This window comes from Podarcis liolepis (assembly GCF_965112155.1).
Source record: "Podarcis liolepis genome assembly, chromosome: 6".
Lineage (NCBI taxonomy): Eukaryota > Metazoa > Chordata > Lepidosauria > Squamata > Lacertidae > Podarcis > Podarcis liolepis.
The window spans coordinates 15,315,433-15,386,632 of NC_139559.1; the positions used below are offsets into that span (position 1 = coordinate 15,315,433).

At 41.4% G+C, this 71,200-nt stretch overlaps 3 protein-coding genes and 1 long non-coding RNA gene across 12 annotated transcripts; 1 reads left to right on the forward strand and 3 right to left on the reverse strand.

Moving 5' to 3' along the window:
* Window positions 1–5,764: 5,764 nt before the first annotated feature.
* Window positions 5,765–10,276, reverse strand: LOC310708785 (uncharacterized protein). The gene is made up of 3 exons (XM_083507595.1): window positions 9,920–10,276; window positions 9,703–9,760; window positions 5,765–7,050 (listed from the first exon to the last, which is right to left on the reverse strand). The coding sequence occupies exons 1-3, from the start codon at window positions 10,052–10,054 to the stop codon at window positions 5,879–5,881; spliced, it is 1,365 nt and encodes a 454-aa protein (XP_083363721.1). The 5' UTR covers window positions 10,055–10,276; the 3' UTR covers window positions 5,765–5,878.
* Window positions 10,277–16,049: 5,773 nt separating this feature from the next.
* On the reverse strand, window positions 16,050–33,402 carry RAE1 (ribonucleic acid export 1). Of its 4 annotated transcripts, none has more exons than XR_014527305.1 (14): window positions 33,261–33,402; window positions 30,923–31,019; window positions 30,124–30,228; window positions 28,510–28,602; window positions 28,118–28,204; window positions 27,359–27,445; window positions 26,545–26,616; window positions 26,206–26,313; window positions 25,202–25,308; window positions 25,006–25,081; window positions 23,377–23,571; window positions 23,059–23,144; window positions 20,333–20,624; window positions 16,050–20,172 (listed from the first exon to the last, which is right to left on the reverse strand). XR_014527305.1 is itself a non-coding variant. In XM_083508219.1 (14 exons), the coding sequence occupies exons 2-13, from the start codon at window positions 31,010–31,012 to the stop codon at window positions 20,621–20,623; spliced, it is 1,110 nt and encodes a 369-aa protein (XP_083364345.1). In that variant the 5' UTR covers window positions 31,013–31,019; window positions 33,261–33,402; the 3' UTR covers window positions 16,050–18,268; window positions 20,593–20,620. The 4 variants fall into 4 exon arrangements, 3 of the variants coding, with proteins under 3 accessions (XP_083364345.1, XP_083364347.1, XP_083364346.1); XM_083508219.1 differs by having other exon boundaries at window positions 16,050–18,268; window positions 20,593–20,624; XM_083508221.1 differs by lacking the exon at window positions 20,333–20,624 and having other exon boundaries at window positions 16,050–18,268.
* Window positions 33,403–33,491: 89 nt separating this feature from the next.
* LOC310709173 lies at window positions 33,492–36,483 on the forward strand. Its single transcript, XR_014527386.1, has 2 exons — window positions 33,492–33,599; window positions 35,577–36,483. It is a non-coding gene; the product is annotated as an uncharacterized lncRNA (long non-coding RNA).
* On the reverse strand, window positions 34,898–58,087 carry SPO11 (SPO11 initiator of meiotic double strand breaks). 6 transcript variants are annotated; one of them, XM_083508206.1, is made up of 13 exons: window positions 57,766–58,086; window positions 53,837–53,950; window positions 49,870–49,964; window positions 47,936–48,002; window positions 45,459–45,567; window positions 43,514–43,600; window positions 40,366–40,399; window positions 40,057–40,154; window positions 39,839–39,938; window positions 39,113–39,150; window positions 37,604–37,680; window positions 37,223–37,334; window positions 34,898–35,253 (listed from the first exon to the last, which is right to left on the reverse strand). In XM_083508206.1, the coding sequence occupies exons 1-13, from the start codon at window positions 57,903–57,905 to the stop codon at window positions 35,134–35,136; spliced, it is 1,191 nt and encodes a 396-aa protein (XP_083364332.1). In that variant the 5' UTR covers window positions 57,906–58,086; the 3' UTR covers window positions 34,898–35,133. The 6 variants fall into 6 exon arrangements, with proteins under 6 accessions (XP_083364332.1, XP_083364331.1, XP_083364336.1 ...); XM_083508205.1 differs by having other exon boundaries at window positions 40,057–40,166; window positions 57,766–58,084; XM_083508210.1 differs by lacking the exon at window positions 57,766–58,086 and adding an exon at window positions 57,573–57,739 and having other exon boundaries at window positions 40,057–40,166.
* Window positions 58,088–71,200: the final 13,113 nt, after the last annotated feature.

Below are 71,200 nucleotides of genomic sequence, written 5' to 3' on the forward strand. Positions count from 1 at the left end.
TGTCTGAAAAGCATCAGTATTTGGCTAAGCCTGGTCTTAGATACAACAAAGAAGGGGCCAGGTAAGTCAACTTGTGGGAGAGCATCTCAGCTGATGTGCAACCACAGAAAAGGCTGTTTTCCTAGTAGCCACTTGCCCACTGGCTGTCAGCATAGGCACCGACTCCATGGGGCCTGAGGGGGCCCGAGCCCCCTCAAAAATTCATTTTGGGGGGCTCCGCCCTCAATAATCTCGGGCGCCCCTCCAGCAGAGCGCCACCGCCGCCCCTCCCCCAGCCCAAAATGCACAGGGTCGGGCTGCATGCCTCCTGCCCTCCCTCCCGAGCAAAAGCTCCACCCAATTTCCTTCGGAGCTGATTAATAGGCGCAGCACGCTCTCCCCTATTCGCTCACGAGGAGGCGGCGCCACTTTATCTGCATATTCATGAGCTTATTTATTATTCATGAGCTTTCGCGGGCTCCCCCAATATTTTTTATAAGTCAGCGCCCCTGGCTGTCAGAGAACAGAGAACTGATCTGGCCAAGTAACCAACTATGTACGTTACACCAAACGCACCAAACATGTAGTTTCTCATGACGAGCGCATCAGCGCACCTCTCCCCTCCCATGCTTCTGTTGGATTTGCAGAATACAAGTTTAATCTACTTGTTAGTTAACCACTAAATTCAACACTTAGGTTATGAGATAGCTGAAAGATATCTCCCTGTTGAGAAGCAGTGCATCCACGCAACACCACTCTCTGGGAAACCAACAGCAGAAGAGGGTTGTTGCTGTCATGCTCTGTTTGTAAGATTCCCAGAAGCATTTGGTTAGCCGCTGGGAATTGGCGGGAGCAAATGCTACAGTTTAACAACGTGCTATGTGCTGTGTGAAGTTCTTTCTTGAATTTTCCAACATTCAGCATCATTGGATAGTCCTGGGTATTGGGTGCCTTGGCAGAAAGATGGGATTTAAATATAGTAAGTAAATATAGTATATAGAGAGGGAGGAAAACACTTTATTCACTTTCTCAACTCCATACCCAATCTTTTACACCTCTGTAATGCCCCCTTATGGGACACGGGTGGCGTGGGTTAAACCACAGAGCCTAGGACTTGCCAATCAGAAGGTCGGCGGTTCGAATCCCTGCGACGGGGTGAGCTCCCATTGCTCAGTCCCAGCTCCTGCCAACCTAGCAGTTCAAAAGCACATCAAAGTGCAAGTAGATAAATAGGTACCGCTCCAGCGGGAAGGTAAACGGCGTTTCCATGTGCTGCTCTGGTTCGCCAGAAGTGGCTCAGTCATGCTGGCCACATGACCTGGAAGCTGAACGCCGGCTCCCTTGGGCAATAAAGCGAGATGAACGCGCAAACCCAGAGTCAGCCATGACTGGACCTAATGGTCAGGGGTCCCTTTACTTTACTAATGCCCCATTGCAGCTATTTCCCCCCCTAGAATATAATATTTAAATGTTGTTACTTTTCCAGCTCCTTGTTCATTTTGGTAGCCTATTTCCGAACTTTTTCCAGATCTAAAATATCCTTTCCCTAATGATCCGTAACATGGAGTTCACCCCTTTTCACAGCTTCCACACAGTGGATCCCTATCTTCACTGAGCTATCCACAATAATCCCAAGGTTTTGTTCCTGGTCAGTCATCTCCAGTTCAGACGCCTTGATTGTATATGTGAAACTAAGTGTTTTTTGTTACAGGTAGGTAGCCGTGTTGGTCTGCCATAGTCAAAATAAAAAAATTCCTTCCAGTAGCACCTTAAAGACCAACTAAGTTAGTTCTTGGTATGAGCTTTCGTGTGCATGCACGAAAGAGGTATCTGAAGAAGTGTGCATGCACACGAAAGCTCATACCAAGAACTAACTTAGTTGGTCTTTAAGGTGCTACTGGAAGGAATTTTTTTAAGTGTTTTTTGTTTGCTTTTGTGCTTTTGCACCAACATGCATCACTGTTACAGCTGAACTGAATTTGTTAAGCTAATATTTAGGAGCCTTTGGTGAGGGACCTTTGTCAAAGGCTTCTTGAAACTCAGTCCTGATAACTGGGCATGGGGTATTTGTGCGCTTCTGAGACACAGCTTGCATTTGCTGGTGGATTTACCCATCCCAAACAGTGGCTTTTGCAGGGAGCGAGCACTACCCGCTCCAAGCCTGCCGGTTCTGCTTCCCACTGAAACTACATCCCCCAGCAGGCACTGCGGGAGCCTCTTCCTTCTCCCCTCCACACCCTGGAGAATATTGCCGCTCCTTGCAAACGGACGGTCGATTTGCATAGGGGTGGCGAGAGGCGGCAGAAAGGAGCGCTGGATTTGACTAAGAAATGCAAGTTTGCAAAGCAAATCTTTGTGCCGAGAAGCCCGCCAGAGAAAGCCGCCTAACAGCGCGCGCGCCTGTTTTTTAAATGTTGAACTTTGCAGGAATCCCGATTGCAAATAATTGCAACTTCTGGCAAGCGCTGGCATTTGGAGAAGGTCGTCGGGCGGGGAGCCTCCGTCCCTCCTTGGTTTTAATGCGTTTTGTGGCCGCAGATGTTTACGAAGCTGCGCCTTTGGGAAGAGGAAGGAAAGAGCAAACACTTAAATAAAAAACCATGCACATAAGAGCCGGCTCCTAGGAGCTGTGGGGGCTTCGGCCCCCTACAAAAAAATTAGTTGCTCTCTGTGGGCGATACTTTTTTATTCCTATTAAATCTGTATACCACCCTTGATCTGAAGATCATGGTGGTTCACAACATAAAAATACAGTACAAAATAAAAACAGAAAATATGTAACAAAACAAACAAAAAACAAATCAATAAGCCCCTTCCACAAGCACATTTAAAAGGTAATAATATCACCCAAAGGCTTGATTATAAAGGAATGTTTTTGCCTGGTGCCTCCCTGGGGAGAGCATTCCACAAACAGGGTGCCAATGCAGAAAAGGCCTGTTCACACAAAGAAGGGTCTCGTATGATCTCAAGGTCTCAGTCCGCTTATAAGGGGAGAGGCGGTCCTTGAGGTATTGCGGTCCTGAGCTTTTTAAGGCTTTATAAGTCAAAACCAGCACTTTGAATTGGGTCCAGTTATTAATCAGTTGTGCCAGGATCAGTCTTGTCCCGATGAACAACCTGGCCACCAAATTCTGTGCCGGTTAAAGTTTCCAACTCGTCTTCAGAGGCAACCCTACATACAACGCATTGCAATAATCTAACCTAGAGGTTACCAGAGCATAGACAACAGTAGTTGCCAAAGCTGGTGGAAGGCCCCTCCGTGTTACTGAGGCCACCAGAGCCTCAAGTGACAAGCAAAGCATCCAAAAGTACCCACAAGTGGTATACCTGCTCCTTCAAAGGGAGTGTAACCCCATCAAGAACAGGCAACCTGTTAGATGGGCCAAAATAAGGACCCGCCTGCACTATATATTTACAGCAGTATCATACCACTTTATGCAATCCTGGGAGCTATAGTTTGTTAAGGGTTCTGAAAGCTGTTAGGAATCTCTTTCCCCTTCACAGAGCTACAATTCCAAGAATTGCCTGGAAAGAAGGATTGTGAGGTTATCCTGCGAGTTGTAGCTCTGTGAGGGGAATTGGGGCCTCCTACTCTCAGTGTCCCTCCCTCATCCACTGATAGTGTAAAGGTAAAGAGACCCCTGACCATTAGGTCTACTCGTGACTGACTCTGGGGTTGCGGTGCTCATCTCGCTTTATTGGCCGAGGGAGCCGGCGTACAGCTTCCAGGTCATGTAGCCAGCATGACTAAGCTGCTTCTGGTGAACCAAAGCAGCGCATGGAAACGCCGTTTACCTTCCCGCTGGAGTGGTACCTATTTATCTACTTGCACTTTGACGTGCTTTCGAAGTGCTAGGTTGGCAGGAGCAGGGACCGAGCAACGGGAGCTCACCCTGTCGCGGGGATTCGAACCGCCAACCTTCTGATTGGGAAGTCCTAGGCTCTGTGGTTTAACCCACAGCGCCACCTGCGTCCCCTGATAGTATAGATCAGGCCAAAAATAGGATAGTCAGACTTTCCCCCCTCTGCTTGGACATGAGTTAAACCTGGGACAGATGTTTTGCTGCCTGAGGCAAAGACAATATGGTCTTCCCCACCACCACTGCCTGTGTATCGAAACCCAACCAGGTTGGCAACTGAATTTTACAACATCTTCCACCTCGCAGTAGGCTGCCTTAAAGCCTTGCAGAGAAGACCACATGGTATACAGAGTTGTGTTTGGCAACGCCTCATTACTGCTCTGCACCTCTCAGCATCCACCGCCAAATTAAGATGGCTGCCACAATCTGCCTAATGGTAGGACCAGACCAATACGCTTTTTTTTTTTTTGCTTGTTACCTGAGCCTATAGTGGGGTGCCTGCATTCCATGGAATAAAACCCCAATTCCAGGGCAGCTATTAAGCTCTCGAGTTGCCGGGCTGGGGATAGAAAAGGCATCTCTTTTGGACTGTGGCTTGTAGACTGTCGCCTCCATCCGCTCTCCGAAAGCTTGTACAGTACTGTGGGAATAGTTAGGCTTGTTGGCTTTGCTAATGCCAAATCTGGATGCTTGCCACCCTTCGAGGCTGTGAAGCATCCTGGGAGGAGATGCCCTAAATCCTTTTTCGTTTGTAGCAGTGATCATGCTGTATCCAAAGGTCTCTTCCTTTGTCTCTGCATTTTCCGATTACCCTGAACGCACTGTGGCCTTTTAGATCTCAGCGCTGCTGCTATAAATAATGAGCCTCTTTTTAAAACACAAACACGCACACACATTGTGGTTAGTGAATTATGAGAGCAGAAAAAGTTCATAATCTTGCCTTTGCTCAGCCGCGCTTCTTCTGAACAACCTTTTATGAATATCTGGGTATATACTGTATATGTATGTATGGAAATATAACTGATTATACTCTTTGTGTTATACTATATCTCTCCTTTTCGTACTATGATTCTATGACTCAGAACAAAATATTTAACAGCTCTAAGCCTATATGTAACCTTTAGAAGACATCTGAAGGTAACCCTGTACAGTGGTACCTCTGGTTACGTACTTAATTTGTTCCGGAGGTCCGTTCTTAATCTGAAACTGTTCTTAACCTGAGTTACCACTTTAGCTAATGGGGCCTCCTGCTGCTGCTGCGCCGCCACCACGCGATTTCTGTTCTCCTCCTGAAGCAAAGTTCTTAACCCGAGGTACTATTTCTGGGTTAGCGGAGTCTGTAACCTGAAGCGTCTGTAACCCAAGGTACTACTGTATAGGGAAGCTTTTTAATGTTTAATGCTTTATTATGTTTTTATATACAGTGGTATCTTGGTTCTTGAACTTAATCCATTCTGGGAGTCCGTTCGACTCCCGAAACCATTTGAAAACCAAGGCGCGGCTTCTGGTTGGCTGCAGGAGCTTCCTGCACTCAAGCGGAAGCTGGGTCGGACATTCGGCTTCTGAAAAACATTCGTGAACCAGAACACTTACTTCCGGGCTTTTGGGAGCCGATTTGTTAGGAAGCCAAGCTGTTGAACTACCAAGGTACCACTGTATGTTGAAAGCCACCCAGAGTGCCTGGGGCTAGCTAGTCAGATGGGTGGAGTACAAATAAAAATGGTTGTTGTTGTTGTTGTTGTTGTTGTTGTTGTTGTATTCCTATGCTTCACTTTGCTGCATGTTCTGTGTTTTGACACCTCTTCTGGGACTCTCTCTACCATAGTATTCTGCCCTGTGTTTAGATCTAGGGACACAGCAATTTCTTTTACTTAATAACCAGTCGCAAACTCTGAGACACTTCCAATAATCTCCATACAGAAATGTTCATGCCTTGCCTTCAATTTTTATTGACCCGAGCACACTCAAAGGGTATTCAACGAAACGGGAGAGGTTGCCGTTTGCTCCTTTCAGGAGCCCGTCCCCACTTAAAGGCGCCTTCAGCTGGCAATGGTGGGTGGTGTTGCATCCAGCCCTCCCCTCCCCCTGTCCGCCAAGAGAGGGGGATTGTGGGAGAAGGGTTCGTGGTGGCCCAGGCTGGCGCCACCGCTGCCGCTTGCCAGCTTCTCGTAGTCCGGATGCGGCTGCAGGGACCTCTGCTGGTGCTTCCTCTCCCAGATGCTCTTGCGCTGCTTGTGGGGGTCGCTGCCCCCCTGCCCTGCTGGTCCCTGGCTGGAACTGCCCCTGCTGTGGCTGAGAGACATCCTGTTGGCCAGAACATCCTTTCTGGAGATGCCTTGGGATGCGGAGAAGGGGTGGTTGGGCTGGTCGGGGTTGTGTTCCGGGCTGGGCAGTGGAGGGCTGACCAGGTAAACATACACTTCGGCCTGCTGCGCCGCAGGCAAACGCTGCTGCCACTCTGGCCCGAGGCGGTGCCGTGGCCCTCTTGGGGAATGCGGGTAGGGGTACTCCTCGCCGTTGAGGTGGGTCCTGGACACCGCATCCGAAGCCAGGGCAGAGTACACCACCCGCCTAGGGCCCGGCAAGATGGGGCTGGGGATGAAATTTGTCTCGCTGGACTGGCGGTTGAAATGCTCATGAGGGGGTTCCGGGCAGCGGGGAGCAGGCTCCTCGGTGTTCATGCCCACCGAGTGCTGCAGGAACCTCTGCCCCTGGGCACCCTCCCTGGCGATGTCTGAGCTGTGCTGCTTGTCGCCGGTGGCTCTTTGGTGGCTCCGCGCGTGGGCCCCGCAGCGGGCCGAGCTGCTTGCGGCCTCGGCGGCACGTTGTGGGGGGCTGAAGTTGAAACGCACCCAGGAGGCGACGGACCCGGCGGGGCACGCCGGCTGGGGGGTTTCGGTGTCTGAGGGGTGGGAGCTGCATTGGCTGCTTCGACGGCGTGGCGGGCTCCTGCACCAACTGGCCTTCTTGTCGTCTGTGTCGTGGTGGCTGGACCACTCGCCAGAGTAGTAGGCCTTGCTCTTGCGGCCGCCCTGGGAGCAGCACGCTTTGGGCTCCTGCAGGCTGCTCATCTTCACTGTGACTTTGACAGGGTCCACGATGCAGCGGAAGCGCATGCTGGAGAGCTTCTTGCGGCCTCTGAGCAGCAGCGACTCCTTCCACAGTCTCTTGCTGCTGGAGAGGACCTTCATGGTCTTCAGAAGTTGGCTGCCTAAGGAAAAGGGAGGCGGAGAAGTGTGAGGGTGGTTAGAACACTTGGGAGCATCACTAAGAGAAAAAGGAGGCTGCTTCCCTGGTCGTTGCTTTAAAGTGCTTGTGTTTCTCAAATTTGGGTCCTCAACTGTTGTTGGACTACAACTCCCATCATCCCTAACTAGCAGGACCCGGGGTCCGGGATGATGGGAGTTGTGGTCCAACAACAGCTGGGAACCCAAGGTTGAGAAACACTGCATGGGTGAAGGACATGGCTCAGGGACCTAACGTGGCCCTCCAAACCGCTCTGTCTGGTCCTTAGGACTCTCATCAGCCATGCCTCCCCTCCCTAGGTCACAGCCTGCACCAGCCCTGCTTTGCACTCTCCTAAGTATGTGTCCTTGAACTCTGATAATGCTTCTTTTTTCTTTCTTCTGCCTGGATGGAGTGTGTGTGAGATCGCGTGTAAGCAGGCTAGCCTGCTGCATAAAGGTTAATATTCACATTTCCGCTTTTGCTTCTGGACCCAGCCATGACTGACACGCAGCCCCCTGAAAGTTTACCAGAATGGAAAGCGGACTTCAAGCTGTAAAAGTGGACCTCACCCCCAATTTAAACTTTGTAAGTTAATTTACGGAATCCCATATCAAGCAAAGCCTGGTTCGCTTTCCTGAGCAGGCTGTTTGGTGGAACAAGCTAAGAAATGATAATGGAATAGGGGGAAGGGTCCCAAGGAGAGGGGTGGGGATGTCTCAGAAGTGAAGAGAATTTGAGAGCCCAATTCCCAGGACTCTTTGAGTGAAGCCATGGTAGTATACAACCATAACTTTGTGTCACCGACTAGCTGGATGACAAGGAGTGGTGGGAGGCACCAGTTGGGGAACCCCCTAAGGAAGCCTCATAGGAGGAAGGCTCAGAGGCCAGGGAGTGGTGGTGGGACACTGAGCACAGGTCGGAGGGAGGAGTGGTTGGATGCTGAGGAAGCAACAGGCTTTAGTGAGTAAGAGGAACCAGGTGCAGAAAGGAGTTCAGACTCAGAAGATGAAGCAGAGGAGGAGGGAAAGGAGGCTGCAGAAGCATCCCAGGAGCTTTCTGGTCCTACTGTACTAAGCTCCTCTCCCCCCTTGTCTCCAAGGACAAGGAGTGTCACAGAATAAGTGGCACAGATTCCCTCCCCGTCCCCACCCCACATAATCTGAAGCTGCTTGGAAAACATCCAGCAGGGCAGGAGACTGAAAGGGAAACAGCAGGCGGAGACCTTCAGTCCTGGCAGCTGTTTCATAGGGGCTAGCCCTGTTTGTAGGGATTGCTGCCTTGTATGGTGTTTCCTTGAATAAAGAGTTAACTTCTCTGCTCGTCTCTTGAGTGCTGACCTGCATCTGAACCAGTCCTAAAACTTTGTAGGGGAGGAAAGGGAAGGCACCAGATTGAAGGGCACCCTTGGCAATATGCCCCCTGGTGCACACCCCCCCCCCCGTATATAGGTGACTGCCCCCACCCCGCTGTCCAAGCCATGGGCTAACCTGGTGATATTGGAAGGAAAGCTGTAAGCAGCCGTCTGAGATTCCCAAAAAGCTTTCATTGGGATAACTGTAGGGAATTTCAAGTGGCTGCTTGTTGACCCAGCCACTCTGCTAGGGGTTCGGCATCAGTGGGCCTTGCCAGAGTGTTGGTGATGGAGGGCCTGAGTGCAGATCTGCGCAGGGGTACTCAACACAGATGACAGGGACTACAATGCCCATCAGCCAGGATGCCCAATGGGAATGATGGGAGTTGTAGTCCGTAATGTTTTGGGGGTGGGGAGAACCACACTAGCTATCCCTGTGTGGTAAGACATTTCTTTATTCAGTCTCTCCTCACCACTCTTGCCCCCTTTCAGTTGTGCTAGCTAACAAATTATTAGCAATCGAGTCTTAGCTAACAGACTCCAACTTTCTAAGCATCCCAGAGTAATAAAACTGCACATTTACAAGTATCTCCTTTCTCTTTCCAGTTTTCACTCTCTCTCTGTGTCACAGACTAGCCAGTGTGGTGTAGTGGTTAAGAGCGGTAGTCTTGTAATCTGGGGAACCAGGTTCGCGTCTCCGCTCCTCCACATGCAGCTGCTGGGTGACCTTGGGCCAGTCACACTTCTTTGAAGTCTCTCAGCCCCACTCACCTCACAGAGTGTTTTTTGTGGGGGAGGAAGGGAAAGGAGAATGTTAGCTGCTTTGAGACTCCTGAAGGGGAGTGAAAGGCGGGATATCAAATCCAAACTCCTCCTCCTCCTCCTCTTCTTCTTCTTCTTCTTCTTCTTCTTCTTCTTCTTCTTCTTCTCTCTCTCTCTCTCTCTCTCTCTCTCACACACACACACACACACACACACACACACTTTTTTGGCCAAAACACCAGGTTGTTTGGTATTGTTGGGAGGTTTGAGCACCCAAAGATACTCAAGCTTTTCCCACTTTCGACTGCTTCCTTGACTATTAACTCCCCCCCCCCCTTGATATTTCTAGCTGTGTCGGTACCAGCAGATACTTTTCCAGTTTCAACACCGTGATTTCCGTGGCCTGGGAGAAACAGAAGAGCTGGAAAACAGGACAGGAGCATAATCCTAAGAACTTGAGGGACCAAAGGAAATGGGATATCATCCTCATCATCACACACCTCTTTCTCATCTAAAACTTACCTTTTTTGAAGCAAGAGTCATGTATTTTCCTCATTAATGGAGAGATGCTAATCCAACCCTGGAGAGAAGAAAAAGGCAAATGTCATTGTACTGCTCAGCAGCCACTATTTAGTGGCTGTTCCGCTTTGCAAACCTTTTGTTGGAGTTAACCCTTGGTGCTTCCAACAGCACACCCAAGGACACCCATAACGCCCTCCATCTTTGGCCCAGAGCTTACCAAGGAAATCAGTCTGACGGCATATTCCAGTAAAGCGAGAAGTCCCAGCACGATCAGGATGGTGGCTAGCAGCTTCTGGTGCGTCTCGCCAAAAGGGAGGCAGCTGCTGTAGACCTTGTCCCCTGGCACAGCCATAGCTGGAAGGCTGGGAGAAACCGGTAGCTGGAAGTCAGTGCAGCATCGTTCCACTCATCTCCCCCTTGCCCTGCTCCCTCTGCTGCAGCCAGAGCAAGCAGCCGCTGCAGCCGTGGTGGGTGGTGGAGGGTGCTCAGAGGGTTGCTAGAGCCGGTGTGTTAGCAGCACAGGCCTTTGTGACAAGAGTCCTGTGTCATGCATTGCTCAAATGTGTGAGTCAGGTGAGGGATTGTCTTGGATGGACCAATCAGGAGCGTTGCTTTTGAGGGTCACTGCAGTCAGTCAGGCCCTGGTCTATGCATTTTGACAATATGGATATTGTACAATTTTCTCTCTTTTTTCAATTTTTTTTATTGATTTTTTAAAATTCAAAACAAAACAAGCAGACAAACAGACACACAGACAAAAATACATACATCCTATTTAAATCTTGGTAACATTATTAAGTGACTTCCTCGAATCCCCTTGGTTTAATTTCTTTATATATCATTTTAACAGTTTTCCAAAATCGAATTCCTCAAAAAATTAACTTGATCACTTAGCATCTTTCATTCTTTCAAATCTGACTTTAAACATCACAAATCTTATCCTTACATATTTGAATTCTAAGCCTATCTATTATTTGCAAGCTTTTCCAATTAAGTTATCTTAACATATTTAGCTAAATAACCTTTAAATTTCATCTATTCTTCCTGGTACTCCTCCTCCTTCTGGTCGCGGACTCTTCCAGTCAGGTCGGCCAGCTCCGAAAAATCCATCATCTTCATCTGCCAATCTTCCACTGTTGGTACTTCCTGTATTTTCCAATTCTTCGCTAACAAAATTCTTGCTGCAGATATTGTACAATTTTCAGCTCATTCTATATATAAACAAACTATCAATCTAGCTCAGACGATAGACTGTCCGACTCTACATCGCAGAATTGTGGGTTCAAGCTCCACACTGGGTAAAAGATTTCCTGAACTGCAGGGCTTTGTATTAGATGGTTTTCAGGGTCCCTTCCAATTCTACAATTCTGTGATTCTGTGAAACACAGCGATCGATACCCGTTGGTTAAAATATAACGTGTGTTACCTTGAGTGCGGGAAATTGCAGTCAGAACTAGTAAGCTCAACTCTTAAGAGGTCAAGACCATAGAGTGAGCTGTTTTCTCAGACTTACCTAAGTCAGGTCTCCTCATCATTCTCTCCCATGATGTGAAGTTGACCAGGCAACAAGCCCAGGCCTCGTCCTCTTAAGTATTTTTCTGTATTTGGTAACCCAGGAAGTTTCTGCATGTGTTCCTTTTGCTGAATCTGACCAAGAAATAATCTGACCTTTGGAGTTTGTAAGTAAAGCATTTAAACTTACTAATGGTGTGGTCTGTTCATTGCAAGAGGGGTAGTGGCGGGTGGTGGTGGTGGCGGCTGTAAGTGGACCAAATGGGATACTGTATTAAAAGGGTCTAACAGCCTATATTCCTAACACTTCAGTGTTGCACATTTTATGACTTTTAAACTCTGCTGGGGCTCTGTTACAGGGCTTTGGATCTAGGGATACAGCCAAGTCTTTTATTAATTACCCCATATGGGTGATCTATATTTTCCCGCCACACTGTGCTCAGTGGAGGAAGAGGGGGAATTGCAAGGGTTGGGGATCAAGCCTGTGATTTTCTGCATGAGGCACATGTGTATCAGTCCCCATAAATACGGTGTTTTGTACATTGCACAAAGGCCAACTGGCGTTTGCCCGTGAAGTGTCTTCATCGTGTATTTTGTGCTTGTAGATAGCATTTTTACTTTGTGAACTGCCCTCGGGGGCGCTCTATAAATTTAATAAACAAATGCGTGCTCAAGAGTCAGTGCTAACCAACAATCGCTTCTGATGTCTTCTTGCACAACACATGTGTTGGCAAACACGTCTCTCTTGCATTCCATTTTCCATTGTTACACTTTAAAGATCTCAGGTGCCTGACGAAAGAAAATGGAATTTGCGAAGTGGTTTTTCCGTGCACCCAGTGTCATAAGGGCAAGCGTGTTCCATGCGGATTGGAAACGCCTGCTGCGCAAACCTGTGCATGTTCCAAAATTTCTGATCCGCACCATCATGTCTGCAACCTCATTTGTTTAAGTCAGACAAAAGATGCAACAGCCGGCGTTGTTGGCTTCCTACTGACTGATTAATTACTCGGTGAATGCATTCAGCTTGAAGAGACACTTTAATTATTCAGGGGCTGCATGGATGCTAATGTAGTGTGTGTGTGTGTGTGTGTCTTTTGAGTCTGCCGGATCTTGTCACATGAAGCCAAGCCCCTGGCTTTTGTGTAGGCAAGGAAATGTTTCTGAAAGCTGCTTCCCTGGACCAGGTACCAGGCGAAAGTAATGCAACAGCTCTAGAGAGGAAGGGCTTTGCTTATTCTTCCACTGCCTTTTGGGAACTTTGAAAGGAACAGCTGGTGTGGGCCTAAAACCCTCCTATGATATGTAAGAAAGTGCCTTAAGTTCCTCCTGGAGAAGCAGGCATGGGGGAGATGACATACTTTAGGGTGGAGAGATAAGATTTCCCTTCCGGATTTACTTATTTATGGTTATAAATAACGGGTGAGTAGGCACAACCGTTTTCATAGGCCTCGTGTTCCCAACAAATAACAGGGATCCTCCCTTAAAAATGTATTTCCCCCCACTGGGACTGGCGGGGTGGAAAGCATGGATACCAACCATATTGTCATTATCATCATTATTAATAATAAAACTAAAAAATTGTATACAGCCCTTCATCTGTAGATCGCAGGGCAGTTCATAGCAGCAGAAAATGCAAGATTAAAAACTCAAAATACATAAGAACAAAAGCAAAGCAGACCAACATTAATAATAATTTTATTATTTATACCCCGCCCATCTGACAGGGCTGCCTCAGCCAATCTGGGCAGCTTCCAGCATATATAAAAACATAATAAAACATTAAACTTTAAAACTTCCCTATACAGGACCTCCTTCAGATGTCTTTTAAAGGTTGTAGAGTTACTTATCTCGACACCTGATGGGAGGGTGTTCTACTATTGAGAAGGCCCAATAACCCGCCCTCCCCCAGAGGCAAGTGTTACTGCCCCTATGCTCATTGCTGCTGAATTCTGTAAAGACAACACTTGAGATTTAGGACGAGCGTGCCATACAAACTTAACTACGCAACAAATATAGCTGTCATCTCCATTGTCTTTTAGGAGACGTTATTCTTTCTCCAAGCCTTTGAGGCAGAGCTTGCTATCCCGGTTGGTACCCGTGTTGGATTTGAAATGGGTTATAAAATGTTTTCATTGCTTTATATGTAATTGTTAAAAACTTGCTTTTACACATTGCTTTATATGTAATTGTGTTGCATACTGCTTTGAGATGCCCCATCAGAAGCCATTCATTCGTAAATGAAATAACTAACCTATGTATCCTGTTGCGATTACTGAAGATGCCCCTTCATGACGTTGTAGTTTTTTATAAGGTGGGGTGCAAAGAGAGTAGAGGTCCCTCCACCAATAGGGAGGGCATGTGTCCTACCTTGCGAAGGGCAGTCCTCTATTTAAAGGGTTGTCTGGTCCAAGTCCAGATTTAAACATACCGAACTGTAAGGAAATATTCATCAGCGTACCTTGGAAGTTATTCATCAACAGCCGCAGGCTCTCCTGCTGCGGTGTACTGTTTTTATATTGATAGGAATTGTTTCTAAATTTGCATCTATACAGATACACTAATACATGCAAATTTTATGTAAATCTCTCTCTCTTGGTGATGCCTACATGGCCAGCCTGTTCACCAAAGTCCAGACTTTATCACCTTTTGGAAGTGTGGCAAGACCCACCTGCTTAGGAACTGGATTGATTTTATTTTCTTAGTGCCATTTTCCTTTCTGGTTTTGATTTTCTTCTCTCCATATGCATCCAGGGTTTGGTTTTATAAAATAAAAATGTGTATACAGATAGTGAACGCTGTATGACCATCCCTTATATAGCCAAAATAGCACCATTCAAGCATGAGGAGGAGGTAAAAGCAGGCTGTGGGGAAATCCCAAGTTTTTTCTGAAGTGCAACAAACACCATCTCCCTTTAAAAATAGGGCCAAGGGAAGTAGGAAGGGTGTGGGAACTGCAAACAGACTAGGGAGGACTGAGCGTGCTCAGCAGTCATGGAATGCTAGCTGGCTGCTTGGGTGGGCGGAGAGGTGGGAAAGCAGTATATAAATACCCAAAACAAACAAAAATGGTGGTGGAATGGAATATCCTGAAAGAGGACTGGAACCCTGAACAGGAGCACTGCAAGTCCCACTTGTAAATATATATTGCTCTTTGAATACATCAACTTTTTTTTTTAGCAGAGAGGGAGAGAAAGGAATACTTATAATAGCTGCTGAAGGAGTTGGGAGCTAATCCTGGAACACAATGGGAAAGCACTTGACGCGATTGCAGCAGTCACCTATAATTATCAGGAAAATAAAAATAAGGCATCTGACTTCAGAGGGGGCTTGTTGTTTCCTGGTGTCAATAAAGCCAAAAGTCATGGAAGTCTGTGTTGTCTTTTTTTTTTCTTGTTTCATTTTTGCTTTTATTAGCACCCAATAAACTGAGCCCTCCAGAAGCATCAACTCAGTTAAGTTTCAACGGATACAAATGCTGCCATCTTCTGGCCCAAATAAAGGTTTACAACTGCCAATGTAAGGTCATTTACCCAGTGCAAGATGCAGCTTTTAATCATCGTCTGTTGATGGAGAGTCCACTGGTGCCCAAGGAAGTTGGTTCCATTGTGAAACAGCGCTTACCTTTCAAGAAATTCTCCTAAGGTTTAGCATCATGCATCTGACAAAGTGGGCTGTGACCCATAACAGGTTTTATGCCGCAACAGGCTTATTAATCTTTTGAGGTCCCTCCTGGATTCTTTGCTCTTGCAAAGTAGAAGCGGCTATTTCCCTTCTGCAAAGCTTATAGAAAGCTAAACGGCAGTCTGGCCATGTGACTGTTCTGATCTCACTTGTGCTTTTTTTTGCGGGCTTTGGGGCTCAATCCACACAGCCACCAGAGGGATATGGGGAGTGAACCGAAAGTTGCTACTGCCAGGAGGACAAGAGGAGCCCATTCAGGAAGAATGCTTGCTGAGGATTAAGACCCACACAAAACTAAGTGGGCCAACAATGTATTAAAAAAATAAACTTTAAATAGCTTAACAGTGCAATCTTATGTCCACTCCAAAGCAAGCCCCATCGAGTTCAATGGGTCTTACTCCCAGGTAAATGAACATAGGATTGCAGCCCAAAAGTCTCTTTTATGCAATATTTAAAGATAACTGGTATTTGTGCACATCTTAAGATTATGTATCTATAAATGCTAGATCAAATATCCTGTAACTTTTCCAGTAAGCAATACACTGGATTCCAATAGATTGTCTTATAATACTTTGTGTTACCGGGTAGGCCATTTTGGCAAACACATTTGGGCGATGTTATAACATGCCTTTAGGGGACACAGATGGCGCTGTGGTCTAAACCACTGAGCCTAGGGCTTGCCGATCGTATGGTCGGCGGTTCGAATCCCCGCGGCGGGGTGAGCTCCCATTTTTCGGTCCCAGCTCCTGCCCACCTAGCAGTTCGAAAGCACTCTTAAGTGCAAGTAGATAAATAGGTACCGCTTTATAGCGGGACGGTAAACGGCATTTCCGTGTGCTGCGCTGGTGCTGGCTCGCCAGAGCAGCTTCGTCACGCTGGCCACGTGACCCAGAAGTGTCTCCGGACAGCGCTGGCCCCCGGCCTCTTAAGTGAGATGGACGTACAACCCTAGAGTCGGACACGACTGGCCCGTACGGGCAGGGGTACCTTTACCTTTACTTTACCTATGACATGCCTTAATTTTTTGTCTTTAGAAGGTGGGATGTAATTTCATTAAATTCTCTAAGAAGAGGAGATAAATTGGTAAAGAGTTCAATGCAATGCACTCTCTTCTCTCCTCACAACCACTGGGGGGAAAAGCACAGAATTAACGAATCTTGCACATTTTATTTTGCTATAAATTCAAGTGACATGACGGACTGCTTTTTCTAGCAGAAATAGTCTTAAACCAATAACCCAGGGATCACAGTTATTCCTAGTTGCATATTATATTCACACCACAGGTCAGATTTATACAAGAAAGTCACATAAATTCAAGTTTTACTGCTTGCGACCAGTCCTGTGATCCATTTCTTTTTGTCAACAAGATTACAATGTGTGGCATATTACATGGGGTGGAGGGTGGGGTGTGTGTGTGCTGGTGAGCCAGATTTTTTTATAAATGAAGGTTGTTACTTCTCGTCAATGGAAGTCATAAATTTGACTACTTTCAATCTGGATTAAGACTGAATTCTTACATACGTCAAAAGATTGAGAATACTCATTTGGAGTGCAAGATCACTGGAAAATGTGTTTCGAGCATTAATGTGCTAGTGGAAAAAACTTTTCAAAAGGTCTTAAAATTAGGTTTGATTCACACCAATAGCCAAAGAGCTGGTAAAACTGCAGTGGACTCTTTCATTTCAGACTTGAGAGCACATGGCTGAACATATCTTCATGAAAGAATAGAAAAATCAAGCACACAGAAAACCAGCATATCAGAGATAAGGCTGGATTCTGATGCACAGAATTTATTATGATGATTAAGGGAAGGACATTTGGTTATGATCCATGATCTACAATCTGTCGTAGTACAGTCCACTTACCACCTCATAAAGCCCTTGTAGATCACATAAATGCATTAGAAGGCAGGGCTTACACAGAGCTGGTGGTAGAGGACCTCAGTTAACCCTTGGACAGTGCAGGAATATTACCATAAATACAACCTAGAACATGTACAATGGATCACAAAGATTGGTCCAATTGTACACCACCCACTTAAATGTGGCTAGCTGCAGAAGGCCTTTGAACATCCAGCCCAGATTAACTAGGAATACTATTTTGAATGAAAGAGCAAGGGAGCATGAACAAAATTCTTTTCCCCTTTCTCCTTGCAATAATCCAATTTATGGTAAGAAGCAAGGCCTGAATGATGAAGGGAAGGGAATGCCAGAGGCTTTTCCTCAGGCATAAACTAAAGCAATACACATTAGAAAAAGCTAGGATTCAGCTTCGGTGTCTTTTGTCATGGCCAATTCTTATTGTGACTGGCGTAGAGGGTGGTCGCACACAGCAGACCTTAAGGCAGAGCAGTGAAGATGCAGGAATGTATTGCAACAGAAAATGATTATTTTTGGCGAAGGGAGGGGTAGGGGAAGAGGGAGACACCAGGGATGGCAAGCCTGCAGGCATTCTGCAAGTAGGGAGCCTTCTTCAGATTAACCAGCTTGCTGAGGAAGAGCTGCTTTCTTACAGCATCCCCTCCCCCTTCATGCAGGGTGCTTGCTGGAACCACTGAGCCTCACCATCACATGAAAAGTTCGTTATGCAATACAGATGTTTCTACGTGCACATTGCAGGGGAACAGCAGTAGTCCTGGGCAGACCATTGTTCATCTCTTTAACATACTGTATTTACATCTCACATTTTTCCCATCAGGAAACGCAAGGTGATGCACATGAGGTTCTCAAGCAGTTTCCTATCCATGCAGGCACGGACCAGAACGGGCCCATCATGCACCCTCAGATTATGTCAGGGATAAGGATGCTTTTACACCTTTACTGATCATGGAACGAAGCCCCTTGCTAAGCCTCCAATAAATTTTTCAAGGTGCCTGGGAAACTACAGAGCTAGGGAAACGAACTGGAGACTGTTTTGTTCTTGGCAAGGATGGAGAAGGCAGATGATACAATTTTGCACCTGTTGTTCAGCTATGTGAGCCTTTGGGTGCACATTTTTAAGCTACAGGTGATTGTCTGCCTGTTAATGTTCTATAGCTCAGTTTAAAGCGTCTGCTAGTAGTATCATGTGCCATTACTGTGCAATCCTATGCAAGTTGACTCAAAAATACGCCCTTGTAGAAGTGGGTAGAAACGTTGACATAGGTCAACCCATAGGAGGAGAGTTTAAGGAGAACCAGAGGCAGTTCCCACAGAACAAAAAACATATCGATAAAAAGGTTTAGGAGGAGAAGAAAAATAAAAACCCAGCAGTATAGTTTAAGCATTTTGGCTGCTACAGGTAAGATGGCACAAGGAAGAAGCCCAACTGGCAAGCAAGGCTAGCTAACTTCTGGATAGAGAGACACCTTCCTCAGTTGAAGTTCCTGTGGTACCTTCAAAACAAAAAAAGAACAAGAGGACTCATAAGGGTGCTTATTTATAAAACTCAACTCCAGCCCTTCAAAGAGCTTAGATTACAAAGAGAATAGGGAGGCACTCCAGAGGCTAATTCATTCAACCTTGTTCCACTAGTGTCCAAGCAAACACTCAAGGAGCATGACAGCCCTGAAGAGTTGTGCATGGATAAGATTTCTACTGAAACACTGGAAAGGAGACAGTGGGGAAAGAACATTTTACAGCATAAATCCTAGCACAAAGGTGAACAACAGTGCCGCTGTTTGGGTTTTTTAAAGGAAGCACTAACAAGCCTGTAGGGCTTAGAAATAACTCTGCAGACAGACTGAGCCACACCATGCTGCTAATTCAAACACTTTGGTTTAACAGGATGGCAAAAGGGGCTGGCAGTTCCTACCTTCCCTTACTCACTTTCCTTCTCTGCTTCTGGCTATGCCAGGGATGCTACATGAACTTATTGTTTATTTGCTGCATTTAGAACCTTACCAACTCAATACATATAAGTTTCATAAAATACATTTCATTTATTTTACAAAATAAATAAATTTATTAGCCACAGGCTAATCTTCCCTACTGTATAGGGACTGACTCCTATATGTTTGATTCTTTAGGATGTTTCTTATTTTAGTGGTTTTCATGCTGTGTTTGGGAAAATTCTACAGCTCTTTTTGAAGCCAGTTCCTTAAGAAGATGCACAACAGAGAACAACTTTCCTGAAATATAGGTTGACATTTCAAGTGATCTTCTCCCTGAAATCTGGAGTTCCATGGGAATGATGGGAGTATTGATTGATGTGGGGGGCAATGTTGACGTTCAATAGGCCTGGGCGGTGTCCTGCATGAACTCAGCATGCACTGCAGAATAAATTCCAGAATCTCTTACAGCAAGGTGGAGGAGATGTTGCTAAATAGCTGAGAACTAGTAGCTGCGCTCAGAAATTTGGTTTTGGGACAACATGGAAGTATCATAAATAAGCAATGTATTCTGTACCCATTTGCTAAAACACAAATGCTATAATTTTTTTAAAAAACAGCAATATAGACCCTTCAATATAGCTTAAGAACCTTATTTAGTTATAAATCAAGCTTTCAGTGGTAACTATTTTTTATATGAAATATCTGGTGTGCAAATGGGAAACTTGATTTAAAACTTCAATTTAAATCAGTCCACTCCTAGTTTTATCACTTTCATCTCAAAATAACTATGAAGGCTACAGGAAGAATCCACTCTCATTTTCTGCCTCATCCATAAAGCCAAGACACTTATTTTCAGAAAGCTACGTCAGCTAATGCACAAAATGCTCTAACAGCATACGTAAAAAGGCAATCAAACTCTGCTTAACTCTGGACTTGCCCTCAAATTGTTCTCCTCTCATACAAAGCACAGAAATGTAATGCAAGTGATACTCCCTGCAGGTGCATCAAAAGGTAAACAGAATATAGATTCCTGAATGAGGGCATTTCTGAAGGAATGTGCTCATATAATCAACTAAAACTCATACGAAAATAGCAGCCTGCTACCTTGTTATAAAGGTCTTTGGGGAACCAAGTTTATCATTTCAGCTCTATCGGGTTCCTACGCTATACTCATAACTTGCTCCCAAGGATAAAAACAAAGAGGGTGGAAAAAGCAAGGAAGATCTGGATCTGTTCCAAGTTCCCCTTTCAGTATGGATTTGCAGAGTGGCTGTAAATAAGTTGCTTTATCAGGCACAGACCTGGGTTTCACATACACAAAAAGGAAGTAAAGGACTGGTTCATATCTGAATGTCAATATAAATCACCACGCGAGTGCCCCATGAGAAAACAGCAACCATCTCACCAAATGTAGTCAGTCTAGCAAATAAGCATGGTGCTTAAAACTGCATAATACAAACATAATGCTAAGCTTTCTTGCAAAATAAAAAAATTCCTTCCAGTGGATACCATCTGAAGAAGTGTGCATGCACACAAAAGCTCATACCAAGAACTAACTTAGTTGGTCTTTAAGGTGCCACTGGAAGGAATTTTTTTATTTTGACTATGGCAGACCAACACGGCTACCTATCTATTTCTTGCAAAAGCGAGCCAGAATTACAGAGTAAAAACCAGTTTGCTCCTGAAACTTCACCAACCATTTTGGAAGGAATATCAATGCTGCATGTGTCGATCATGGGGTTTCACTAAATTGCCACGCCACTCACTAAAAAAAGGGAAATATATACTATGCTCAATTTACTACACAGATAAGCAGGCGATAGCTCAAGTGAAGCCAGGGAATATTTGCTCTGCACAGGTCACACACGTACACACACCGTTGTTACCTGCTAGGGCTTCTGACCTCCACAAGATTTAACTGCAAAATGAAAGATGTTGCTTTTATAATCAGAAAGAATAAGCATTAAGTCTGCAATAGTCCATTTGCAGTTCAGCAGCACACGAACGCTAAGAAAACAAAACACACACCCAGCCCTACCAAAGAAGGCATGAACTGCTAGCAGCTAAAAGTTAACTGTACATGACAACTAGAAGCAGCACAAGAGGAGCTTGCCTTGAGGAAAAGATTGAGCTGATAGTCAAAGTAATGAATTTGGCACTGGAAGCTTTTAATTCTGTATCAGTTTCACCTCTTGAGATGTTCAATGCTATCTTATTTACTGGCTATTCAAAGTACTGTAGTTGCATCCAAAGTACTGGGTGTATACCGCACTGCCATTCTAAATACAGCTATACATAAGCAACATGCATTTCCAAGGCCTTCAGAGCAGATAATTCTGGACTGGTTATACAAAATGCAGGGTATAATCTTGTCGTATGAATGCTGGTTCCCCAGGACCTTCACATATAGAATTGGCAGACGCGTGATACATGGCCCTATAGTAAACTATTGCCAGTATTTGAAGAAGCCCATGTTGAGGTTAAGAACCTTTTAAGCAAGGTATTGGTCAAATGGTTTTCATGCATCCTTGCATTTTGTGGAAAGTGGCCCTTTTGATGAGAGATTCCATAGAACCTATTTTTTGTTCTTGAATTCAGGCTATCTGTACCATAATGGAACCATCGTAGCTCATGCATAGAGCATGTGCTTTAAGGTCCTGGGTTCAACTCAACTGGCTCTCCATTTAAAAGGACCTCTGGTAGAAGGACTCAGGAAAGCCTTTCTGTTGCAAAGCCCTGAGAGCCAGCCAGAATAGGGAATACTGGGCTAGGCGGCCAAATAGTTCAACAGCTCCCTATGTTCCTAACCGTGAAAAGGGAGCTACTCACATTCAGCTGCCAAACAAAAAACTATTGAAAAAGAACAGGCCTTTCACTTGCGTATCAGTGAGAGTTGGCCACTGAATTCTTTAGCTCAGCAGCAGACATTAATTTGCGAACAATACAAAACAAGAGACTGGTTGAGATTCCATGAAATCATTTAATAAGAGTGGTTTTAAATATTTTGCCTCTGATCCCTCAGTTCACCAGCGCTGACAACTGAAGTACTTACATAAGGTTTTGTTCAAATTCAAAACAGTTTTATTTCAATCATAGCGCGTTTTACAACATATGTGCTTACAGAAAAAATTCTGACAGAAGCGTATTTGTATACAAATTCAGCCCCCCCCCTTCCATTCATAATAAAACGGAAATCGGCATCAAGCTTTTTGTAAGAAAATCCTTTGACGTTTTGAACAGCAGATTCCCCAATGTGAATAAGCCTGGACTAGATGCACATTACATAAGCCTCTGCACCATTTCTACTTAGTTGTGTTCCGATGAGGTTTACCCGCCTAACGCTATGCAATATTAGTGGAGTTAGGAATGCTTTCTCTACTTGGAAATAGCTGCATCTGCAGCTTTTTTAAGACACAGATTAGGGCACAGAAGTGGTCCTATTATGTGGCACGTGTATATGAAACTGTTCTTTTAGCTATGATAAGGCCCTTTCTTTTTCTTGCTACTGCAGACATGGGCACAGAGCAATGCAGAGACATCGTATTGTTCGCCCGCTATCTTGCATCAAATGACCAGGCAAGAGTTCACAGAATCACAGGCACAACAGTATTTCTACATGACACAGAGTCCCTGGGTCTGTAGTCACCTTCTCAACTATTGCATACAAGAGAGGGCTTGTGCTACGCAACTCTAGCCCCCTAGTGAGTTGCCCACATCTTAAAACCACAACCTAGGCACAGTTTGCAGCGAAATCAGAACGGAATTATTCCTAGAATGCATCAAAACTTAATTTGGGTTTATTCTGGGGTATTATTTTTTTTGCCTTCAGTACATAGCCTGCATACATGAGTAGAAAAATATGTCTAAGACCAAAAAAGGGTACACATTGGCAGCAGATTAATATTAATTTTACAATTCTATGAAAAAGAAAACCTCAGAAGAATCTAAAATCACACAAACTGACTTTCCCCAACACTTATTAGCCCCCAATTCTCAATCCAGTAAGAAAAAAAGGTTTGCTGAGAATTATTGCAAAGCACACTTTTTCTGTAGTATTCATAAAATATTGGCAAGTACTTAGGATGCAACAACTGTTTCTTGGTCCAGTGCAGGGATTTTGCTACTATTAAGAAAACTGGCAAGTCTTCATGCAAATGTCAGGCATTCCTGGGCAGCATGGAACACACTAGTCAAAGGGTACTTTTCCAGTCCATAAGAATGTACGTTGGTAATCATCACAGAGACCCCTGCTAAGGGTTACCAATCCAAGACAGACAACTGGAACGAGATCAATGGGGAGGGGGCACATGGCGAGAAAGCAGTGCCAGAAGGATGGTCTGAATTATACTCACTACTTCTTATTTCTGGGTTTTAACTCTTCGGCAGCATTGCGCAGAAATATATAGTTCTTCTTTTGCGGATTATAGAATTCATGCCCCTGCAAACATGGTTAAATACAGTTGTATTACACAGCAGTAACAAATTAAACCTTAACCAAGAATTTTATTTAACATCTTACAAGTAAGTGGGCCTCTGGCTGCATTCGGATATTGTGCCACAATACTAGGTGTATTTCCTTCTCTTTCTAGATATTTCAGTTTAACTGAGATGCCGAATTTCTCCAACAACATCTATTAAAAGATGCTCTCTTTACGTTTCAGCCAACTCACCTTTGACCAATCGTAACTAGACGCATATGCAAATATATTGCCGTTGTGGTTGAAGGAGCAAGCAGATATTGGCTGGTCCAGCTGTTCTGAGGTTTTTAGCTTCGTCCGTGCATCTTTATCCCAAAAGCTGAATCTGCCATCAGATCCTACCGTTGCAAGGGTGCCGTGGGCAGGGTGAAAGGCGATCCCATTAACCTTCAAAGTAATCATTTAAAATTAAATTTAAGCATTTTCACGCCACTCTCTGGAAAACATTTCGAGTGACTTACACGGTATCAGTTTGCGCTCTCGGGCTTATAACCTAAGAGACATGATAGCAAAAGAGGGATGAGGAAGGAAGAGGAAAATTTTCACATTCAAGCACCAGTTTCAAAAGTGAACAAAAGTTTGATCAGTTTGAAAGTTAACAGATGAACCAACACACTTTGGAAAGAAAGCAAATGATGTATTTTTAAAAAGTTATCGCAAGCTTTTTTAGTCATTTCAGACCAAAACAACAAAGTTCATTCATGTAAAAAAAAAAAAAAGTCTATTACTTGACAGTTTCCAATACTTCCCCAAAACACTTTATCACCCTTCCCTCACCTCCCAGTTTTATACCACTGAAGCAAACCAGACACTACAACTAGCTCTGCTCACAAAGGCAATGGTCACGGGGAAGGACTGGAGGAGGAAAGGAGATGAACTGTTGTTCTTCGGTCCTTCCTCACCCACCCCACTACACTAAGCACAAGGTGGAGTCTGAACTGCTTTTTTAAAGCTGGCCCTACCGGCTGTTATCCCCAACATCCACAGCCTCCAGGCCCAGAAAGAGGGGCAAGGCATGCTTCCCTCTTTCCAAGCCAGAAGCTCTCTCACTGCCTATGCTACAGAATCTGGCTCCTTGTTTCGGCAAAGGTGGGGAGAACTACCAGAAACAAGTTTTCCCTCCACTGACATCTGCTAGAGCTGCATAAGATGAATACTGGTCTCTGTTCCCATGGCGTCTGCCAAAAGTGACTAGGACACCCAGTTTTAGGGGTGGGGGGCAGGTTTTGGGCCCAACACTGCCACGTGCAACTTTAAGTTTCCCCCCACGGAAACAAAAGGTGTGTGTGTCATTAGATCTTATGGTAGAAAATCAAGATATACACTCAAGGGATATCCTTGGCCTGGTAATCCCAGTATTTTTTTTTTTGGGGGGGGGGGGTTACCCCTCCAAAATGTTTCCCAAACCGGGTCCCATTTGCTTTGTCCTAGTTAACTCAATGGAATCCGTAGCTCTAAGTCCCAGTTACTAAACATGCTAAAGCGGAACAAAATGCTAGGAGAGAATATTGGAAACTGGCTATTATATAGAGAAGTATCTGACCATCTGTCCCAAGGGCATGGGGAAATGTCATTTTCTTCACTCAAGAACGTATTTTACTGGAATAAAAAAAAAATGTAGCAGGCACAAATTCTTCAGCGACTCACATTCTGATTGTTACAGATGTCAGTTTTCTGCCTTTAGACAGAAGCAAAATTTCTCTTTAGGGACAAAATGTCAAAGAACGAAGACTCCAGATTTGACATCATATCTTATACTTGGTCTGGATAACTTTCAGCAGCCCTGGAGGATCCTTATTGGATGTCGTGCGAAATACTTACAGCATAGATATCCTGAGGTGCAGATGTATTTGTGCCATTGGAACGATGACATTTGAAGGTGAAGTTGTCTTTGGCACTGGAAGAAAAAAAAAGCATTTGTCATTTCACATTGCACGCAACAGATTGCTTACTTCTACAAGCCCATGTTCCATGCAAGCCTAAGTGGGCAGTTTGTAGCCCATTTCAAGATACTTACGGATTTGGTGGGTTAATGTAATGAATGGCTACTCTTCCTTCGATGCTTCCTAGGGCAAACCCTGTTGGCTTGTTCACTTTGTCTTTAAAGATAGCAACACAGCGATGCTAAATGGGGGATAGAGGTTGGGTTTTATGGCACCATCTTATACATGTCTACTCCAAAGAAAATCCCACTAAGGTCAATAGGACTTATTTCCACATAAGTGTACATAGCATTGCAACTTCGGTCAGCTATCAAACAAGCATAAAGCGTTAGCAGGGACAATGCAACATTAAAGCTACTGAATAGTTAAGAGCACGCAGAGCATTTACTTATTAGGAGAACTCTAACAGGATTTTTAAAGATTTTGCCAAAGAATTGTGTATGATTCAAATCCCAATGGGAAGAACAGGTCCAAATATTCAAGGACCTTTGGGAAGTAGTTATTTCTCAGACGTCAATTTCTGGCTGCACTCAAAGGAGGAGGGCCAAGTTTCAAGTAACTCACTTTGGGTTTCTCAAACGGTAGCCCACCATGCCATAAGACAAACCTTTTCAGAAACTGAAGAAATTTTCAAAGTGATTTGCATTATGGCATGGAGGTCTGCATGCCAAAGAAAAGAGTGTTTTACAATTCCATATGTGTAAGCTCAAGTTCTCTTAAACACTTGAAATAGCATTTTTGAATTCTAGATTATCAAATTTAAATTCCTTGTAATAAGATATATGCTGGCAAAGTCATTTTGGGGGGTTCTTCTAAGAAGCTATTCTTCCAACCAGTTTTGATTCTTATCCCTCTCAAAAGAACAGCTAAGAATAAAATTTAAGATACCAGTAGTGATAATGAGAGCTATTTATGTAAACAACTTATAGAATTTGGCCCATGATGCTAAAAAAAATATCTATCACATATATAGAACAACTGCTAGAAATACTATTTTTAAAAGTATTGATTTAGGCACAACTTAAAGAAGGCCAACTTCCTATAAATCAAGACAAGTTAGCTCAAGTTTAATTATTACCTGATGCTTAAGTGGAGAGTCTATTCTTCTAAATTCAGAAGGCTGATTCTCTAACTGATAAACTATTAAGCCTCTCTCTGCAGTAGCTACGACAGCCATGGGGTATACCTGAAACAAGATAAATTAAAGTAAAAAGTAGAAAATAAAACTTTTAAATTATCATCTGAATCAAAATTTACATAAAGTCAAAAGGAACAGTAAAAGCACTTGCCTAAAATGATAACGGCAACATTTAATACAAACTCAGCCTGTTAATTACTGTGGTAGAAAGACAGCTAAACAAATGGCAAACGACGGCATGTTTTCATGCAAACACAAGCCAAAAGATCTCTTACTTACTACATCAGCACAGTAGCACCGCTCAGGCAACTGCAGGGTCATCATTGGCGTGGGCGATCGGGTGTCCCAGAACTAAAAAATGAAAAACATCAACAATCCCACGCATAAGGTATTAAACAGGCTATCTTAGCAAAACAAGACTATGCCGTCTCCATGTCCTTAACTAAGACTGGTTCTGGAAAGCCTGTGTATTGCAAGTCAATACAACAATGAATGGGGTGAGGGGCTTTGGTTCAAAGACGGTCTCAAGGATGAACTGAGTGTATGGGGTTTGTCTCAATCTTTGCAAGCTGAAATAATCGTAACTTTGCTCAAAGCATTTCAGTGTGCTTTTACACACTGAAGTCATATTAATACTAGATACTACTATATAAACAAGCACCGTATAGCTGGCTAAGGACTTTGGGCATTTCACATGCGTTCTTTATCATTCTTAGAGCAACCTTTTAAGGGAGGAACTGGGATTACTCCTATGATACAAACTAGGGCACCAAAGGACCTTTAACAGTCATTTATTGAGGGAGCTCATGGCCTTGCGGGATTACAATCAGGAGCTTCCAGTTCATACCTGACACCCTCAAGCAGAAATGTTAGGCACACTTATTTGGAAGAAAGGCCCACTGAATGCAGCAGGGTTTGCTTCTAAGTAAACATGCATACAATTGTACTGCATACAATAATGCTACAAACAAAACACGGAAATGCTACAACAAAACTCACTATTTTCTGCATAATACATGCTACGCAAAATCTGCTGAAAACATTTTCAAATATGTAGAGCAGCATTAATGCAATCAAAATATCCACATCTTACCTTCAGAGTTTTATCCCAGCTTCCAGTCATCACACAGCTATAATTTGGTGCTTTAATCCAATGGACAGTCTTTACAGGAGCTTCATGCTAAAGGACAAGAAGGTTTTAAAAGATGTCTAGAATAAGGCTCATTCATGCATTTTAGGGTGGGTGGAGACATAACTGGAATGAAGACCGCTGCTTTTTGTTCTTTTGCAAAGCAAGCCTGGTCTCGCCTTGTACCTTCTCTTTTGATGGACATAGTTAGCAATGCAAAGCAAACACTAATCACATTGTTAGCCACCCTGAGCTATTATATTATTATTATTTATTATTTATTATTTATTATTTATTATTTATTATTTATTATTTATTATTTATTATTTATTATTTATTATTATTATTGCACTTCCCCCCATTTCACACAGGCATGGGAGGATAGAGCATTTAGGGCATATAAAGGGTACTGCAGAGCTTTTCTCTCCTATCTTCTTACAAGCTCTGTTTGAAGGATCTATGGATAAAATTGATAGGTGAACCTGGAGTGTACTAAGAATATATACCCCTGTATCCATGGGAAATAGGTTGTGTAGGCTTGGTCTACTTTTTAGTTTAGCCTACCCACTACAGCTTTCTATTAAGGTAATGCAGACCATGCGTAAGAAAGCTTCCCCATTCTGATGAAGATGGATTAAAACTCTTGACATTTATCTGAATGGAACTTCATTTAAATACACTTCTATTCAGCTTTTCTATAAAAGACTATGAAAAAAATCATACCTGTGCAATTTGTATTGCCTGGTTGCTGTTGAGATCCCACATTTTGGCAGTTTTATCACAAGATGCTGTAAACACTTTACTCCCATCCTATATAATGACAAGAGAAGGTGTGGGTGGGAAATACAAATTCCATAGTATTTTATCTGTTTCTAAAATACATGTCCAAGTGTGACAGCATATCAAGGGCATAGATCTCCTGATATTGTAGAAAAGAACATTAGAATTTTCAGGACAGGATCATGCCATTTAGTGGATGCAGGTTATTCTAAAGAGGTTTTTCCATCCAACTCTTCCGTCCTTCTCCACTGAAGGAGAAGCTATATAGCCTTCAGATTTCCCAAAGAAACATTACAGATCTTTAAGAATATTTCTTGCGCAATAAAAGGACGTACGTCACTCCAGCAAACGTCTAGCACAGGTCCTGTGTGCATTTGCTGTGCTTTTGGAATTGTCTGTCCGTTATCCTGGACTTCCCAACAACGAACCTGAAGTAAAGAGACAGAATAATTTTAAAGTAAGATTCATTTGTACACCACTCTTAATGTACAGCTGTTAACATTGTTTCCCTTAAAACTGTCAGGAGCTCGTCCTACACTTGAGTAGGACCCTGGTAGAGACACATGCCCGACTGGCATGTTCTCTCCCTCCTGTTCGTTTGTTTGGGAGCTTCAAGCTTTCTTCAGCCCGAACATCACAGCGACCGATGCCAACAGACACTGGCACACTTAGGGATCTGCAGAGTCTTTGCAGCTTGCGTAACAGACCTCAGCAACTCAGCATTTTGGCTAATCTACTTATTTACATATAAACACACATGGAGCACTACACCATGGCTCCCTCTCTTTCTAGCATCAGATAGTAAAGAGAAAGAACAAAGGACAATAGTCCAACTTCACGGAACACAGTAACACCAACATCCTGTCTCCATCACTTCCCATTCAAAACATAGACCATCATGTGATAGACAACAATCCTATGACTGCAATCATGGAGCAGGAATTCTAACAAAAACAACCCTGAAATCTTGTGAGTGTTCCATTTTACATCAAGACAATGGAGGTAGTGAGATTGCAGCCATCTGGTGAACCCTTTTCCTTAGGTTTTTAATTAAGGCTTTTGATTTCCACCTTAGCCACTGGGCTGCAATGTTTCTCAACATTACTCTAAATATTATTATGGGTTTTTCAGGTGTTTTGAAAACACTAGGCCAAAGAACCTCCTGGTGAACTGATGCTGCTTTATGAAAGCATCAATAAATCTGTTGCTTTTAAGGTGCCAGAGGACTTTTATTTTTGCTACAATAGATGCAAACCTAATCCTATGAATGCTTACTCCCAGGAATAAGTACCACTGTTCAAAAAAGCTGATTAAATATGAATAAGACTGCAGTATAGCATGACTATTATTTTAGAATTTGCCTGCTAAAACAACTTCATTCGCAACAGATGCACCAACCAAAGCAGGATACCTTGAGGCCGCAATGCAATATCCACTTACTTGGAAGTAAGACCCAGTGAACTCCATGGGACTTACTTCTGAGCAGACATGTATAACATTGTACCATTAGAAAAGAGTGAACAATTAATGCACACAAGGATGTTATGTCAACATCTATGTGTCCAGAGAAATGCAAGCTAAGATGCTACTCCTACCTCTATTTTTCATCAAATTGTTAATGTTTTTAACAATTAAATTATTTTGTAATGTTTTATGGGAAGTGATTCATATACAAAATAAATCATCATTAGTCTCTATTCCAATAACAGGAGATGTTCCTTGTTAACAGGAGGCAACCAATATTTTTTAAAACAACATTTAAATTGTTAATGCTTTTTTATAGTCTGTCAGTATATTGCAACAGACTTGTCTCAAAGAGTGGTACACAGTTGCTTTAAACATTAAGATTATCACATTTTGTCTGCAAGAAGCAGATGCCCATATTCAGTATGAACAGTGCAGGCAACGTGCATGGTATGCCTCAATACCTACTTTCATTTGTTACTTACATCATTTGCCCATGATCCTGCAATGAGGAAATTCCCCGGCAATGTTGGTGGGCTGAAAGCTAAACAGCCTATGCTGTCATCAGGTGGTGAAGTAACTTCAATATCCTGGAACAGAAATCAAAGTTAGAAGTAATATATCTGCCTGGAGACATGTCTAAGAGAATATCATTACACTGCTCCCACTGCAGGATTTATTTCCAATTTATTTCACTCCCGATACCATGTGCTATCTTGAACATCAAGTCCCCAGCTCAAAGTAGCAATTCTCAACGGGTATTCTATTAACAGGCAAACACCCATATATGTACATCCATCAATTAAACTTAACCTCTTCCAACTGAACAAGCTAGCTTACAGGCTTACTCTTAAAATCCTATTCCTCTTATATATACAGCAGCATATATAACCACAGGGGGTGCACGAAAAGGGGGCTGCAGAACACGAGGAGAGGAGGTCTATGTGCAAGGGAGTTGAGAAAGAGAGGACGGAAGACAAATCTGAGTGAATGTGAAAACGGTGGGCACAAGGGGGGGTTGCAAAAAAGGAGGGACAGGTGACATGGGAATGGGAGTGAAGATGAAAGTGGGGTTACGAAAAGGCTCCAGAATAATGGCTTCATAACTGGATGGAAGGGGGAAAGGGTGCATAGTAGGTGCAATGTGTAGGAGGAGGAAGATGCAGAAGGTTGCCATGGGAGTGGTCTTTATGAGGGAAGGAGTTTGCATGAAAAAGGGAGGTGGCATGGATAAGGGGGTCAGGTGAAGGTGAAAACAAAGAGATGCAAAGTGGGGCTATATACCTTCATAGGGTTGTGATTATCTGTAGCTGTGCTGCCAAACATGCTGGTACCTCCAGTTCCAAACCCTGATGTTGACCCAAACAAACTCATCTTGCCCCTGTAAAAATAATTGAAAATAATTTAAATAGAAGCATTTTCTATGCGGACTATGCAACAATCATCATCCTCATAATACGACCACTTTTCATTCATTTTTTTACAAAAATAAATTTATGCCCTGAATCACACAAATGCAGTGGCATAGAAGCAAATCTGAAGGATCACCTTCTCTCTCATGACTTATCCAAAGTCCTTATCTGGGATTCTCCCTCCAGACCCATCATCTGAAGTTAGGCAGATGGTGACTGGGGAGAAGACCTTCTACAGTGAAACCTTGGTTCCCAAATGGCTCTGTTCTCAAACAGAGTTCCCGAACACTGAAAAATCACAAGTAAATGCTCCGGTTTTTGAAAGCTGAATGTCCGACACAGCTTCTGCTTGAGTGCAGGAAGCTCTTGCAACCAATCAGAAGCTGTGCCTCGGTTGTCAAATGTTTTGGAAGCCAAATGGGCTTCCGGAATGGATTACGTTCAACAACCGAGGTTTGACTGTATCCTTCCTGAGGATTATATAGTAGTTGTTGACATGGCTTCTGCTGGATTTTACTGGTGCTACTTCTGTGACTTATATTGTTTTATGCAGTGTTTTATTGTCTGTTTTAATTTTGTATACTTTACACTGTCCTGGGAGCCTTGCACTGAAGGGTGGTCTATAAATAAATACCACTGAATTAAGTGGGATTTACAGCACAACCATACGCATGCTTACTGAAAAGCAGGTCCCACTTTATTCGATGAGATCTTACTCGTTCTTTAAGTAAATGTGGTTAGGACTGAATCCTTCATTCAATATTCAGATAACACACTGCTCTTTATGCCCCAGAAAGGAGAATTATCACAATGTAAGTGGGGGCGGCACTTTGTTCTCTACCTTAATGCTGGTTCACATTGTGGAAAATTCAAAATTTTACGTAGCGCAAGCAGTGTAAAAAGGTGCATCTCCAGGAAAAGCATATGGATACTCTGCACATATTCCCAACTAAAAAGGGTAATGAAGCATTCATGCTTTCACTGCTGTACATTGTACAAGACACATCCCTGTAGCAATGATAAAGATCACACTGTTTCAAGGTGACATAGCAACAGTGTAGGGCATATCTATGCTGTGCCTTGGGCAACTGCATAGTTTTTTTCTCCAGAGTTCTCTGTAGTGGTTACAACATGGGTAGGCAACCTAAGGCCCAGGGGCCAGATCCATCCCAATCGCCTTCGAAGTCTGGCCCGCGGACGGTCCGGGAATCAGTGTGTTTTTACATGAGTAGAATGTGTGCTTTTATTTAAAATGCATCGCTGGGTTATTTGTGGGACTTAGGAGTTCGTTCATTCCCCCCCCCTTCAAAATATAGTCTGCCCCCCCCCCCACAAGGTCTGAGGGACTGTGGACCGGCCCTGCTGAAAAAGTCTGCTGACCCCTGGGTTACAACAACCCTGGACGGCAGGGGCCACTGCTGGTATCCCCATAGGACCGTTAGCAAGGTCGAGGCTAATAGACTCAGTGAGCCATGGAGTTGGAGGGGACCCCAAGGGTCATCTAGTCCAACCCCCTGCAATGCAAGAACCTCAACTAAAGCATCCATCTGCCCTTTTCTCTGCCTGTCTTTCTTTCTTTCTTTCCTCCAGCGCCGAGGGCCTTCTGGCAGTTCCCTCATTGCAAGAAGCAAAACTACAGGGAACCAGGCAGAGGGCCTTCTCGGTAGTGGCGCCTTCCCATCAGATGTCAAAGCGATGAACAACTACCTGACATTCAGAAGACATCTTAAGGCAGCCCTGTTCTGGGAAGTTTTTAATGTGTGACATTTTAGCGTATTTTTGAGCTCTGTGGAAGCCGCCCAGAGTGGGTGGGGAGACCCAGCCAGATGGGCGGGGTACAAATAAATAATAATAATAATAATAATAATAATAATAATAATAACAACTTCTGAACTGCCTTGAAGAATAAAGTCCTGCTCCGACAGCACGTGGGGCGGAAGTCCTTCCATTCAAGCGGCTCTACTGCGCTGCTTAAAAGAGCGGGCTACCTGCCCCCCCCATACCATAGCTGGGGAAGGACCCCCATGACGCCGCCAACCGAGGGAAGGGCCGTGGCTGAAGGGGACCGAGCGGGCGCGGAGAAAGCCGGGAGAGGGAACCAGGGAGAGAAGCGCGAATGCCACGGCTCCAGCGGGAGGGCCTGGCGAGCCACGAGGCCGGCCCCGGACGCCACACGCGGGCCTGGCCGGGCGCAGGGAAGGGGAGCGTACCTCAGGCGGGCCGGGGCCGACCGTCCTACTTCCCCGCGTGACCCTCTCCTCTTTCTCCAGCCGGAGCGCCAAGGGAGACCGCGGAGCCGCGGCAACAGAACGCAGGCCCCTCCACGCTGCGCATGCGTCACCGTAGAACTGAACTCGTAGGCGCTGGCGTCAGTTCACGGGTTAAAGGTGGGCGGGGCCTCTGGCGAGCGCTCACGTGCTTTACCCGGTCGGTCCTTTCTTTCGCAGGCTGTGTCTGTTCGCAGAAGCCGCTTCTTTTAGGTTATTGCAAGGCGGCTTCCGATGCTCGCGCGGTTCCGCGATTAGGCTATTGCTTCAGTTTAGCCAAAGGTAACAATTTTGGCTGAAGGCACGCAGGAGGGAAAAAATCTGGATTTTAAAAATTATTATTTGTGAGGTGTTGGGAAGTTTGCTCAACGACAAATCTGGATGCATCTAGTTTTGCATTTTACCTGCTTTTGAAGGGGGTTAACAGGTGGCCAGGTGTAAGGGAATGGTAAATTTTGAAGTGCAGGAGCTCGTCGTGACGCCCCCTATAGGCACGTCTCCAATGAGAGTTCGGTTCCTTGTCCTCAAGAGCCGTCCAAAAGAGCAGCTAGCTAGCTGTGTTGGTCTGTTACCATTCGCGCGCGCACCCCTAGGCAGCAGTACGTAGCATAAAGACCATTTGACTACATCAGCAATGTTATATATGGCTTCCTGGGGAGGAAACTGCTAAACTCAGTGATCTTCACTTCTAACAACTCCACTGAACTTAGTGATTCTTTCTTCTGACTATATTGGTTCAACTTGAAAAACATATTTAATAAAGATCTTCCTCCAGCTGAAATGCAATCTTTAGCATTTAATTAGAAAGCAAACAATTTTGTAGAGAAATGTTACCATTTAAACAAGTGTAAATTAGGAAGCCCATCAAAACTAAAGTACTCAGTCTCTGATAATTTTCCTCATTCTCTGACTTCCTCTTTGCCAGTCGTCCCAAACCTTGTTGTTTAGTCGTGTCCGACTCTTTATGACCCCATGGACCAGAACACGCCAGGCACTCCCTCTTCATCTGCCTCCCGCAGTTTGGTCAAACTCATGTTGGTAGTTTCGAGAACACTGTCCAACCACTTCCCAAACCTAGCTACCGCCAGATGTCTTGGACTAACAGCTCCCAGTAGCCCCAGCAAGCACAAATGTTGCTGCAGCACAGTTGAACTGGAGGACATTAGGGAATGCTGCTCTGGGTTTCTATGTCACAACCACACTTAAAAGCCTCATAGTCACCTCATTCACATGCCAAAGCAAGGAAGATCCATCAACTACCCTGGTGTTCCTACACTGAAAAGTTCTGGCACTGCACTCCCATGCATTGAGCCGCTTCAATACTACTGCAAGTGCCTGTGAAATATTGAATGTTTGCATATGCTTCCATTTTTCTAGGAAATTTTATAAAGATGGGGAATAATCATTTTATAGTTTTTTATCTTGTGGTTAATTTGCAATTGTCTGTAAGCTGAAATAAAAGAATGAATATATGATACATCACATCTTACAGTATTTGCAACAATAGTTTGCATTAAAAATACCAGTTTTGTATCTTGAATTATGAGAAATTAATCAAGGTTTTAAATTAAATGTTAGAATGTAAGAATCACTTTTTATTTTTAACAATTTGCAATTAGTACATATTAGGTGGCTGCAATATAATGTGGATTCATGGAAGGAAATTATCATTCTTTCCAATTTTTTTAAAAAAGATCAAAGGCAAAAACAATGCACCCCAAATTGTAAAAAAAAAAAATTCTGCAGCTTTTCAATTAGGATTGCATGAAACTTTTTTACAGTGATGCATTAAATGTTTTAACAGTTGACTGAATATTCATATCCATCCACCGAACTGCAATTTATTTGGCAAATACACTCTGGAAAGATAATCGGATGAAAAATACGTCAATGCTTGAATTTCAGCCTTCATTTTGCATGTTGCCATAATATCTAGCTGTAAAGGAAAGCATTGGAAATTAAACTTCTATTGAAATTGATATGATGCATATATTACACTTAACAGTGATCTAGAAGAGCAACTGTGACACATCAGAAACAAAAGAGTTTTGTTCCAGTTTCAAGTTATTTCATAGTATAAAAACAAACCTTTATTGTATAAGAGCAGCTTTTGGCCACAATTGAATATGTACTGTGTAAGTGAACTGAAACCATTGATTTTGATTGATTTAAGAATGCTTATGTTTGTGTTAGATTATGGTCTTGATCTCTTTTTACTTGTAGTAATTTCTTTTTTACATTATGCATGGCAGTTTACAGCTCAATCCTATCAGCTGCTACTGCTGCAGTAAAATCAAAAGCTTACACTGCAACAAATAAAGCAGCTTACTGTTGAGTTGTGGGTGAACATATCAGACGACACAGCGATTCTCCAAACAGCTCTTGTTTATTCACAGGTCAGAACAGAATTGAACTGAAGGGTTCAGCCAGCCTGCTTATATAGAGCTCCAGTACAACGTAACTGTAACAACTTTCTGTAGCTATCTAATCACTGAACGTCAGTTTCGATCCCTTCTTTGCATATGTGGACCTGAACTATCTACAGTATCCCCCTGCTGGCCCAGGGTGAGAACTTCAGTACATAACACTTACTATATGAATCAAAGTTGTCAGATATATTAAGATCTGTAATGTGGTCTTTTCTTGTTTCCTGTTTGTAGTTTATTTGGTGGTATAATTAATAATAAACTGTCTTTCATTACAATTACAGTCAGTGGGAGGACAGGTGGGCAATGTGCTTAATAAATCATGCATTTGTTAGTGAACTGTATTTTTATGTGGCTTTGGCTCACAGGCACATATGACTTCAGTGTAGTTGTGGTAGCTGAACTCCAAGATCACAAAAAGTCATGGACGGGCTTTACAAATATGCAGCATGTTTGTTGTCCCTTTTATAAGCCTAAATACTAATTTAAATACCAATGATTTATTCTACCTATATAAACCTGGAAGGCCTTGAAAGGACTGGCTATTGGCTATTGCTGAGAAAATAACTAATAACTTAAAAGTGATAAAAGGACAAGCATGACTGGACAAATCTTATGCAATACAGTAGCTGTTTATTCAATACACAAATGAAAGTGGTCTTAAAGATAAACCGTCTGTGATTGATAAACCAACTTTTGTGTTGTATATAACCAATAAAGGTTTTTTAAAATCCAATCTATACCTGTGATCTGTTAGTCTGCTTTTCTTTTCCGTTCTCTTAGCATTCACATTAATACACTCACTCCTGTCTCAATAGTGCATTATCTGGAGGCAGAGCCATGGGTTATGTCAGTTGGTAGATTACACAAAGCTAATTAGCAGAACACATGAACTTTGATTCAAAAGTGCTCTAATAGTTGAAAGCCCTTGCACAGTAATTTCCAGTTGCCTGACAGCCAGCTGGCTGTGGGGTGCTTGGGAAATGTTGTACAAGGGATTTTGATAGGTGAGTGAGATAACACACCTGTCAATAATCTGATGTCATAATGACAGCTTATCGATATATGGGATGTCTCACCCACCTGTCAAATTTGGCCTGTTGGGGTAAGGCCAATCTGGCCTGCTGAACTGGAAAAGGTTCCCCACCCCTATGCTAGCTGTTACACATGAGTTTGTGGAATAGATTTCTCCTCCCAGTTGCTTGGATCCAAGCATTAATTTGGAAACCTAGTTCTGATTTGAGTTTGGTAGTTGATTGCAAACCATGGCTTCCTCATTAAACACCATGCTATTAAACTGTTGTTTGGGATGATGTATGAATTTTCCTCCTACTCTACACAGAAAGAATACGTTACCTCAATTAGAATCACATAATTCTATTATTCTAATTAAGGTAACATATTCTTTCTGTGTAGAGTAAGAGGGGAAATGAGTTCAAGAAGCTCAAAAAATAAAAAATAGTAAAAAAATGTACATACTTCTTTTTTCCATGCTGATTGATAAGCAATATAAGGTCTTGTATTCAAACTGTCCAGTTTACTTTGATCTTGTTTAGTCAATGGAATCAATGCAGTCTTGGGTATACTCAGTCTGAAAGGCAGATAGATGAATCTGACTACTGTATCTTATTTTTCACACTTGTTTAAAAATATTTTCATGAATCCACACACTGAAATAAAAGGAGTGGGGCACTGATTGAAAAACCCTCCCTCTTACCCTGTAGCTGTCCATGTGTATTTTATACAGAATAATCCAACAGAAGTTTCCCAGTTTTGTGGGATTTTAAGTAAATGTATTGTTTTTGGTTTCATTTTTGTGAAAGAATGAGGGAAATTAAAGTTCTTAGAAAAGTAACTAACCGGTCAAAATCAGATGGAAGAAGGCCAAGCCATCTTATAGCAGGAACTGTGAGGCGATGGGCTTCAAATGACATAGACTGAAATGTGAAAAAAACACTTCTCGTTTTCTCAGTTCTTATGACAGTACTCTCCACTTACCTGTCTTGCAAATATCTAGATAAGCTTTATTATTTATTTGTGTGAATGGAGCATCCCATGCCAAGACTTGTTTTGATTTTTATGTGTTTGTCTCATTAAGTTCTATTTTGTTATTGGGGTTATATTGATAAAATTAAATAAAAATACTTTTTTAAAAAAAAGAAAAATGTCAGCTTGGAAGTTTATCTGACAAAGATATTGGTGGTAGTAGGATAGACAATAGGTAAATTATAGCCTCTTTCTATTGAGATAACTGGTTTTAGGTGAGCTTCAGTCCTTCTATTAAAAAACCCATCAGAATCCTGTTTTCTAGTCACATCTATCCAGGATGAGGAATCTCCATCTAAAAGTTCACGACCCATGCTCATTTTGGTAGAGATGCAGGTATACTATGTTATACTAGGGTTCAGGGACCCTCCTAAACCCTAGAAATTAATAAATAGTAGGATTTTGATTATTTGGGTTGTGAAGGGAGAAATACAAACTGCAGAAGAATTCCTAGGCTAGCCTATGCAAGAAAGAAAAGAAAAGGGGGGGGGAGAGAGAGACCTGGCTAAGTCAAGGATATTAAGAAACAATACAGGGCCATTGAGGGCCATTGGCAATGTAAGACAACTGTCCTTCCCTCCTGTCCTGAGGTGTGAACAGAGACTGGGGGTTGGACGGTTGCTAGGGTAACTGGGTATGAGGTGAGGGTAAAAGAGTATTTTTAGCAAGGTATGCTGGGAACAAGAAGGGAGAACAAAAAGAGAGATCCATGTTGGGCAGGCTGGCTGAAGGCATCTTACCCCCTCCAGATCCTGGCACTGATCCTGACCTACCGCCTTCAGATCCTGGCACTGATTGCTGTGGATCTATTCTTCATAAACTAAGCCCCTCAGGACCCTTTCCTTCTATGCACTTAGCTGCATCCAAAAGCCCACTTACCTGGAAGTAAGTCTCATTGAATTCAGTAGAACTTACTTCTGAGTAGACATGGCTAGGCTTACACTGTAAACCCAATTCAACTTTAGTTTACTTGGCAGGATCAGTCTAGGAGTGCAGGGCAGCCCTTCCAATGGAGAAGCAATGAAGACACATCGCCTATATGCTCCAGGGGAAAGTTCCATCCCAAGGTTAAGAGCCCTACAGGAGCCTCATGAGAATGAGTTATAACCCCTGATAATTTTGGTTGCCCCACTCTGTACCATTTTTACTTCTACAATGTATTTTTGGAGATAGAGTGAACAGAACTATACAAAATACTCTAAATGTGGTTACAACATAAATTTGTATCAGAACTTTATTATACAATTTCATTTTCAATTCTTTCTTTTGTAATTTCTAGCATGGTGCAACAGAATTTTGAATTTAAAGTTGTAAAAAACTTACCACAGAACCATACTTGTAGATACACATTATTTCAATACCTAATATAAAGATGATATGAAATGTAAATTGAGGTATACCTATTGGGGGGCAGATTTGGTTCATAGAATGCCCCATTTCACTTTTGGTTGGGGCAATAGCATTAGTCCACTGGAGGAGCACTTCTGGGCTGGGCAGAAATATATCTCCACTTCATCTAAACTCCCCTCCCCAGCATGTTGGATAGGATTTTGGATTGAGCCACCATTGGTGTTTTGAATACATGGTTGCATTTTTTTTGAAAGGTGAAAATAAATCAATGTATGATTTAGCAATGTATCTTAATTGTAAATCTTTGTATACCAAAATAGTGCTATGAATTATTAATAGATATGTTGCCTTCCCAATTTTTTTCAGTAGGGCAGAGTTCCTAACTCTGCTTTTGCAGAAATCATGCCAATGTCAGGTAGGCGGCACTTGGAAGGCTGCCAACTCTGCCCGCTTCCGCAGCTAAGTTCACTTTTGTTTTCAGAAGAAAGCTTGGGAGGGATGATGGGTTGCTGGGTGGGAAAATGTTAAGTATCTCATTCCAATTTTCTCCTGAAAGTGTTCCCAGCATCATTTTACAAGGGAGCCATGAGACTGAGAGAACTGTTTCTATCATAAAGTCTTATTCTGCTCTTAGACTACTCTATCTTTATAAATTATATGGTGAGAAGGACTATCTTCATTTCCATTTCTCACACTTACCATGTGGATCACCATCCATGAGAGCAAAGATAGGCACATGGCATGTATCCCATAACTTTCTGACTAGAAGCCTTGTGTTGACATCCGGCACACCTTTTCCCTAAGGAAATAATGGCTAAGTAGAGTTTATATAATTATCAATGTTTTGAATATATATTGAGAAATCATTCCACTACCAGTCAAATAAGTTCCAGAGTTACAAAATGTTAGCTACATACCGTAATTATTATGCATGGGGACATTTTACTGCAGAAGTTGTCATCCAGCAGTCTCTGAAAAGTTGCATCTTTTTCAACAATTAGAATAAATTTTGCTTCTGTGATCAAATCTATAAAATTAAGGCCACAAATATTGATGGGATTCCATTGTGCCATACAATTAAGTGCTGAATACTGTAGTAAATAACTTAGTATCAGAGCCAATATTTTAAGGAGAAAAAGAAGTACAAATTTTATATTGGTCTTTGTCTCTCTTTAGAAGAAAAACCCTCCCCCAGTCTACAGATAGATGTTTTCCTTAAAGGATACTTCTCATTCCTTCTACATTAGATGGTACGGCTACCTAAAACAACAAAAGGCAAAGTACCAAAAATAAAGATATGGAATTTAATAATTAGATAAACAGAAACAGGAATAAATCATCTAAAGGCCTTAACTGTTAATTTCCAATATAGTTTTCTACATTAATAATTGCTTTATAGACTCCATGTGTATTGATGGATACTGCACGTGCAGAAACAACCTTCTTGACCTTCGGACCCACTATTGGTTTTGTCCACTCAATCTACCAGTCCATCTTCATATGCAGGGGAAATCCCTACCTCACTGAGTGTTTGAGACCCATCAGCTCCCCCACCTGGTTTAGTAGGTTAGTTGAAGATATGCCTGAGCACTGCTGCGTGATGACAGCTTCCAGGAGCCACAGTTGAGATCTGACTGCAGGGTGGGACCAAAGGTGGACAAACTGCTCCAGAAGGAGCACAATGTCTCCCCCATCAGAGGTAATACCCCACCCTTAACACCCCATATTGCATTTATATCCCACTATTCTTCTCCAAAGAGTTCAAGGTAGTGGGCATGGTTCTCCCCCTTCTCATGTAATTCCCAAAACATTCAAGGTAGGTTAGACTGAGGGAAGACAGTGACTAGCCCAAGGTCACCCAGCGAGCTTTGTGGCCAACTGGGGGTTCAAATCCTGGTCTCCCAGGTCCATGTTTGACACTATAACCATGAAATCAATGTGCCCAAAACACTCTTCCCAAATAACAACTTTGTTTTGTGCTGAATTTTGCATATGGCCACTAGAAAGGGCAAACGTTAAACATGCTGATGACAGATGTTTACAGACACTTTAAACTGCTGTATTTTCCATGTGTTTTATTGCCTTTCAGCTATTATTCAACTCAAGTGAGATATGAGTTCCAGAGTTATGGAAAAGGTTGTTAACATTTCATATCTCATATTGGAATTTGTCTCAATATGGCAAACATATGGAGAAAGAAACAGGGAAGGAGATGGGGGAGGGGAGAAATTGGCATAAGCACCTATATACTGTAAGCTGAAGTGTGTGGCCTTACTGTTTAACCATTATATCATTGCAGGTGTTCAAGATAGAACATCTGGACATACTAAAATATAAGGATACCCTGAGAAATATTAATCTTGAAGGAACCTGATATTTAGTCCTAGAAAAGGAAATATGTCTTACGTTGCTCATATAGTTATTTTTTCTCCATTGGAATGAATGGGCCAGATTGTGTGCACTAGGGAACTGAATGCATGTGGTTCTCTGAGTGAGAAGCTTATTTTTAAGTAATGTATTCCCTCCTATCTTGCACCACTTGACTTATTAAAGCATCTCCACTGTGTATGGCTGGGTGGATCCATGGTGTGACCAATGCATCTTTGTGGGAGGAAGTGGTCCTGGTCTTCTTGAAAAAGGCAGTGATTGAACTTCTGAAAAAGCCCACTCTGGATGAACTGTGTTTTTAAAAAATGTTTTTGTGAATGAAAAAAATTATATATGGTTTGTTGTTGATATGTATTGTTAAATATTTTTGAAATGTTTCATTAATACAGTGGTACCTTGGTTGTCAAACTTAATCTGTTCCGGGAGTCTGTTCGACTCCCGGAACCATTCAAAAACCAAGGTGTGGCTTCCTATTGGCTGCAAGAGCTTCCTGTACTCAATTGGAAGCCACGGAGGACGTTTGGCTTCTGAAAAACATTTGCAAACCGGAACACTCCCTTCCAGGTTAGCGGCGTTCGGGAACTGATTTGTTCAGGAGCCAAGCCGTTCAACAACCAAGGTACCACTGTAGAAATAAATAGTGTATTCTAGTCAAAGGTAACAGCTTTAGTAAAAGGAAATTTCAACATTGACTCTGTGTCCATGACCCTGTTCACATGTCACAATACTGTATAAAGTATGGATTGTGGGGACTGTGCAAGCATACTAGCTTCTAGAGAGGATGGCTTAATGTGTCATCCAGACCTGAGACTGTGGTGAAAGAGAGACCTTAAGCATGATCTACAGTTCAGTTGATGGCTTTGTTACCCTGCTGCACTGAGCTATGAAGCCTGGGGAGGAGCAAAGCAGGTGCAATCTCCTCTATGGAAGCCAGCTCATTTGCACTAAGCCACAGTTTGTCTTAGTGTTATGTGTGAATGTGGCCAGTGTTAATCCATGTTTTAGTAACCTCTGAACTATGTGAACCATGTATTGCCCGAGTCATGTGCCCTGGGCATATGCTTTCCTCCTTTGTGTGTAAGGTGAGGAGAAACTTCTGTTCCTGATTTCTGGCAAATCATAGTTTGCTATTTCATCTGAACCTGTCAAACAATCATTTGCCAATGGCTTCTTATTGTGGTTTGTGGGCAACTATGGCTTGTGCAAATGATCCCCTACTAGACTTGGATTCCACAGTAAAGTAGTTTGATTCTAGCCATGATGGAATGCTTCAAATCTCATTTCTTTATATGGGTTTAGTATTATATCTGAAATCAAGGTTTAGTGTTATATCTGAACATGGCCTTATAATTTGATAGTATTTTCATATATACTGGATGTTTTCAAAAGACATCAGGAATTTAAAAGGATTTAGAATAAATGTTATTAACTTTATTAAAATGTCATCATTTAATTTCTCTCTCCCAAAAGATCTTGATCTATACATATAGAGTAGAACATCTTCAAAGCATACATTGGTTTATGAAGTGTTGAGATTTTATATGTTTACTATTAACACGTTGCAACATCTTTGAATATTTTATGGATTTGGACAGGCATTCTGTTACGGTTCTAAGAGAAGCAATAGCTAAGGAACAATTGGTTTTAACCCCTTTTCTTACACTGCTCCAACATTTTCTTAGACAGTCTCTGCTGCTTAAGTTGTAGTCAAACATCAATTGCAAACTAAAATATCGATACTACATTAGGACTCCTGAGAAAGAATAGGAGTTCCCCAACTCTTGAGGAAATATTATAATATACAAAATGCATTGAGCAATCATTTATCTTTTGCAAATATTTGAAATCACCTCCTTTATTTGCTCAGCTGCAAAACCTCAATTGCATATTTATTTATATAATATGTAAATTAATTAACCAAAACTATTCCCTTCCAACACTACAAATTCTATGATTCTATTATTCTAAGGAATTAGTAATACATACTGTTGTACTGCAGGTACAATTCACTTTTGTACCATCTTCTTCAACATAACTTAGATTACCAGCAATGCAACCTTTGCTGGTAGACAGCTGTGGAAAAAAAATGTGAATTATCTTGTCTGTTTTTGGGCTCAATCTGATTTTGGAAATAAGTTGCTTACTGTAGAACTCCATTCACTTTCCAAGTCCCTTTTGACAACTGGTTTCCAAAAATCCTGCCATCTCACTTACAGGGTTGGCACTACAACACAAAGTGGGAAGAGAAAGGTTTCTTCCTGCCCATTGTTGCAGTGGCACTCACTGTCTATTTTCTGACACCGAAGCAGCCCCTGTAGTTTTTTCAAGGGCCACTGCAATGTCAACATGTTAAGCATAGAAAGGAAAGTATGGCAAGGGGGGTGAGTGGAGAGAGACCAACCTGTCTTCTTGGCAGCCTACAGGAGTGCTACCACCAGACAGAGGGAAAGACCTCACTTTCCTCTTCTGTGTCTTGCAGCTACCACTGCACTGATGAGAATGGTAGGTAGAACAGGTTGGGGACTAAAATGAAAGCTGGAGAAAAATTTAGAAGCTGTAATACCATCTCAAATGTGAGGTGAGTCTTACAGGCCTATGAAACTTGTATTTCTGAGCCCATAAGTAAATGTTTTGTTGTCATCCTTAATGGTTACAGTGTACCACAGAAATAAAGAATAATGTTGCATACTGTAGAAATAAATAAAAGTAATGCTTATACAATTCAGAACACAGGTGTGAATAATAAAAATAGTTTCGTAAAGACATTATAATTTTTTGTTAGCTATGACTTCTGTGATTAGATGATTGAACAAGTAACTCTTGAATCACTAGATCTAGGAATAATTACAGAGCAGACATTGTCAAATATTCAAAGAATGTTGATGTCACACTGTGTTTGCTTTAGAGAAGTTAAACAGTTCAATGAGAAAGCAATGAAAGTTGCAAAAGAGAAAAGTAAATAAGAATAAATGAAGCTACTGCAAATTCTGTTCCTTATAAATATCTGGGATGCTCACAATCTGGGGGCCTTGAGCTGTCAGAAATATGTGTACTGTGTTAGATATATAGAACATGTATAATGATATGAATATTATAGAAGTATTTAAAATCAAAATTGCTGACTATGCTTAGAGTCAGAACTGCCTGTCCAAAGCAGTGTACGTAAGCAGCAAGAACCTTGCAACTATGTTCTTTAACAGGAGACTAATAGTTGGCCAGATAAGAGGAGGAAAACATATTGGAATGTAATGGTAAGGAGTTAGCACAAACAAGGAGAATTGCCAAGGACAAGTTTGGGAGGGAAAGGTAACAGAATATGCAAGCCAAAACCTGCTGAAAAGGAATGATTGAGGATGACATCTTAATAAGATAACGGGAGTTTCTAAGTGGAAAACAACTCCAAATATGGTGTGTCCAATTGGAAGGCCAGGTAGAGTATCCACAAGCTGTTCACACATTGCTTTAGCCAATAATGTTGCATAAATGATACGGGCAAGAGGATTTCATGTATTTACCTGATAGAAGAAGAGTATATAAGAAGAGCCTGAGAGCATGTACTGTTGTCAGACCATGCTTGTGGCAATAGCCTCGTGGCTGACCATTCAGCGCTGTCTTAATGATTAATAATTCTCTGTTGAGCCTACCTTGTGTACCTGACTCCTCTTTCCTTAGAGGCTTTTGGCAGTCTACTTCAAGGAAGGAGCCCTAGAAATTTTCCTAACAGAGCTGAGACACTAATTAAGCATTTTTTGATTGTAGCAATGTACCAAGCTTTCTTATTTCTCTCCTTATTGGCATCGTCAGCTAGACGCAATAACTTTCTTGGCCTATTTGTGCCTTCTACAGCTTCAAATGATAATAATTTGCTGTACTTTTCCAAATGTGATACATTTTTACAGATCATGTAATAAAACTTTTTTTGATACTTAACAATATGCAGACTCCTTCTTGGGATCTTGAGCATACAGGAAATGTCATTGGTAATGTCGTCCACTACTCTTTGGTTACCAAAATGTGCTGTATCAGTGTAAAATATATCTCTGTCAAGATACAAAATATTGTCATTCAAAAATAAATGAAATAATAATAGTACCATAAACATTGATGTTACATAGGGAATATAGTCTAAGTACTTAAATACCATGCATATTATCTTCTACCACCTGCCTTCCTAAACTGATATCAATCCAACAATCATAGCCTTGGTCCAAACAAGTACTTTCCATGTATAAGACGTCCCCATGTATAAGATGAGCCCAATTTTTTTGAACCCAAAATTAAGAAAACAATATTTTAACAGCAGAGCATGGCCCACCAGCTCAGGGGCATCTGAGCAGAGAAAGGGGGGCATCCCTTACTTCACCCGCCCTGCAGAAAGGGATCGTGCTACTGAGCTGCCTCAGGGCTGCCTTGCCAGTCGCCCATGAGGTGGGCTCTTTCTGGCCAAGCTGAAAGCAGCCACCTTGGGGTGTTCAGCAACTGCAAGTCAGCTGCGCTTTTGGCTCTACAACAGGGGGGAGCTGGTGGGGAGGCGCACCCGGGGAGGTGCTGGTGGCCTGGGCACATAGTCCCCACTATGACTGACCTGTGGATCGGGACCACAAGGTGCTCCTCCTCCTCCAGCTCCCTCCCCAGGTGGAAAGTGTTGCAACAGGCAAGTGTTAGCCCCACAAGCGTGTTCTGGCATTCACCATCCATGTATAAGACAACGACCACCAATGTTTGACTAAAAAACCTCAGCAAAAAACATACATGGAAAAATATGGCATATGCTGTGAAGAATGGGAATGAGGAAACCTTTAAATCAACATTTCAAGGTCCATGACAAAATTAAATGACAAGGGCTATGACTTTTCACTGTCCAGACACAGTGCTCATACATTAAGTAGTTTCTGAGTTGTTTGCTCTAAAAGATTTAAAAGGTTTGAAATACTTCATTATATATATTTAGACACCAGGCAAAAACATTCATCTTCTCCCAGACCTTTAGCTAATTAAACAATCTTTGTCATTTTAAACTGTGTGTGGCAGGGTGGGGGGTGGTATTGTTTTTGTTTATGACTATGTTATGCATTTTTATGTTTTTATATCGTAAACTGCCATGTGATCCTCGAATGAAGGGTGGTCTATACATTTAATAAATAAATAAAATAAGTAACCCTGAGATTAGATTCTCCTTCCTCAGGAAATGAGATTCAAGACTTAAGTGCGAAGGGGAACTGGATGCAGGGCCAATCCTAAAGCACATCCACAAGATGTGCCTATGGTAAATCCGCTCCACTTCCCAGTGGGGAGGAGTTGCGGTGGACTGCGTGGCCACCCACTCCCCACCGGGGGCGGGGGACCTTGTCCCCTGTTGCCTGGGGGAACCTGGCCACGTCAGAGCCTGGTCAACCAATCCGCTGGCCGGGGGGGGCGTGGCTGGAGCTGTTTAAACCAAGGAGCGAGCCAGAGGGCTTTCTCTTTGGCTTGCTTCCTCAATCACCCGCCCTCCCTATTTTGCAGGTTAGGCGATGGCCTTGCTATGGACTTTGGTTGGTCACCTTGGTTGTCTGAGGGGCCTGGTAGGAATTTTTCCACTTGGCAAATTGGCACTGGCCACTTGGTTTTTGCCTACCTCGTAGCAATCGTCACAACTTTTAGGGTTGCAGTTAGGCATTGTTTGACCTTGTGTGGGGGGAGGGGAGGTGTGGCCATCACCTGCCCCTCCATGCTTAAGGGTATTCCGTTAAAGGAATCAGGGGGTGTAGATCTAGTCTGAAGCCCGGCTGGGGGCTAGGGCCTTGACACGACCCCGATGGAAACACCAGGGGGAGCTTGAGTTGGTTCACATTGACAGGGTTCCCCCTACCGGTGGATTACCCTTACTGGACTTCCTGCACACTGGGCAGGAGTCAGATATAGTCAGGTCCAATCAATGCCTAAGCCAGTACTGCTCACATTCTGTAATTTCAATAAAGTTGTGGCCCAAATTTGTCTAATAACATAAACCTAATATCCGTGTCCTTGTGTGAGTTATTTCCAACGAGAGTGTGGCTGCGGGGTCTTGACACTCAACTGTGCCACTTTAACCCAAAGATGTTGTATTGCTGTCCTCTGACTCAGAGGACTCCATTCCAGAAGCTCCAATACAACCAGAGGCTCCCCTGCTCTGTCAATACACTGGTGTGAGCCAAGCCCCTTTAACTGAAGAGGCACTTTTCAGGAAAGGTGTTTACTGCTCCTATATAAGACCTTGTCTATGGTTGATTGTTGCTGAAGCAACAGCTGAGTGCTAAAAACATTCAACCTGAGCTCAGCTTGCATCATAACAATACTTCACCTATACATACTGTGCCAAATCTGTTATATCACATTTTTAATTTTAAATGGTTATTTCAATTTTGCAGTTACATACAAAGTTATTACCTTTTTGTTGCATAAATGTTTGTCTGCACCATCTTGTAGATAATAGATAATATTTTAAGAAATAGAGCTGAAATATAAAATAACAGCTAGTAAATATTACCAGCCATCTGAGTGTTTCTGAATAAAGATTGGTGTGCTCTTTTTATTTTAAAATGTATTATACCATTATGTCTATATATACTAATCAATGAAGTTTCTGCAAGGTTAGAAAAATGTACTTTGCTGTAATTACAAGTATCCTCTTTTTCAAATCGAAATCTTGAGGGTGAACAGGACTTTTGTAGTCCAATATTCCACTCTGTTCAGTGCCTAATTCCTACTATGAGGTAAACTATTCCTACTAAGTATGATTCCTACTATGAGGTAAACTTTCTGTCCCAAGCTTTGATGTGTAGTAGGAAAAAATGTTCAAACCTTTTTCAAATATTTCCTTTAATCAGTTACCCTGAGTCCAATCTAGTTTCAGTGCTAGTATGGTGCTCATCTTACTGCTAGCCTTGTTTGTCAAGGAACAAAAGGCAGTACACTTTAAGGCTCCTGATTGTTTCCCTGCAGTTGTACCTTTACCTGCCCCACATCAGATCTCACAGTCAGGTGTGGGCCAGGTGGGTGTGGTTTGGAGAAAATGGCCTTTTGTGCTAAATTAAGTCCCCTGCTGAGCCTAATTGGCCCACTTGCCTGGAGGTCCCCTACCTTTGCTCTATTGGGAAAATATAATCTTGGGTTTTCTGGGTGGCCTAAAAATACCTTAACCATTGGGAATTCAACTCCTGGTCATCTCCCCCCCTCCAATATATATAGTGGCACCTCCGGATGCTGCACCCCCCTGCAATCCCTACACAGATCTGGCTGGCACAGGGCACAAAACCACAGCTCGCCCCTATACACGAAGCCAAGCCAGAGCACAACTAAGTGCAGTACAGCCATCTTCTCAGAAAAACTCTTCACAAGCTCAAGAGGTCAAGACACGAAAGCTTTAGCAACTAATCCACACCTAATGACCCACCTAAGTGGTACTCAGAATATCACTCAAGAAATCACTCAAGATATCCCTCAAGTAATTAAGGAACAAAAGAAGAAAAGGCACACTAACCTGGGAACTTCCTCTCTGCCCAGAACGTTGGAGGCTATACACCACACCCCCTCAACAGTATTTATAGGAACTCAAACACTGAGATCCTGCTCTGTTCCAGTAACAAGAAGCCGAAAGCACCAGCCTGAAGATGACGAGTGAGACCTCGTCGAAACGTCGCCTAGACACCCCAACTCTTACACGGGAAGACACCCGAAGACACCAAAACCTGCATTCCTGTACCCGTGAAAATCTACGAAAGCAAATATATATATTCATATCTACATTATTCTTAAATTAGTTTGAGCAAAGGACATACAGAATAGTTTTACAGTAAAGGAAAAGTGTTTTAGTTGAATATTATATTGGTGTCTACTGTTCCAACACATTACAAAATGGGATATCTGAAAGAAGAATCTGTTGGGATTGTTGGACATATGTGCTGCGGAAGCTCAGTCAAGTGGTTAAGTTCACTGCAGAAAACCCATTTAGCAGAGTTTACTAGGCCAAAACCAACACACACTACTATACATAAACACACTATTTACAGATGTTACAAGCAGTCTTCTCTCTCTGAGCCCAGAGAGGGATCTTTGTTTCAAAGTTTTTGCTGTGTTGGAGTCCCCTCAGTGGCACTGAAGGGCCTGCTGATTCAAATGTGCTTCCAATTGGTAACCCCAGTACAGAGAAAGTCGCTTTAGCATCACTGACTAACTGATAATACTGTATTGAAACTGAAGATAGATAGATAGATAGATAGATAGATAGATAGATAGATAGATGTAAAGACATGTTTTTTGTACTTCAGAATATTACATTAAAATAAAATAAATTAGTATATTGCTCAGTTTCTTAAACTTACCAAATTTTGGTGCTGATTTGGGACAGTCACTTCTTATTTTCCTTGTGGTACAATTACCAGTAGATGTCATCTGCAAACCTACAGAATCTGTAAACCTGTGGATGTGTAAACCAGTTCAGCTGTATGTTACTTTTCAGAATTGGTGTTATTATGTAAAGTTTAACACAAAAGAGGGTTGCTTCATGAATTCAGATAAGCAAAAGTCAAATGCTATCTGAAAGGAAGATGGATTTGGAAGAGTGTAATCAACTCTATAATTTAGAAAAGGGTTTGTCTCTCTAACATTTGTTTTCTATGTGTGTACGCCTTCCAAAATACTGTCCCCAAACTCAGCAAGAGGATTTCTAGGGTGGGATGGCAGACTTTCTTGCTGTTTGATACTGGGTGCCATTTGAATCAAAATGGTAAACCAAAACTTGACTTTGGTGTGACTTTCCCAGATTTTGGCCATAGATTCAGCTTGCCTCTGAATATATTGACACCAAGCTTGGCATGAAAGTTCCTGAGGTAAGGATGGGCAGGATCTACATTGACATTTTGGTGCCAGGGGCCATTTTGAATCAAGGTGGTGGACCAAAACGTGACTTTGGCATGACTATGCCCGTTTTTTTGGCATAGGTTAGGCCATCACTCAAGATATCATCATGAAACTCAGCATGAGAGTTCCCAGAGTAGAGCATTTAATTGATGGTGGTAGACTGAAATGTCATTTTGATATGACTTTGCCTGTTTTTTGGCATAGGTTTGACTGTCTCTTGACCAAATTGGGAAGAGGGTTCCGGAGTGGAAGGGTATTTTTGTTGATGTTTAGATGTCAGGCACCACTTTGAATCAAATTAGTGGACTAAAATGTGACTTTGGAGTAACACACCTGTTTTTGGTGTGATAAAGCGTGTTCTCCAATAAATGAGAGCATGTGTTGCGGTGTGGGCCACCAGGCCAGGCCTCTTGTTGCCAGGCAGGTTAATAGTTGTTGCCTGGCATCATGATTGGGTAACCGGGTTGCTGGGGCAAATTGTATGTTGCAAATTGGGTGGGTGGGACCATAGTCTTTAAATATTGGTGCACTCTGGTTTCTCTTTCTCTTTGCAGAGTGCATCGGATCACCCGCCCGCCCGCCCTCTTTCCGGTTGACTTTGCTTTGCCTGTCATGGGGTCGTCTGCTTTGGAGCAGGGGCCTAGTAGGAATTTTGCCATTTGGTGATTGGCTGTGCCATTTGGTTTTTGCCTACTACTCAGCAATTCGTCACAACTTGTAAGGTTGCGGTTAGGCATTGGTTATAATATGCTGGTGGTGGAGGGGTCAGGCTGGGCCTGTCCCTCCTATTGCGCTGAAGGGAATTCCATTAAAGGAATCCTGGGGCTTGCCATGATTTCGTCCAATCCCTGTTATGGGACCAGGGCCGCCCAATCCCTGTTATGGGAATCCTTGTTATAGGACCGGGCAGGCAAGCTTTCGGGGAGCTGCTGGGGTGAGCGGCGTGGGTCTGACGCTTAGCTCAAATGACCCCCAAGTTTGACTTTCTCTTCTACTGGCTACCGATCGGACCTCGGGATGTCAGTTCTGTCCCAGGCAGGGGGACAGATAGTCATAACCAATGTCTAAACAACCACTCACTGATTTTGTATTTTAATAAAGTTGTGGCCAAAATAGTGCCCAAAAACCAAAACTAAAATTACGTGTTATGTGTGAAGTTATTTGAGGGGTGGCCTGGGGACCTACACACGCAAGTCAAAAACCACAAAATTCAATAATCCATTTAAAAATCACAATATTGTTTGGTTTCTAAAAATTCCCATGCACTCCTTGCTTGTAATTATATAAATGCTCTGCACATGGTTAAATTAAACTGACATATTGTCAGATCTAGGTAAGGAATTAGAATAAATAAAATCTAGAGTCATGTAAACTGCCCTGAGATCCTAAATGTGACTAATAAATAATTTATTTCAACATGTACTTGAAATTTGGTCACAATGTTTATTTGCCATCCTGAATATTGTACTATATTTTCTAAATCTGGTGTGCCATGGTATGTGTGTAGGATTGATGAATAACAATCATAATTAACATACTGTTGATAGGTATAATCCCAATGAAATTTGGAGTGGTATTATTAGGGAAAGGTTATCTTGGTTTCGTTGCGCAAATGTGACATGACTGCATTTTCACTTTTTAAATGCACTGCTTTTTACGTCCTTAAGGTGGCAGAAGACACTGCACTGTAAAGCTACAGAAAAGCCTATGATCCAGAAAAAAACCTGACTTTTCTCTGCAGACTATTTCCATTCTTATCTTGCTCTACCCCTAGAAAAATACCTAAAGGTAAGCTATCATCTAAATAAAGCAGGTAAGATGTACATAGGTCATATCTGAAAGTATTTCCATACAAAACATAAATCTAATTTTAGACCAGTTGCACACAATCTAATCTCATGGTTTAAATTAGCATATAAAAAGTCCAAATGGGCTACATCTGAGACAAGTCATATTTCGAATATGCTTTCTTTACAATCATATCTGCAATTTCAGTTGTGGAATGTTGTGATTAAGCAACACAATTATTACATAGGAAGTTATTTTGGTTTACTGTGTAAGGTTCCTAAGCAAAACCTGTTGGGAGAGTCAAACCTTGGAGCCTTCTGCATACAGTGCATGTTTGCTATTAAATAACTAATCACAGTACAACACATTTAAGTCAGCTGCGAGTTAATTTCCCAAGTGTCTCGATGCAATATATGTAAAACTTGAGATGAATTGGTCTGGAATTGTTGCTATTTGGGATATCCTTGTAAACCAGCTATAAGTATGTAATTAGCTATTCAAAAACATCACTAACAGATCCTGATTCCATTGATTGATTGCATTTATATTCCAACTTGCCTCCAAGGAGCTCAAGGTGATGTAAATGATGCTCCTCCTCCTCATTTAATTCCCACAGCAAACTTATGAGGTAGGTTACACTGAAAGGCAGTGACTGGCCCAAGGTAACCTAATGAGCCCCATGGCTGAATGGGGAATTAAACCCTGATCTCCCAGATCCTAGTCCAACACAGACTACTACACCACACTGTGTAGTGTAGCATCTTTGTTCAATAGAAGTCCATGATTTCCCTATTACTTTGTAGTTTATGAGATATCACATATATTGGCAGTCCCTATTTCTCTTTCTGATGTCTGTGGGTTGTATTTATGAATGGTTCTGCAGTCGTGGCTGCTTGAAATTTGGTATTGTTAATAACCATGTCAGTCCAGCACTGTTAATTTACTTCTACCAATTCCTCAACTTTCTGGGGTTCATAGCAGAGGGTTTATGGTTGCATGAGTGGTGTGCACACAGTGGGTGCTAAGCCAAGTGAGGTGCCTTCTCAAAGCCCAGTAAGTTAGGCTCTGGGTTTGGGGAAGGAGACAGGGTCCTAGAGTCTCTTATCCATCTTTGGGAATGCATCGCAAGGACTTAGGTGGGTGGGTGTGTCAAATTCTGACCTTGCAGAGGGTGCCATAGTACCCAAGTCCACTGAGAGGTATAGACAGTTAATTTATTTATTGCTCACTGTCTGCTAAGATTCTAATGTAGTGCTTCAAAACTTGTATTATCATCCACAGTCGGGACCTGTTCTTGGGACTTTTTAAAAAACTCTGTAGCATTTGTGATTTTCACTGAAGCCATGGTGACCTTTAGCCAGATTGTCAGTTCATGCATGACTGAAAACCACACACAGCAGATTGTAAGAATAAGTGTACAATTTTGTTGAAGATTTTTTTTCAGGAAAACATTGTACCATGGCACAGGGTTTCATGAAACATGAAGAGACAATAATAAAAGTTGTTAATGTTTTTGTATTTGTTTTATGCAGTACACCACCTTAATACCTGGTGTGATTAAGATGATAGTATATAATGTTATAAACAAACAAACAAACAAACAACATTGTTACACACACACACACGGTAAAATATACCTACTGTATATTTCCCCAGTTAGATCTGTTATTTAATATGAGAACGGGTGCTTCATTTCTGGATAGACTTGTGATAACATCTTCAATAACATTTTCAATTGCTCTAAGAACATCAGTGCTGAAACAAGTTATGACATAGAATTAAAGACTGCATCTATACCAGTTCCAAAGTCTACAATAAAATGTTGACATGCATAACTGCCTTAAGTATGTTAGATTTATGAAGCTGCAAGAAACATTTTACTGTACTTTTTTTGTTTCAGTACCCCTAGAAATCTTAATTTGCTATTTCATGTGTGTACACTTCAAGCATTAGAAAGTACACTGCCTACCGCTTCTCATGATATTTCTTTTTAAGCAGCCAAACATTTGGATCAACTGGTTTAAAACTATGATTAATGTTTTAAATCAAATGATGTAATATTAACTTTGGCTAGGGTTTGACTTAACATGTTTTCAAATGCTGTAAACTTCAAAAAATGTTCAAGGGTATAATATAAGTACTTCCTCTCTACCATAGCACATTAACCTTTTGATCTGACACTTTGAATGAGTGCCTGTGGTTTTTAATTATATGTAGGTTTTGGCAGGATAACAACATTGTGTGTGTGGCGGGGGGAGATAAAGTGTGCAATGAACTGAACTAAGAACAGTAGTAATGTAATGTTGTTCCCCATATAGCAAAATAGCAGATTGTGTGGAACCCCCTATAAACAAAAGGACATTTTTGCTTAATTTTATCAGCTCCCTTGCTCTCCAGCTGTAGAGTTGTGTATGTTATACAGAGCTGCCAGTTCATAGATGCTGTATGAATTTGTTAAAACTCTACCTACAACTTGTATCCATAGCCCAAGATATATAAGCTGAGATCTGGGGGGGGACCCCAAACACCCTACATTAGGCCCTCACAATAACTTCCTTTAGCTCAGTGATTTTTTTTTTTACTTGAAAGTACACACCCATTACATATCACAAACCACTTTAGAGACTCTCCTTGGTTTCAAAAAATGATTTTTCATGAGAGTGGAGGTGGTGGGGTAGAAGGGAGTTTGGCTGAAGTTCAAAGAACATAAGTCCAAAGTTCCTTTTGGCATACAGAAATACTTGTGTGGTTCTTTGGATCCTGACCATAAACTTCTAACTCTGGATGATCACATTCAGTTGTGGATAAGAATGTGGTCCTTTTCTTAAATGGGAGCACATTGATGATATATATCACAGTGAACCTCAGACACTCATAATATGCTTCCTCTCTATTAAGGAAGTATAGTATTAAGTGCTTTTTGAAGATGATTGTATATTACTCATAATCTTACAAAGGAGGAAACTGGAAATGTTTTTGTTTTGTTAGAAAACTAGCATTTATCAAAATAAGACTGGATTGATATAGGCCCACACAATCCTCAGCTTTCAGATATATTTTCTCTAAAAAATGGTTAATGTGCCAGGTTGAAAAGTTTCAGAATAAGATTATTTGATGATTCCATTTATTCAACAGACAAGGGTCATCAGCACTGCTCATTTGCTATGTTTCCTACTGGTACTTTATATTATTGTATTATTATTTCTTTAGCACATTTATGCACCATTCCAGTGGCTTATTTGCAATCAATTAAAATAAGGGATCCCTGCAAGCAGATTGAAAATCTTAAAGACAGAAGACAAAAGGAAAGAAGAAGAAGAAGAAGAAGAAGAAGAAACAAATTCATGCACCAATTCTTAAAGTTAAATAATGATTCTTGTTCCAGCTGGAACTTGGTAACTTTTTACCAAATTAATTCTGATTCCTTCAGTTTTTGCAGTTGCTGCAATGATCTTTTATGACCCATGTGCATTGAATTTTATCATAGTTCTGTATAAGGCAGATAATTTAGCTTCATCTTTAAAAATGTGTGGGTAAGTGAGCAGTGCCAAATGGTAGATCCAGGTTTCACATTCAGGCTTATTGTCTGCTGTTTGGGGCCAACATAAGTTGAGAGTACTTTAAAGGAGAAAGAGAAGGATTTGAATCGCATGCTCATTGGAACAAATCACATATGTTCTTTCTTTAATTTTAGCTCCCACTTCTTAAAGATGAAGTAACCTTTAAGAAGAAAAAGATACATTACTCGCCAAACATGCCAACTTAAAAAGCTCTCAGCATTAATTACAGAGAAATCTAAGCTGGGAACAGCAAGGCACTGCAGATGTATCACATGAGGATAAAGCCTGTCAGCTCATTTCCAACAAGTCACAGCATGAACATTATTTTTTCTTTCTTTTTTCTTTTGGCAGCACAAATAGAAATGCACTTAAATCATTATTTCACAACAGGAATAAAACAAACAAACCAAGTTACAGATTTAATCCTATAGCGTGTGTGTTAAGTGAACAGTATGCACGTAGATTAGAATTATTTTAAATTAAATTTGGAAAACCATATGTTGCTTAAGACAAAGCTATTAAAGTGCCAGATTTCTTATGCTAAATATATCCAGTGCATTAGTATGATAAATGCATACAGCATCAGAAGCACACTATTTTATTTTTGTGTGTGTGTATGTATGGAATCTGGTTATTATAACGTATCCTGCAATTGACTTTTGGGCGAAAACCCCCCAAGAAGAACATTCTACTAAATATGTATCGGTTCAGAGTCTAGAAAATCAGTCTGTGATTCCAGGTTGTTTGCTACATATATAGATGAAATTAATGTGAAAGAATGTGAGCACTCTAGATGTTCCTGTTTCCACTCTCTTCAGCCATGGTCTATTAGACTGTGGGCTTGGGGGTATATTTTTCCCAGTCTCAGACCTTTGCCGGTAGAGTTGTCCAGTCACATCCCAGGCTGCACAGATCATGTGTGGTTCTTGAACAGTTCCACAGTTGTGGACTCCCCTGTGAAGGAAGATTACAATTTCTGGGGTTTTTTAGTTTAGAAAAAAGGCAGGTAAGGGGGGAAGTTCAAGCTATGTAAAATTATGCATGGTGCAGGAAAAGTGGATAAAAAGATGTTTCTTGCTATGCAGGATGGACAAAAGGAAGTACTTCTATACACAGTACATAGTTAAACCTTTAAATATGCTTCCACAAGATTATGGACACCAGCTTAGATGGTTGTATTTCATTAATTAATTAATCATTATTATTGTAAACTTAATTGCAATATGAGCTTGTTATGTTACCTATCTTGAGGAGGGTTCCTCAGGGGAGGAGATAATTGTGGGCAATTCAGCAATTAATTTGTTTAGAAAATGGATATCCTGCTTTTCAATGGAATAATCTTCCAGGTGGTTTGCAACAAGTTGCAATAATACTCAAACAGGCAAAACAAAACCCAGCAGCTCTCTGACTTTTACCAGGGCTTACTTTCAGCTTTGTAATGCCAAATATCCAAAGCAACTTCATATTCTCATATTATAACAGTTTAGAAGCAGTTCTGTGGTAATAATGTTGTATTTTATTCGTGTTACGCCTGGCATTGGGGTAGGTGCTGCCACTGGGACTAAGCTGAAGAGTCAAGCATTCATTATTTCAATGTACTTTTGAGGGAAAGATCCTCCACTCTAATATCTCCCAACTGTTGGAACTAGAAAAGAGGAAGCATTAAGTGTATAAAAATGCAAGTGGTTAGGTCCAAAATGTTTCAATTACAACCTTCTTTGGGATCACAGGACTGTGAAACAAAAACATGTTTGCTCTCCAAATACTTTGTTGCAAAACCGCATAGAAGTACTACAGATAAACTGCAGTTTCCGTACAGTAAAGCTAGTTGCATGCTAGTAGCTGGGGTACAGTTTCACCACAGACTGAGCTAAGTAGATGCCCCTCATTTCAGAGCACGAGTTTCATATTAGGTGATGACAGATCAGAAATCTCTTTCCCAATCCTTTGTGAAATGGCCATCCAATGGATGTCTCCCACATCGATGGAGTGACCTCTATGAGTCTTTACCTGGAGATCTCACAGCTCTGGCTGGCCACAAAGGGGCCATGCCTGCTTCCAAGTGTTACACCAGCTGCTTCCCTCAGTGAAAGTCGGTGTTTGTCCAATAAGGTGAACAAGGACCAGTTCGTCTCTCCAGGGAAGGTCATGGCTAAAAGATGGAGCGAAGGCACTAAATGGAAGGCTAAGAAAATCTGCTATTCGTTGCTCGCCCCTCTCTGCTGATCCTTTTTTCGTGGCGTTCCTGAGGCAGAGAGGTTCGCGCGCAAAACCAACGGTCTTTCCCGCCTTCTCCTAGATATTTTGGCGCGCGGTTGGGGGGGGGGGAGAGAATGAGGTAGCGCGCGCACCTGTCCAGCAAAGACGGTTTTGTGTCAGTCTTCAGCAGGACTGAGCCAGACAACTAATCAAATTAGGAGATATAGGCGGGCTCTCCTCTCTCTCTCTCTCTCTCTCTCCCACACACACACACACACACACACACACACATACACCGAGTTGAAGGGAGGGATGAAGATCTGAGGGAGGTTATGAGGGAAAGTTGCTTCGGGGATGCTTTTTTTTAAAACAACAACAACAACTGGGGAGGAAATAAAGCTTCGAGAGAATTCCAGAGGGAAAGCTGCCACGAGTACCCAGCTTTTAAAACAAAAACAAACAGATAAAAGATACTAGGGTTGCTAGTTGTTGCACGAAATGATTTACTGAGTAAACGTTTTGACTGGATGGCAACAAACTTCACGGTGTCGTTGTTTGTTTTTGTTTTAAAAACGGTCTCCCATCTGCCTCCGCCACAGATAAACAGAAAGTCAACTCCAGGGACGACTTGTTTTATAGATTTGTATTAGTGTTAGAAAAAATACAAACAGGGGAAAAGAGGGAGAGGTGATTATTACTAGCTGCACAATCCTAATAGGAAACCCTGCTGAATTCCATGGGGCTTGTTCCCAGTTTAGGGCAGCCCAAGAAGGCTCCTATTATGGAAAATTTGAGATTAAAGCAGTGCTTTTGTTCCTTAAAAAATGTTTAGTTGTACTCTCATTTTGACTCAAGAAAATCACCATTTTGTAGTTCAAATCGGGAAAAATCAATACGGTAAATGGACAAAAGTACAAAGGCTCACAAAATGTTTAGGAGTATGTGCACCCCTGCGTACACCCAGAAAAAAAGCACCGGATTAAAGTATTATATAGACTAAAGATGATGGTGCTGCTCGAAATTTGTCACACATATTTCCCATCCCTCTGTCTATGTATAAATGCCAACTGGAGCATCCGATGAAGTGAAAACTAGTCCACAAAAGCCCACATACTAAACTGGGCAAAAGCATTGTCCTTGCCCTAAATTGTTTGCAATCCTGGCATCCTACTGCTCTTTGTGACGATTAGGCTACCATTATTTCCAGAGGGATAACCATATAGAATTGTAGAGTTGGAAGGGACCCATCTGTTGGTGAAAAAGTAAGATTCTTGTGTCACCTGCAATACTTAAATATATATTATTGTCGCATAAGCTTACTTATTCTACCACTGGTCCCAGTTTTCCTGCAACTGAAAACATCCCAGTTGCTATTGAATGTTAAATTGTGATAAGAAAAAAGCCAATATGTCAAGGGGTGCAGAAAATGTTAATGCTGCGATCCTAAGCACACTTACCTATGTGAGGTATATGCAGAGCCTCAGCCTATAAAGTGGATAAATACAGGGGAAAGTAAGGGGCCAGTCTTCACAATGGGAAACTCCCAAATCATGACAACATAGTATTTAGCAAAATATGGTGAATCTAGCCTAGGATCCAAGAGGTGCATGCATGTGGCTCAAATACAGTGCATGGGTTAGTACTGTATAATTCTCCTAATTTTGTTGTACTGTATAGTAAATCACTAGAGCTAACAACGTTTAGAAGCTTTTTGAAAAAGATACAGTACTTTCCTTTTTTCTTGTTGTTGTTATCACTGTCTACAAAATCTTTGTGAAGGAGAGCTTCAAAAAAAGTAACCACAAAGGCAAACAATCCTACCCTCATAAGATTTTTTTGGGTGCTATGTTTTGAACACTTGTGTTCAAGAGCAGACTTGATGCCATGATTTTCAATACTAAATTAGCAAGTTGTTACAGAATTTAGTTGATACTCACCATGTGGCATAATAATTGCTTATATTAAAAACTTTGCTAGTGTTTGCAATTGCCAGCAGCAGTTGGTGTGAGGCAATGCCACAAAAACTTATTTGTATAGTGCTGAAGTTCACTTGGATAGAGGTAGGGCAGAACGGCATTGAGGTCAAGGAAACTAGCCAAAGGTTACCTGGTGAGCTTCATGTCTTGAGTCCTGATTTTAACCCTAGTCTCCCAGGACAAACCTGTAATCTAACACCACTGGCAGATCTTGGTGTCTCAAATTTCATTGGTGCCCTGTGCAATACCAAAATTTGGTGTCCCTCTGCCTCTCACCTTCCATTCAACGTCATAGTTGTGGTGTCCACTGCAGCCCCCTTGAGGCTCTGTGCCCAGTGCAGCCGAACCAGTCATGCTACCCTAAATTTGCCTCTGCTGCCACCTACAAAACCTATTTTTGTAAATGCTGTGAACCAATTTAGAGTGGATTCCTGAGTTCCTTTCACAAAAATTACAATGATAGAGAGAACTTTGGGGTAGCATTGGATCCATGCCACAGGATTGTCATCAATTTGCCATGCAGGGGCAGAATAATTTCCTGTTGATTTCTACCTTTGGGTCTACACCATGGACATAAAGTTCATGACATTGCTTTCACCAATTAGCCTCAACTGAATTATATGAAATTTGAGATTTAGCCCACCATGATAGTGGTAACACAAATCTAAGTTTTTCATTTTAGTAAAGCCTCAGGCTCCAACATGAAAGAAACTGGTGCAATTATCAAAGAAACAACAAAAGAAGAGGGAATTAACAAATCCTTTTAAATAACACACCTTTTTTGCCTTCAGGTATATTGAGATCAAATGGAAAATACTTATGCAAACCCCCGTGGCTCTCTTTAAGAACTCCATATCAAGCATCTGTGTTTCAAGGTTTATTTGATACACAGGCTGACAAGTATATGTCAGGACTTTAAATAACATTTACAAATGAAATTGTGCACTATAGTAAAATATTTTAAAGACTCCTTTTATTTCAGTGCAGCATCAAATATCCACTGCAATTAGGCTTGACTCCAAAATTGAATATCATTTCCTACATTACTCTTATTGAAAGAAATAATGATAATTTAGTATTTAAATTGCCCTTCCAGCTAAACTCAAGTATCAGAATGTTCTCAGTGAAATGGTCACCATTTGGCAAGTTCCCAACATTAGTCAATTAAATGTAGGTTGTGCTTATAAGTATTATCATTAAAAAACAAAAACAAAACACATGTGGATAGCCTACCAATGTTGTATCAGATGAAATGCCTCAGTGTACAAACAAATTTATCATCTTCATCTTCTGTGCTAATTATTTAATGTTCTAAAGACAAGTGGTTACTTCCACATACAGCGTGTGATGCCATGAATTACACACATTAAGAAATTAAAACTATGCTCATAATGATTTCATAATCCTTAAAAAAGTAACTTTGTACTCCACATTATATTGGTTCAATAGTTACAAAACATTCAGATTTATTATATCCATAATTAAGGGTTTAGTTTTTTCAAAGAATCTTATTGAATAATACATATTGTCTCATATTAGACATTGCCACTTATTTCCCTTCCTCTAACAGGAACAGGTTATTTTCCTACTAAGAAACTCTCTAAGAATAAATTATAGCAATTTGGTAACATATAGGAATCCAGTTGCTTTTGTTAACAGAATGAATGAATGAATCAATTTATGTCAGTCACTGACCAGAGTGTTAATAGAAATGTGAAGTAGTTGAAAGACAATATAATTGGCAACAAGAATTTTCTGGATCTGTTATTGTATCACTTCTCAGTTTCTCATGGCTGTGAGAAAATGTTGAAGAAAAATGTATTCCATGCACCAGCAGATTTGACTATGAACAAGAGCTGAGTATGGGAACCAGACCTATCACCTGCTGCTTACATGGAAAGATGTTGATCTTTTTTAATCAACAGGGCCTCTAGTATAGAAATAGGAGATGAAAAGTCATTCACAGCAAAGAGCATAAAGAGGGCATATCCTTTCTGATTTGACATGCCTTGCTTAAAGAATAAAATCCAATACGTTTTTAGCTTACATAACGTTTGAATGAGAAACACCTGCAGGTAATTTAGTATCATGGCAGCCAGGCCAGTACAATAGAGGGATTTTATTTTCTGACCATTGTTCTTTGTTTTGACTCTTTCAGCCACATTTAAATCTAACAGATCCTTTATTTAGTGAGAAGGAAGCTTATGCCTAATCTCTGTCACAATACCTTTGGAATCTAACATTGAAGATATTTATACTTTTTCTAGCATGAGATAGGAGACTGTAACACCAAGCAACTATCATAAAGTGCTCATCACACTTATATAATTGCAAAATTGTTTTATGGGTTTTAAAGCTTGTATCTTTTGTATTTTATTTTAACTTTATTGTTGTAAACTGCTTCATTCTTCTGCGTGAATGTTATAAGTGAATGATGTGATTTTAGGAAAGAACTGCTATTTTTATTTGTTATGTTTAGTATTTATTTCATGTGCATATTTTTGAACTCTGAAAACAAATATTAAAAACCACCAGTGGGCGCACTCACACATGCTGTGCACATTGCATGATTTATCTTCCTCTAGTATTATATGACTCCAAACTGAATGTGTGAAATGACTCCATTTAAAATAATTGGCTTGCATTCAAAGCTCCCCCGTCCCTTCACAGAGTGGCTTATGGGAGACAAATTTTCATAGACTAGGGGGAACTTTTTTGATAATATATAGGAAAAGAAGAAATGTAATATGTGATGTTATCAATGTCCCTAGACCAACACCACTTCACTGGCTGCTCCATTTGGAAGATGAATGAAACATTCATACAATCATAGCATCATAGAGGGACCATGAAGACTGTGATGATGTAATGTGATGTGTAACTATGTGGCTGCCACTGACCTAAATACACACATAGACATGACCACTACAATTAGTTAGGATCTCAAATGCTGGGGGTTTTTTACCCTTTGCTAGGGAACATACCTATTTTCTTGGCTCTTGTGCTATGTGATTAAGGGCCAAACTGCCCATGATGTTGGTAAAAAACATTACACAACACTGTTGGGGGTTCACTGCACCAAGGAGAAATTTTTATTCTAGGGGATTAATTTTGTTCCAGGTTGACTTTGTCTTGACACCCATAGCACCCTCAGTGCTGCAGATTGGCAATACTGATTTCTTATTTTTTTATGCTATTTTGAAGGGAGGGGGGGACCCATTAAGCTATTTGGTACATAACATAATGAAACCCAAGTTAAATCACCCTGAAGCTACTATAACCCATGATGGGGTGGAGCAGGAAGAGGGCTTGTATTATGTAAATACCTATATTTTCCTCCACCACAGCTAATGGGATAAGCAATTTAAGAAAGGGAAATAGCACTTGGAAAGGGGCTAATCCCTCCCAAAGTGCCAATCCAAATCAGCACAAGTGGCTGCTTTTTAATAAAAAAAAGAACAGAACCTCTTGGGAGATCACAGATCATATGTAATTTGCCCCTAAGGTTATATAGTCTAAGCAAACTTTGAAATATGTATCAGTGAGGTGCCTTTCAGCGTGCAGTCTACCAAAATCTAGTCTCAATAACAAAGAACCTTCAGGAATTTGTTTTTGTGTGTGTTTGAAACTGCCATCATGCTTTTCACACACTATCTTTTAAAAAAAAATAAATTCAAATTTTCAAAAAGAAAACATTTTTTTTTAAACACACACACTTATACATATACACACAGACATATACACTTATTTTCACAAAACCATATTCATATCAATGCCTTTATGGGGTCACCTGAATCCCAGGACTTTCTCCCACCCCAACCCTGGCTTCCAGAATTCTTCCCCTTTTAACTGCCTCTAATTACTTTATCTAACTTTGTTATACTCCATTTTTATCCTTTGTTGATTTAAATTACAAGCGTTATGTGAATCCTGCTAATGTTTTTAAACTCTTACAGTGTTCTTTAATGTATTCAATAAAATTATACCATTCTCTACAAAACTTATCGTCCTCTTGGTGCCTGATCTTCCCAGTTAACTGTGGCATCTCCGCAAATTCTATCATCTTGAATATCCATTCTTCTTTCAATGGGGCTCTTTCTTCTTTCCATCCCTGGGCGCATAATATTCTTGTCGCTGTCATCACATATAAAAACAATACTTTTTATCCTTTGGTATTTTTTTCTCTTGCTAAACCTAATAAAAAGGCCTCTGGTTTTTTAATGAAAGTTATTTTCAACATTTTTTTCAGTTCATTGTAAATCATTTCCCAGAAGGCCTTAGCTATTTTACATGTCCACCACATATGGTAGAATGTAGCCTCCTTAACTTTACACTTCCAACATATGTTGGTTGTGTTCTTATACATTTTTACAAGTCTTGTAGGAGTCAGATACCATCTATATATCATTTTAATAATGTTTTATTTTAATGAACAACAAGCAGTAAGTTTTAGATCTTTATTCCATAACTTTTCCCATGAGGTAATTTGTATGTTATGTCCCACATCTTTTGCCCAATGAATCGTTACAGATTTTACTTACTCATCTTTTGTTTCCCACTCCAGCACCAATTTATACATTTTTGACAGATTTATTTCATTATTTTCCAACAGTTCTCTCTGCAAACTTGATAGTTCTTTACCAAAACCAGCTCCTTTATCCAGCCTTAAAATATCATTTAATTGGTGATATTGGAGCCAATCAGTTAACAAGTGTCTTATATCTTCATTTTTTTTTTACTTTCAATTGATTTTCCTCCTACTCAATTAACAATTCTCAATATGTTGCCCGTTCTTTTTCTACATTAGTTTTTTTTACTGACAATGCTTCTAATTGTGATAGCCACCATGGGGTTTTGTTCTCTTGTATTTTTCTTGTATTTTTACCATACAGCATTTTTTCTTGTATTTTTTGTATTTTTACCATACAGCATATGACGAAAACTTTTCACACTTTCTCAATGTTTTCCTTTAACATTTATTTATAATATAAAAATATATTTTAAACCCCACTTTTTTTAGCACCAAAGGGACTCTCCATGTGTTTTATATTATTGGTAAATAAAACTGTAATCTACGCCCACCCCCCCTTTGCTGGGCTATGGGGGGGGGGTTGTTTTGTGTGGAGGTGTTACTCCACCCAGTCCTACCTACCACATCTTGCCCATGGAATGACTTGTCACTGCACTACCATGAAGCTTTCCACTCTACCAGCTGAACTTGCAAGCCCCCAAATGGAGTATTCCAGGGGTGTGGAGAGGGAGGGACTGAACCAGATCTGCTGCCTGCCCACCCACCCACCCACCCACCTTCCATCCATCCAACCAACCAACCAACCAACCAACCAACCGTGCATGAGAAACAGGGCTAGGGATGTGGTGGTGACTCCACCCTACTGTTACCAAGCTGGGATTTGTGACTCAGCTAACATCAGCTAACATCAAAAGGGGGCCTGCTTCATGTCACTATATTTCTAACCTCACTAGGCCAACAAGCCCTCAGCAGGGAAGGTCTCAGAAGGGATTTTCTTCTCTTTAGCTGTCTTCTACTGTGGTACTTTTTAAGAATTGCACTGGAATATGAAAGGGAGTAGAGCATGTGCTTCAGGCTCTAACAAATCTGCTTGTGGTCTCCTGCCTTTGGTACTTCTGAGGAAATGACTGCATGTTACTTACTTACTAACTAACTAACTAACTAACTAACTAACTAATGTATCTGAAGAAGTGTGCATGCACACGAAAGCTTATACCCAGAACAAACTTAGTGGGTCTCTAAGGTGCTACTGGACATTTTTTTCATTTTTTTATATATTTCGACTACATCAGACCAACGCAGCTACCTACTTGTAACGAAAGTAACTACTCATCTTATTTCTTGTCTAATTAGGCCCATAAAACCTAAGTAGGGCCTCAACATACAGAGAAGGGCTCATATGGAGGGGAAAGCAAATCTTGTCTTATCTTCAACTGCTTTCTATTCTAAAATGTGGTACTCAGAAAATTAAACAATTATATGGTCTACCCACTGTTAATCAACACAGTGTTAAGTAAAGCAATGTATTGCATTGAAATCTCAGCTAGTGTACTGCAAATTAGCTTATTTTTCCCTGCGAGGAAAGCTTGCACAGTAGTTGCATTATATCTGTTTCCAGTTAGAAATATGATCTCTTGTTCTTTTCCAGTTTTCCATGTTAGCATAATCTTACAAAATATAATATTACTCCAAGGACCCCAAAAATAGTCTAAAAGAATTTAAGATGCAGTCTGCTTACAATTGCATGTCTATCAAACCACTGAAATGAAGGGTGTGGTGCCTTTAACATTTATGCAGTTAGAACTCAGGGTGGAATACAGGCTTCTCCCCACTTTTGCGTGTTTGACTTGTGTGCCACCATGTATACATGTGACACCAGGAAATAATTAAATAAATTTATGTAAACTGCAAAAGGACACAAAAAGTGCAAAAATGACACGAAAAGTGCGGGAAAATGACTAGCAAGCCCAGGAGCCTTTGCAACGGCAATCTCAGAAGGCTTTGCACTGACATCTGAGTTCTGTGGAGAGTTGGAGTTTGAGAAAGGAGATTTGAAGGGAGTGATTGTGGTGGAGTTTGGCAGATTTTTGTGGATTTTTGGCAGAGTTTGGCTTTTTAGATGATGTTTCCCACTATGCAATTTCACGTACTGTAAATGTGCAGTACCTGGGAACATAATCTCTGTGTATGTGGGGATAAAAGGAAAATGGACAAAAACATTACAACATTATTGCCAAAGATCCTTGATTTTATTTTGCTCATCATGAAATGCAGTGGAAGGACTCCTATCAACCTGTTATGGACCTCCATATTTTCTGTTTCTCTTATTTTGCTTAATAAGTATTTTAAATGTTTCCTCCCCCCCCCCCCATCCAGTCTTAAAAGTTAGGGAAAATGCATGTTTTTACATTTCCATTTTTTCAGGACTCTTTCCTATGTATGTGTAGGTCATTCTTTTCTTCAGGCTCAGAACAAGCCCAAATGATTCGGATTGATGTCATCATTGTAAATCACATGCTGTATTTGGGTAGGCAGGAAAGCATGACTTATTGCTTTGTGGTTGGCAATGGGAACTGTGAATGACCTGAGTTGAATTCTGCTTCCAAATAGCATTTCAGTTCTTGAATTATTAACTGTTCTGTCAGTGAAATTGCAAAAAGAATGATATGAAGACAACTAACTGAAGTATTGACCTCTTCCTTATTGCAGTGAGCTCAACACACCTTTGAAATAGCGAAATAGACACATTGTGTGTGAATTTGCCAGGTTGTGTTGGGAGAAAATGGTTACCTGATGTATTATAAGTTGTCTTTCTGTTATAAGCTACATTTATTAAATACAATATCTACACAAGGTTTGTTTAGGACCTAGATAAACTGTATTTGTGACAGATGTACCAAACAAGTAATCATGAGGTAAAAACATACTTCTCACAGTTCACGTGAGGCCTGAGTACCCGCTTAAGAAAAAGTTCATTCAGTAACTTTGACTTTAGTTTGAAATTATCTTCTTTGAATCCTAACCATGCATAGCTGTCAACTTTTCCTTTTTCTTGTGAGGAATCCTATTCGGAATAAGGGAATTTCCCTTAAAAAAAGGGAAACGTTGACAGCTATGTAACCATGCCCAACTGAAACAAACCCATTCAGAATGTTCAAAAAAGGAGTGAAGGAAATGGAAAGTAAATTCTGACTAGAAATTAAAGGGTGAGGAATAAGATGGAGCCCTTTGAGGAAGGGTATGAAAAGGCCAAACTCAGATCAATACTGTGAAGTAGTCCAGGCTGTGAGATATTACTTCTTGGCAGTATCACTAGCACTTTACCTTTTAATCTACCTAGAAACCAGATTGGTGTGTGCACTTGAGATGTGATCTGAAGGGAAAGAGAAATAAAAAATACCAGCCGCCAGGAAAACCTATTATTCTATGAGCAAGGGTGCAAGGGGAATTGACCCATTAACCAGAGGCCTTGGAAAAGGTGAGAAAGTGGTGATGGAGAGTAGAATGGTCCTGACCTAACAACCAGAGGCCTTGGAAAAAGTGAGAAAGTGATGCAACCTCAAGTTATGGATGTGATACTAAGGAGGGAGCCCTTATCTACAGGAGTTGATGATTCTCACGTGATATTCCAGATTAATGAATAACCGGGTATAAAATGCACTTCCATTTTGATGAGAAATATTTCAGGTAATGTCTGAATGTAAGATAAATAAATAAATAGGTTAATAATACATATTTAATAGTCGTATGGTATATAGAATTATGTACAATAAACAGTTATGTATTATGTAAAATTACAGGTACTAGTATATATAAGGATATTCATGGAGTAAATATTTAATGCATAATTAAACGTACAGTATATGTATTATTTCTGATATATAGGATAATGTATATATTATTATTTCATGGGGTAAATCAGTTAATGTTCTATATACATAATAGTATTAAGATCATCACCCCTTTTTGTACATCTTTGTGTGGCTGGGTGGAGGAGGAGGCAAAAAATCTGCTGGGGGCGGCTGGGTAGAATGGACAGAAGATAGTTTAATAAAATTGCTAGTTTTAGGGCCGGCAATGAGGGGTTGTGGCCTTCTCTTTTGATGCCCTAGGATGATATGTTCTCATTTCTGGCTTACAGGACCAGTGCTTTAGATTATTTAAGCGACTAGGGCTGGTTATCATTTAAGGAGTTTGTTTTCTATTATAGCGGCTATAGGCAGCAGGAGGAGAAAGATTGTGAAGTATAGTGTTGAAGCTAATTGGCTGAATAATGAATGGGTGTTCTACAGGTTGGTCCTCAATTCATGTTAAAATGATGATGTCTGAGATCAAAAGTCAAAATAGTATTTGGGATAGTGGGCAATAGCAGTAGGTGCGTTGTTTTGATAAATGGGTTTTTGGCATAGTAAGTAGGATGAAGACTGAAAATAGAAGTGCTAGGATGCCACCCAACTTGTTAGGGATTGAGCGAAGACTGGCATAAGGCATAAGCAAAGAGGAAGCATCATTCTGGCTTAATATGTGTTGGAGTAACTAGAGGGTTTGCGTGGCAAAGAGATCCAGACCTGCAGTAGTTTCATTGGTTTGAGGGGGGAAAACATTTCTCCAGACTCCTGCCTTCTTAAAGGTAGTTAGAATTCAATCAGCAATTCTCATTTTCACTCTGTCTACTCCAGCATTCTAATTCAACAGTCACACCAGAAGCTGCTTTATTCTGAGTCAGTTCATCGGTCTATCTAGTTCAGTATTTGTCTACATTGCCTGGCGGAAGCTCTCCAGGGTAATTCCAGGTGGGTGTGTATTGTGACATCAGCACCCCTCAGGCAAGTTCCTAAGCAGCAATATTGTCATAAAAATGCCGGCTTATATTTCCCTTCCGCTTCATTTAAATTGGAGTTACCTTTCTGGGAGAAATCTGGGTTTGTTTGATTTTTGTTTAACAACCTGTTGCCAACTACCCAGTTAAAATATTAAGTTGCATCTTGGAGCACCCTTGGAGACAGAGGCATACCTAGAACACTTGAAAAGGAACATATACTTTACCAGAGTACTTGAATACTTAATAAGGCCATCAGACAACATGGACGCTATGAATTGTGTCCAGTTAAGTCATACTCAGAGTAAGCTGACTGAAATCAATAGATATGCCTAACTTAATGTGGTGTGTGGCCTGTCTTTGTGTCTGTCAAAGAAAGATCCCTTCCTTCTCTGGGTATTGTTTCCTCTTTAGTAAACTGGGAACTAACTGAAACCTTAGTGTTGCCTGCTAGCAAGTCCTAGATACTATGTTGCGTTGCTGTTTGGTTGTTCATAAATACAACTATTGAAGTTCTCCTGACTCCTGCTGTTTCCTGGTATAACGCCAGACCCTTTGCAAGGTTTCCTCACACAGTGAATATCCTTCCCAAACCCACAGGATACTAAAGCTGATTAATTTCAATGGGCGCTTACTCTGTGTTTGAACTAGTTGACACAACCCATAGCATCCTAAGGCTTTCTGTATTTTGGATACTGAGATAAGCATGCAGAAGAGATTCTCAGGAGCAAGGAACCCTGAAATATTTACTTTTCTGGTATGCTTTATATCTCTACAAAATACTGAGGCATTCTAGAAATTATATATTTCTGATACCATCAGGTAAGGTGTGGGTTGAGGGGGTGGAAAGATCAGTTGTGTGCCATGATGGTGCTGGGGTGAGTTCAAACAATGACATTTGGACTTGGCTCATAATAAGTTTGAAGGTGGTGAATTCTTTATTTCATTTTATGAGCCCCCACTTATGAACTTTTGCACCAGCTTTTATGCAGACTATGCTGCTGGATCCATTTTGTTTAAAAATTAATGGCAGAACCTGACCCTAATTAGAGAGATCATATTTGCAAGTTTTAGAAGAGAGAAATATCATTTACAGTAACATTACCTTATCCATCTAGAATCATAAATGTAATTTTATTAGGTTATATTCTCTTAGGCAGAATATTTTATAACTATTTCATTTTTGGTCTTGTTCATTTCAGTATATGGACTTAATACAGTGGTACCTCAGGTTACGAACTTAATTCGTTCCAGAAGTCTGTTCTTAACCTGATGTATTCTTAACCCAAGGCGCACATTTCCTACATAGGCCTCCTGCCCCTGGAAGCAGATTGCGTTCATATCCTGGGGCAAAGTTCGCAACGTGGAACACCTACTTCCAGTAGTAGATAGGTAGCCGTGTTGGTCTGCCATAGTCAAAATAAAAAAATTCCTTCCAGTAGCACCTTAAAGACCAACTAAGTTAGTTCTTGGTATGAGCTTTCGTGTGCATGCACACTTCTTCAGATACACTGAAACAGAAGTTGCCAGATCCTTCTATATAGTGAGAAGGTGGGGAGGGGTGTTACTGAGAAGGGTGGTGGGAATGGGAGATAGGCAGATAGCTGAGAGAGCCTCTTGACGACTCTTAACGACTGTAATAGGTCTTACAGGAAAAGGTTTGTGGAGTTTGTAACCCAAAGCGTTTGTAAGCAAGACTGTTCATAACCTAAGGTACCACTGTAGTTGGAAAAATGGCATCTTCATACTCTCCAACATTTGTCCGGTGAAAATAGGGACGTCCCATATTCAATATGTATGGAGTTTGCTTGTTTTATTCAGGATGTGTGTGCTTCAGTGCATGCATGCATGCTCCCATCTCCCATTCGTTTATCCCACTGCTTATATGTGCTAGAGAGGCAGAGTGCATAGCCTAATTTT

Excerpts from the sequence above, each read along its gene's own strand:
- LOC310708785 (XM_083507595.1), bottom strand. The coding sequence starts at position 10,054 with ATGGCTGTGCCAGGGGACAAGGTCTACAGCAGCTGCCTCCCTTTTGGC. Across the intron at positions 9,761-9,919 it reads CCGTCAGACTGATTTCCTTG|GGTTGGATTAGCATCTCTCC; the intron begins GTAAGCTCTGGG and ends TCTTCTCTCCAG. Across the intron at positions 7,051-9,702 it reads TGACTCTTGCTTCAAAAAAG|GCAGCCAACTTCTGAAGACC; the intron begins GTAAGTTTTAGA and ends CCTTTTCCTTAG.
- RAE1 (XM_083508219.1), bottom strand. The coding sequence starts at position 31,012 with ATGAGTTTGTTTGGGTCAACATCAGGGTTTGGAACTGGAGGTACCAGC. Across the intron at positions 25,309-26,205 it reads ACTCTCCACTTAAGCATCAG|CATCGCTGTGTTGCTATCTT; the intron begins GTAATAATTAAA and ends TCCCCCATTTAG. Across the intron at positions 23,145-23,376 it reads CTAGTTACGATTGGTCAAAG|GGGCATGAATTCTATAATCC; the intron begins GTGAGTTGGCTG and ends CCATGTTTGCAG.
- SPO11 (XM_083508205.1), bottom strand. The coding sequence starts at position 57,905 with ATGACCTTCCCTGGAGAGACGAACTGGTCCTTGTTCACCTTATTGGAC. Across the intron at positions 39,939-40,056 it reads CCCCATGCATAATAATTACG|GGAAAAGGTGTGCCGGATGT; the intron begins GTATGTAGCTAA and ends TTATTTCCTTAG. Across the intron at positions 39,151-39,838 it reads CATGGATGGTGATCCACATG|GTATTGAAATAATGTGTATC; the intron begins GTAAGTGTGAGA and ends TCTTTATATTAG.